The 67,826-nt window shown below is 51.1% G+C and overlaps 6 protein-coding genes and 1 non-coding gene across 7 annotated transcripts in view; 3 read left to right on the top strand and 4 right to left on the bottom strand.

The window, feature by feature from the left end:
* The window catches only part of ATP6V1B2 (ATPase H+ transporting V1 subunit B2), a 9,276-nt gene extending 2,886 nt beyond the window's left edge, over positions 1-6,390 (bottom strand). The window contains exons 1-8 of the mRNA XM_075723916.1: positions 6,282-6,390; positions 3,139-3,194; positions 2,276-2,374; positions 1,530-1,623; positions 1,353-1,430; positions 704-843; positions 464-565; positions 1-83 (exon numbers count right to left, since the gene is read on the bottom strand). The exon at positions 1-83 is cut by the window's left edge and continues 15 nt beyond it. Coding sequence (XP_075580031.1) covers positions 1-83; positions 464-565; positions 704-843; positions 1,353-1,430; positions 1,530-1,623; positions 2,276-2,374; positions 3,139-3,194; positions 6,282-6,390 — 761 coding nt within the window. The remainder of the gene's footprint in view (positions 84-463; positions 566-703; positions 844-1,352; positions 1,431-1,529; positions 1,624-2,275; positions 2,375-3,138; positions 3,195-6,281) is intronic.
* Positions 6,391-13,114: 6,724 nt separating this feature from the next.
* Positions 13,115-20,466, top strand: SLC18A1 (solute carrier family 18 member A1). Its single transcript, XM_075724182.1, has 15 exons — positions 13,115-13,238; positions 13,474-13,834; positions 14,501-14,559; positions 14,826-14,909; positions 15,195-15,287; positions 15,606-15,695; positions 16,648-16,691; positions 16,836-16,896; positions 17,035-17,130; positions 18,940-19,018; positions 19,144-19,195; positions 19,408-19,471; positions 19,575-19,694; positions 19,907-20,040; positions 20,353-20,466. Exons 1-15 carry the CDS (start codon positions 13,115-13,117, stop codon positions 20,464-20,466), a joined length of 1,575 nt encoding a protein of 524 aa, XP_075580297.1.
* A 2,298-nt stretch (positions 20,467-22,764) lies between these two features.
* On the top strand, positions 22,765-26,608 carry MAK16 (MAK16 homolog). The gene is made up of 10 exons (XM_075723948.1): positions 22,765-22,821; positions 23,141-23,190; positions 23,878-23,987; positions 24,136-24,200; positions 24,350-24,501; positions 24,777-24,831; positions 24,921-24,995; positions 25,355-25,459; positions 25,705-25,761; positions 26,035-26,608. The coding sequence occupies exons 1-10, from the start codon at positions 22,807-22,809 to the stop codon at positions 26,221-26,223; spliced, it is 873 nt and encodes a 290-aa protein (XP_075580063.1). The 5' UTR covers positions 22,765-22,806; the 3' UTR covers positions 26,224-26,608.
* Positions 26,609-30,267, bottom strand: TTI2 (TELO2 interacting protein 2). Its single transcript, XM_009491948.2, has 7 exons — positions 29,615-30,267; positions 29,152-29,338; positions 28,552-28,644; positions 27,996-28,180; positions 27,764-27,907; positions 27,041-27,203; positions 26,609-26,752 (listed from the first exon to the last, which is right to left on the bottom strand). The coding sequence occupies exons 1-7, from the start codon at positions 30,265-30,267 to the stop codon at positions 26,672-26,674; spliced, it is 1,506 nt and encodes a 501-aa protein (XP_009490223.2). The 3' UTR covers positions 26,609-26,671.
* Positions 30,268-30,764: 497 nt separating this feature from the next.
* LOC142595599 (small nucleolar RNA U13) lies at positions 30,765-30,859 on the top strand. Its single transcript, XR_012831795.1, has one exon. It is a non-coding gene; the product is annotated as a small nucleolar RNA U13 (small nucleolar RNA).
* Positions 30,860-31,504: 645 nt separating this feature from the next.
* RNF122 (ring finger protein 122) lies at positions 31,505-38,744 on the bottom strand. Its single transcript, XM_075724122.1, has 6 exons — positions 38,720-38,744; positions 33,421-33,577; positions 32,421-32,466; positions 32,144-32,185; positions 31,712-31,794; positions 31,505-31,619 (listed from the first exon to the last, which is right to left on the bottom strand). The coding sequence occupies exons 1-6, from the start codon at positions 38,742-38,744 to the stop codon at positions 31,505-31,507; spliced, it is 468 nt and encodes a 155-aa protein (XP_075580237.1).
* A 2,971-nt stretch (positions 38,745-41,715) lies between these two features.
* DUSP26 (dual specificity phosphatase 26) lies at positions 41,716-43,165 on the bottom strand. Its single transcript, XM_009492571.2, has 3 exons — positions 42,987-43,165; positions 42,380-42,588; positions 41,716-41,915 (listed from the first exon to the last, which is right to left on the bottom strand). Exons 1-3 carry the CDS (start codon positions 43,163-43,165, stop codon positions 41,716-41,718), a joined length of 588 nt encoding a protein of 195 aa, XP_009490846.2.
* Positions 43,166-67,826: the final 24,661 nt, after the last annotated feature.

Here is a 67,826-nt window from a genome sequence, read left to right as displayed (position 1 = left end):
AAATTCAGGAACAGACACACATTGTCCATGGACCCATTCTCCTCAAAGTCTGATTTGAAGAACCGAGCAGTTTCCATGTTCACCTAAAACACAATATTAAGGCATCAGTTCCAGACCAGATTTTAGATTACTACATTTTGCATCATATTAAGGTTTAAATACCTCATTAATAATCCATAAAAGCAAAACTCGCTCTGTCATGAAGACTCCCCTATGTTCCCAACAGAATGAGTTATTTATAGAATTCCAGGCTAGGTATTTTAAGTTTAAGATATTTAATCCTAATCAGAACACTTTGTTATAGTACTTCTGGCCATTAGGGATTTTCAGCCATTCAGCCAATTTAGCACTATTTAATTATATACTTAAACCTAACTAGAATACTTCCAAAAAAGTAATGTTCAGCTACTCTCAGCATCAGCTTATCACTCAAGCGTCATTTTCCTCAATAATATTGACTTACACCCATAGCAGCAAACACGATGGCAAAGTTTTCTTCACTGTAGTCCATCACATCTTTGGATTTCTTCACCAAGCCAGCTTGGCGACATATCTGAGCTGCAATCTAGGGGAAAAAAAATGCTTCAGTCCATCTGTATACTTGATGCTATTATTACACAGACCGGAATTTAACTTGGTTTACTTTTTAACCCCAGTGAAATGCAAGCCACTAACTGTTTAGAGAGCAGCTTTGAGTACTCACCTCATTGTGGGGCAAGCCAGCAGCTGAGAATATGGGGATTTTCTGTCCCCTGGCAATACTGTTCATACCATCTATAGCAGAAATGCCAGTCTGAATCATTTCTTCTGGATAGATACGACACTGGGGATTGATTGGCTGACCTGTTATATTTAACAGAACACATGTTATTCCATGTACATGTTTGAAGGTTGATCAAACTACCACTGACCTCAAGCACCGATCTACAGCTCACGTCAAAAGGTGCAACCCCCACCGTTAGGCCTACAAATCTTTAGATGTGCCCAAACCTGAGCCTTTTGTAGATCCCAAGTCTCTGGCATTTTGTGGTCATGTAAATAAGAGCGCTTTCCAGAAAAGTCTGTCAGGTTATTAGCTTTTTATCTTTGGATGCTGTATAATTAAATAGTCTTCAAATACTTCAAAGAACAGCTTCCAAGCATTACTGAAAACAGTTATTTTCTGCTACCTCATCATCCTGCTCTTGCATAAATTTCATTTGAGTTTGATGCCACGCACACACTTAAAAATAAGGTTAAAATCCCCCTAACAGTTAGATCTCATGTTCAAAACCAAAACTATGGCAACATTCAGAAATCAGAAACACCAGATTTGTCTTTAACTCCATACCAGAAATGGATTAAGAACATACCCATTATGTCAAGGAAATCTTCAGCCAAAACAATGGGGCCTCTGTCTATAGGTTTTCCTGATCCATTAAATACTCTACCTACAAGAAACAGCAATAAAACCAAAATGCAAGTTATGTGAAAATAAGTTAGCATGTGGTAAGTCTGTTCATTCTTCAAAGCAAGATGCAAGTACTTACCAAGCATATCCTCAGAGACAGGGGTTCGAAGAATATCCCCAGTAAATTCACAAGACGTTTTCTTAGCATCTATACCTGAAGTTCCTTCAAATACCTGTAAATATAGCAGAAAGAAAAAAACCCACAGGAAAAAGGAGTAGGTATCATGCTTTACAAAACAACACACTAGAATGCTGCTTCACAGCTTGAGAACTTGATCAGCCACAGGGCAGAAAAGCAAGGCAGTCCTCTGCGAGCAAAGGATTTCAAAAGCAGCTCACTAATACAAAACATCACACAAAAACCTACTTTAAACAAAATTCATGAGGTGTATCAGCAGCAACCAACAAACCCAGTGCCATTCCTTTGATCTCAAGTATTTCCTTTTGTCAACAGGGTAAAGTTTTTCAGATAAGAAGAATTAATATTAACAAGAAACAGCTGCTTAGAAGAAATACCTGCATCCACATAACACAGGAGTTGATCTTGACTCTAATACTATACCATTACAGTACAATTCCTTTAATCTAGCAGCAAAGAAATCTATGCGAGGATGCAAATAAAAAAAAAATTTCACCATACTCCAGTTTTCAATCTTCTAAAATTACTCCAAGTGCAAGTGGCATGAATAGGTAGGTGATTTTTCTTTTTTAATTTACAGTAACAAAAGAACATATCACAAGACAGATTGGACGTGGCTCAGACACATGCCAATTAAGAAAATATTTTTCTGTTGCAACAAGAGACACTCCTGTCCCTAGTCGTACCTGAACCACAGCTTTGGAGCCACTGACTTCCAGAACCTGCCCACTTCTTCTTGTGCCATCAGGAAGAGTCAAGTGGACAATCTCTGCGTACCTAGGAAACTGAAGATGAGCAAGAAAGATGGTGGAAAGCATTAAAATCCAGAAGAAGAACAGCCATGAAACTAACGTTACCGGTTTCAAGCAAGCTTAAGCTTAGCACCTACTCAATTATTTTTAAAAATAATTTTATCATCAAAACAAAACTCATTCTAAGACAATGAAAACTTACCAGGCTAAACCCATTTTTACAGGGACTATACAACATTCACTCAGAGCTGCAGGCCACAGAAAAACCTGACAGAACCCGTTCTAAAAACCTTAGTAGTCCTGAAATGCTAACAGAAAGCCAAGATGCAGCATCTGACAGTAAAAAGAAAAAGCTGGCTTTTGCCTGTGCATAACATCAGTTGCTTGCCTTCAACAGTAACTTGCCAGTAATTTGAAAACAAGCCAAAACTGTTTACAATTCCCTTTTACAGAGCACTTACACTTTGGTAACAAAAAGGTCAAGAACAAAGTGAACAGGTATGTTTCTGCATTCAAGTTTAGACAACATTTGGGGGATTTTGGTAAAACTGAAACACTGTTTCCTTTCTTTCCCCCAACAGTCTCAACCACTCTCCCTTTCTTCCAGGACATGGACAACTCTCCTTAGCTTTACAGCAATTTGCATATTCTCATTTACCTCAGCAGTCAAACGTATCTTGTATTAAAATTGCTCAGTGGACCCACGAATTTCACAACAGCCTGGATTTAACCTGTCACAGGTTTTCTTGTAAACTCTCCCTCAAAAAGCTTTGTTCATTAAGAATCTGAAGCTTTACCTTAACTTGATCCAAGATAACCAGGGGACCATTCACTCCCGATACAGTTTTATAAGCTGAAAGAAAGCAAGCCGCAAGTCAGGTACTTCCTCAGGACATCAGAAATATCCTGCATCAGGTTTTCAAAGTTTCATTCTTATCACCAGGCTCAGGTTTGCAGGTTTTGGGCCCAGCTCTGTACCACTTCTATGTTTATTATGAACTCTACAAGAAGGACGAGGTACCAAATTGTGTGGCCAGCGTTTTTTGCTGCTACTTGCAAAACCCCTGAGGTAACATTAAGATATATGATATCGCCATTTTCTTGTCCATCACAGAAACTCACTGCGAGTCTGTATCTGAGGATAATCTGAACACCACCAGGAACACCAATACAACATAGAGTTGACATTTTAAGCTAAGAAAAATACACAGTTGCAAGATCTTTCAAGCAAGGATAACAACATCTGTAATTTGTGATAAAGTAGGTACCACTGCAATTTATGTCCAACAAATGGTGAGAAGCCTTAATATCAATACTCAACTTCTAGGCTTTTTTTTTTTAACCACAGAAGTGTCCTGCTCCATGACACTGAACCAGCCCATATGAAAGCCCGGGCTTAGCAAAGCAAGTAGATCTCGTTCTTAAAAGCTGATCAGCAGAGCTTCTACAGTAAGTTGTGGGTTTTGGCACACTGCTAAGAGGAAACCTTATAATACCCTTCCTGTCTCCCAAGAAAAGGTCAATGCGCTGCACTGTAAAAGGTTGAATTTCACCTTAGCCAAACTCCTCTTGGGTTACCCTGGTTTACCTTAAGGATTGACACCTGATAGAAGGCCACAGCGAGCTGACTCATGCGAAGGCTCACATCTTAAACATCAGCCAGCTCAAGCACTAGCACTACATACAACTTTCTGAGGTATCATGTGCCCAGAAATCATCACTCTGCGATCAGCCCAATGGAAAAAGCTGTCAAAATGTAGTAAGCAGCCTTCCCGTGTTGCTCTAAGGTCACGCTGCTATCCCAGCTAGAGCGCAGCATCACTTGATCCACAGATAAAAGTAACACTGAGTCAAAGCTTTATCAGGGTCACAAGGAGCAGTGACCAAGAGAGTGACTGTTAATCACTCATCCCTGGGATGGAAAAATGAGCAAGTGGAGCCATTTGCAGAACAGGAGGCACACCAGCACCCATCCCTGGTCACGCTACAAGGTGGAGGAAGCGGGTACTCACAGTACTAGGAAAGATCACAAATTCCACCAGCACCAGGCCACAGGGAATCATCTGTCTCAGATAATTCAGTCTGCCCAGGTTTGGCACACTTACCCTGTGCTGTCTAGACTGTCAACAGTGTGGTATTTACACTTAAGCAAACTGTTTGAACTGTTGCAATGTAACCCCTTAAATGGCAATAACCAAAACTGCATTAGATATGGTCTGAAGGCCACTGGGTGTGTAAGATGGTCTAAGGCTGGAACTCTGATTTCTCAGTTTTACTCATAATCATTGAATCGTTTAGGTTGGAAAAGCCCTTTAAGATCATCCAGTCCAACCATTAACCTAACACTGACAAGTCCACCACTAAACCAATTAAGGGGAGAGTAGCAATTTCGTGTTTCCTGGCTTGGTGGCTGGATTTTTTTTAATGAAAGTAAAAAACAGGAATCATTAAGGTTGGAACAGATCTCTAAGATCATCAGTCCAACTGTCAACCCAACCCTACCATGCCCACTAAACCATGTCCCCAAGTGCCACATCTGCCCGTTTTTTGAACACTTCCAGGGATGGGGACTCCACCACCTCTCTGGGCAGCCTGTTCCAATGCTTGACTACCCTTTCCATGAAGAAATTTTTCCTAATATCCAATCTAAACCTCCCCTGGCACAGCTTGAGGCCATTTCCTCCTTTGACTCTTGTCAAAATCCTGCTAAACACCCTGAGACATGACATGTGTCCCTGAATTAGTCTTAATCAAAAGCACAAGCTGGCCTGCTCCTTTCACCTGAGCAAGGAAAATTACACAGACACTATGCTATGAAGAGGACTCTGCTTAGACTACAAGTGCTTGCAGCCCACTGTGGGCAAGAAATGGAAAACATTATCTTGAGCAAAGCATTTCATCTCATGACTGTCTCATGAGCACTTCCTCCTCAGTCAACGGGAAAGGGCTTACACTCCTTGCTTTGTCCAGAAGAAAATATTTCCTTGACATCAATCAGCATCAATTCCCCTTGAAAGCAGCTCATCACCAACTCAAAATTCCTGTTTCCAATAAGGTCAACTGGTTCTATGACAAACCAAAAGCAACTGAAGCGTTTTTCATACCCAGCTTGGAAGCACTGTCAGTTTGGGCAAAAGCCAAAATCTACACAGAAAAACATGAAATGAGTATGAAGTCACCTTGGCTCCAACCTTGACAGAAGCCTCCACTCCAGAGTAAAGCAGAGCAGCAGACCTGGGGGAGCAGCAATGGTAATGATTGATTTGGCTTTCAAACCAGACTGACATTTTCACAGAAACCACCGCAGAGCAGCTCCCTGGCTACCACCTTGTACGTACTCACGCTGCTTAGGTGTAGAGGTAGAGTCACTCACGTAATTACTACCTGAGTCAAAAAAAGGGCCAGAAAAAACGCATCTTCGAACAACTTTGACTTTTCCCTTACTATGCTGCAATAAAGGTTTTGGCTTTCTTTGGGTTTTTTTTTTTTTTTTTTTCCACACAGCTACTGTATTTCCCCTTTTTCATCAGATTTCTCAACTTCATCTTAAAGGAAGGGAATCCACACCACCCCCACCGATTTACAGCAATCTCCGGTTCCTGCTAAGAGCCCAGGTTTTCCACGCAGGACACGGGCCTGTGTCAGCCAGCGGGCCCGGGCCCGCGGCCCCAGCGTGGGGCCCATTTCAGCCGTCGGCCAGGGCACAGCGCGGGACGCGCAGCTCCCCCCGCACCACCCCCGCAGCTCCCCCCGCCACTGGAAGCCCAGCCCGGGCGGGACGGCGGCCGGAGCCAGCGACCCCCGCGCACCCCCGCGCTCGGGGCAGGCGGCCCGCCCGCAAGGAGCGGCCCAGGCCCAGGCCCTCGCCCGGCCGGGCTTGCCCGCGGCCCACCCCGCGCCGGGCCCACGCCCCGCAGCGCCCGGCCGGCCCCGCACTCACTGAGGCGCGGCTGGGAGAGGTAATCGCGGGTGAGGGCCGCCACCTGCTCCCGCGGCCCGCCGGGCCCGCCGCCGTTCACCAGCCCGCGCACCGCCCGCACCGCCGCCATCTTCTCCTCCGCCTCCTCCGCCGGGCCCGGCCCCGCCGCGCATGCGCTGATATAGCGCCGCCCCGCCCCGCCCCCCGCCCGCCCGGCCGGGGGAGCCGGGAACTGTCCGGGGTGCTGGGGGGGGGGGGGGGGGGGGGGAAGGGGAAGGGGAAGGGAAAGGAGGAAAAGGAGGAAAAGGAGGAAAAGGAGGAAAAGGAGGAAAAAGGAAAAAGACAAGGAGAAGGAGAAAAGGAGAAGGAGAAAAGGAGAAGGAAAAGGAGAAGGAAAAGGAGAAGGAAAAGAAGGAAAAGGAAAAGGAGGAAAAGGAGGAAAAGGAGGAAAAGGAGGAAAAGGAGGAAAAGGAGGAAAAGGGAAAAAGAAAAAAGATAAGAGAAGGAGAAAAGGAGAAGAAAAGGGAAAAGGAAAAGGAAAAGGAAAAGGAAAAGGAAAAGGAAAAGGAAAAGGAAAAGGAAAAGGAAAAGGAAAAGGAGAACAAGAAGGAGAAGGAGAAGGAGAAGGAGAAGGAGAAGGAGAAGGAGAAGGAGAAGGAGAAGGAGAAGGAGAAGGAGAAGGAGAAGGAGAAGGAGAAGGAAGAAGGAAAAGGAAGAAGGAAAAGGAAGAAGGAAAAGAAAAGATAAAAAGGAAAAGAAAAGGGAAAGGAAAAGGAAAAGGAAAAGGAAAAGGAAAAAAGGAAAGGGAAAGGGGGAAAGGGAAAGGGAAAGGGAAAGGGAAAGGGAAAGGGAAAGGGAAAGGGAAAGGGAAAGGGAAACAAGAAGGAGAAGGGGAGGGAGAAGGAGAAGGAAAAGGAAAAGAAAAAAGGAAAAGGAGGAAAAGGAAAAGGGGAAAGGGAAAAGGGGAAAGGGAAAAGGGGAAGGAAAGAGGGAAAAGAGAAAAGAGATGAAAAAGGGAAGGGAAGAGAAAAAGATAAAAAGAGAAAAATAGGGGGGGGAAGGGAAAGGAAGAAAAAAGGGGGAAAGGAAAAGAGAGAGAGAGCAAGAGAAAGAAGGAAGGAAAGCAAGCAAGCAAGGTAATTAATTAGTGGACTGGGAGAAGGGTTGCATGGCTGAGAAGACAAGCAAAGGAGCAATTCTGCGCGGAAGGCAAGCCGCGCCCTGCCCGCCCGCCCAGGCAGCCCCCGGCTCTCCGCAGCCCTGGCCCGGGCTGGAGGGGCACTGGGGCCCGCTCTGCGCCGCGGCCCCGGCTCGGCACTGCGCCGGCGGTGGCGACACGGTCCTTGCACCGCAGCCGAGGTTCCAGGGCTCTGCTTCAACCTGAGCCAGCGCTTTGATCTAAGAGGGTGGCGGCAGCAGCTTAGGGGAGACAGGAGATGAGAAATAAAGAAGGAACTGGCAAAGAGACGCGGCTGTCGATGGGAACACCCCGCTTGCACGGATGCCACGTACGAACATCAAGGGCAGACTGATCCAATTGCTTAAAGGACAGAATGAGAGCTGCCTTACCCCCTAAACCTTTAATTTAATTAAAAAAAAAAAGATTATTTGCAAACACCTTTTTCCGGGAAACCATTAGTCTGTCAACCTTCTATTTCCTTATGGGTTATGTATCTCTTCATATATGTTATATTTTAATACTTGCTGTTTGTTCTCTCCGCTTAGCAGTGAGATAGAATTACTTGATGTAATAAAACAATATTCTATCTCCTTCTATGTTAAAAGTAGAAATATTTGGGGGGAATATGTTTTCAAAGAGATATTGGCAATTCTGTGCTTGTTTGGAGGAGCAACAAAGTACCGAGGACTGGTGAGACTGATGGAAAAAAGCTAAAAAATTGCACAAGAAACTGTTTGGCTAAGGAGGGAGTAAACACAATAAATTATCCCCAGACAAAGGGACAACGCCGTCGAGTGGACGAAACACAAAACTGGAAGGCTTTGGCCAGGTTTCAGCTCTCTTTCTAATGCAACGTGACCTTGAGCACATTACCGAGCTCTCCTCTTTGTTACTAGCCAAAAGGACTTAACGAAATACAAACCGGCAGGACTCGCTAAACGGCAGCCTCAAGGGTTACTTCAACCCGCACCGCTTTGCAAAGTGCTTCCACCTGCATTCAAAGCCTGGCTAAATGGTGGCCCAAGGATGCAGACTCCAACTGCTCAAAACAGACCATTTTGTGTTCTAAATATTTTTATTCACTTCATAGCATTTGAGAGGACAATGCAAATTTGCCCACAGGAGAGCGCAAGGCAACAACAGGCAGCGGTCACTGCCAGGGCAGCGGTTCCAGTGCTGCGTAATAGAAACCTTCTGGTAAAGGAAACATTAGCAGAGAGAGACTTCAAAGCAAAGTAGGGTTTTATGGGTGCCTGTTCCAATCTGTGTGTCCTGGTTTCGGCTGGGGTAGAGTTAATTTTCTTCCTAGTAGCAGGCACAGTGCTGTGTTTTGGATTTAGTAGGAGAAGAATGCTGATAACACGCTGATGTTTTTAGTTGTTGCTCAGCACTGCTTATGCCAGTCAAGGACTTTTCAGCTTCCCATGCTCTGCCAGGGGCACAAGAAGCTGGGAGGGGGCACAGCCAGAAGAGTTGATCCCAACTGCCCCAAGGGCCATTCCATACCATACGGCATCATGGGCAGTATAGAAACTGGGGGGGTTGGCCGGGGAGCAGCAATTGCTGCTCGGGAACTGGCTGGGTATCGGTCGGCGGGTGGTGAGCAATTGCATTGGGCATCGCTTGCTTTGGATATTATTATTATTATTATATTGTTATTATTATCATTACCATTTTACTTTATTTCAATTATTAACCTGTTCTTATCTCACCCCAGGAGTGTTTCTCACTCTCACTCCTCCGATTCTCTCCCCCATCCCATCGGGGCAGGGGCAGCGAGCGATGGCTGCGTGGTGCTGAGCTGCTGCCTGGGGCTGAGCCACGACACTGTGTTTACGCTGCCGTGTTTGCCCAGCCCCGGGCTGGCAGTATTAGATCTATAAGCCATTTGTCTCACGCTGCTTTGCAAAATGCTGCTTTGTGCTGGTACGCAGGAGCCCTCGCTGCACAGCGGATGTATTTCACTGCACCTTTGAGGTGAGTCAGCAGCAGAGAGCGATCTCGTCGAGCGAAGCCTGCTGTCGACTGAATTCACTGGAATTGCAATCAGCCTGCGGAGCCGGCATGAGGTCTGCTATCAGCAATTTTTCAGGCCCACATCCTATGCTGGGCCTTGAGACAGCCCATAAATTCTGTTATACTTTTCATTACACAGAAATGTTCACTGTACTTTACTACCTCAGTCTGCCCAGGAAGAAGATTGTAGTCATTTTTTTTTTCCGTAGGGTTATTGAACGAAAAATTCATGGCAAACATTTATAATGGTTTAAAAAAAAAAAAAAATCTCAAAGAGAACTGCCTGGAAAAATCTGATGGACACAGGGAAATGCTTCCAAAGCACATCTGAGTAAGCTTTCCCGTCATCTCTGCAAAACAAGTGACATGACTGCAATCTCCTTCAGCTGCTTAGGGCTGCCAAATGAGATGGTGTCCTGACCTTGGGGCCTACAAGAGAAAAAAAAATAATAATAACTGTCTCCTCACCTGAAGGAGAATCTGAATTATTTTCTATCCAGAGCCCAAGGTACAGCTGAGCAATTCTGAGCTCCCTCAGTAGATGGTAGTGCTGCACTGCTCATCCTCTGTCTACTTTGCAGATATTTAGAAAGTCATTTCCAGGCCTAGACGTTCAATTCTCAGCTCATGAAATATATTTAAAGGCTTCAACTTCTGCTCTAATGCACACCCAGGGAATTTCTTGGTAGGATGTACTCATCTCACGTTACTGGCAATAGTTTTTGGCCATGCAGAAGCCAGATAAACGGCCTCAATGGCAGATTTACACGCCAACAGAGAAAAGGTGAATATGTTTAGGATTTATTTTCTTTCTCTGCGGTAAATCTCTGTATCCTGAATGAATGATGGTGTCGGTTTTGGTTTAAAAAAGAAATCACGCAGCAAAGTGTCAAAAGTTTAAGCAAACAGAAAAGATGGAAGAAAAGATATCATATTTTCAATGGCAGTTGCAGTACCTCACCCATGCGTGGATAGAATTTTCCACCCAGCTTTGCTTATGAGAAACCGGCCTTGTTAGTCCAAGAAATAGCTCCTTGTCCCTGGAGATAAAGCAGACAGCGTAACAGCGCGGGGAAAGGCTGTGGAGAGGCACCCCGCTGCCAGCACCCTTCTGCGGGAGGAGGTGAGGGCAGAGCTCAGGTGTGGAGAGCCCACCGCCTGTTGATGCCCAGGGCAGAGGCGAGATTGCCCCATACCTCCCAGGACTCATGGGCCAGATCAGTGCATTCTGGCCTTAAAGATATTTCCATCCACTGTGAACGCTTATCATCACATTTATAATTTTGGGAAGCCTGAAAAGCCGATCTACGTTGTGGACTCGGTAGAGGCAGCTTGTCAGCACCCAGCAGACCAGCCCACCGCCTGACTCAGTGACCTAAATATTTCTCTTTTCCTTTTGAGGAAGAGCTTTCTTTCCATTTATTTTCCCTCTAGTGCTAAAAACATTCAGCACATAAAGGAAAAAACCTGCCTGAGAAGGGGTGCTTTGGAGGGAGCTCCTTGTACCACGTCCCGTGGGAGAAGCAGGGCCCCGGTGCTGCCTGCCATGGGGACTGTCGGGCGTGCAGCTCCTTTCCCTCCCTTTGCAGGCTGTAAAGCACTGCACATCTCCCTGCAAAGCCCCCCCCCAGACCCTTCAGCAAACCCCTGGCTGCTGCCTTTTCGGCTGTGCATCCTGCAGAAGCCACTCCCACCCACACAGCCAGTTCTTCCCCACTCGCTGGCTGATGCATCTCCTCCACCACGCGCCTGGTACACGCGGCGGCAGCGACACGCACGCATCCAGCCCACGCACCGGCACCCGCTGCCAACGTCCGCGGGCTCAACCCGGTAAACACACAGGTACGGCCCACGGTGACGCACAAACACATGCAGAGGGAGCGGGGAAGAGCGACTGATGCGATGTCCCTCTTTCATCAAATTGTGCACCTTGAGTTTTGGAGTTAACCAAAAATCCCTGGGGTGCTGCAGGTCTCATTGGTGAAATCTGCCCGGTTGTACCCTGGGATGTGTAACACGGAGTCAGGGTTGGAACGAGGGCAGTCGTGCCAAGGACAAGCAGCATTAGGCAGCAAGAGAATGGCCATCAGTCACTGGACAGTAGCCCAAGATCTAGACGATTATGTATTTTATAAATGCATTTCCCAGAGCCATTTAATGATGCCAGCCTTGCCTCCCAGCGATGAATCTGCTCGCCGCCTCTCGTAACTACCCACCGAAGGGGCAGAGCAGGCTTCCCCCACGGACGAAAGGGCTGTGCAGTCCCGGGGTGGCGTGTTCGGTGTGCTCAGACGCAGGCAAGAGTTAAGGTGCTCGGAGAGAGATAAGCGTTGATGAAAGCCTGGAGAGCGGGTGCCTCTGCTGCAGATAAACACTCCTGCCTCTCTCCTCCTCATCCCCCTCAGCCCTCAACCGTCCTGCTCTGACGCAGAGGGAGCTGCAGGGCTGAATGAACTTGTTTGAGGTTCCAATTAAATCTCCATGGAAGAGGGACACTCATATCCTCTTCTGATAAAAGGTAATCATAAATCCTCCGGGAGCAGCGGCTGCAGACACCACCTCCCGCAGCAGCAGCCGGCTCCTCGCACCAAGATGGGCTCCAGGGTAAGAGTTCATTTTCCTCTGCTCCACGCAACAGGTTTGCATTGAGAAGGGGACAGGGTTTGTGGCTTGGGACATAAGGGCTACGTTAGTCTATATGTCTTTATTGCCTATGCTTCCTCACATGTTCTCGCTCTCTAATTTTTTAATATCTCTCTCTATCTTCTCTGGCATTAATTCTATTATTTGGTCTTTGCTATTACTTGGAGGTACGGTGAGAAACCATCCCTGTTTCCCAACTAAATGACTTGTGCGGCACTCATATTCGATGATAGAGGGTATGGATGGTTTACTTTTTTTAATTAAAAATTGATAAATATAATTGGCTGGGATTTCAGGAAACCACAGGAGTATTGGAAAGAGTGACAGTTCAGACTCAGCTCCATCCATTTTGCCACTTAGTCTCTGAAGTGCCTACGAGCTGTAAGAACGTAAATGGCTAATTGTTTGGTTGGTTTAGTGCAAATTTCTGATTGATATTTTCAGTGTGACGGAGCAAGCAATCTTCTCTCAGTCCCTCTGAAGCACTGATCTTAATCACGTATGTTAGTCTTTTAAGTCCTATATCTTGCCATGACATTTTAATTAGGTCAAATGAAAAGACATGCAAGGTAAATGAATTTCCTTTGAGACCTAATTTAATCTCAAAAGAACAAACATGGAATAAAAGATGTAGAGATTACCACAGATAAGCTACTGGCTTGATTTGTGCTTTGAGTCTTTGGAAGAAGATTTAAATGATGCCTTGAAGCAGGTACAAGATGTCTCAGGAGAATGGAAATGGGTTAGAGTGCACTCCATCTGCAACTTTAAATGCGAGCTTGATAAAACCATGGTCTTTGATAGCAAAGCCGGAGGTCCCAGCTCCTAGGGAAGAGCACCCAGCTCTTGGAGGACACAGACACTATGGGACCTCGGGAGTTGCCTTCTCAAGGGAGAAGCCATGAGCTGTGGGAGGTTGTAAGCCAGAGTGTTTTCTTTAAAGGTTGTAGGAGACCTTCAGTCCTGAAGACCAGGAGCCAGGAGGACCCCAGCTGTGAGCTCCAGGCTCTCGGCCATGCCCCCGGCTGCCGAACGCATGCCCTGGCGATGGCTAGCGGCGGGCAGGGCATCGCGGAGGCTGGTGCTGGTGGTGGTGTTCGTCGCGCTGCTGCTGGACAACATGCTGCTGACGGTCGTGGGTATGGTGTGCGGCTCTCGCTGTGCTCTTTGGGTGCCACCTCGGGGTTTCGGCTCCTTGGTTGGTCTCTGGTTGATGCTGGCAGGGTCCCTGTGCAGGGAGAGCCCTGGGGAGGGCTGGGTGCAGGGACCTTCAAGGACACTGACATCTAGCCAGCACCATTCTGTTCAGCTGCATGCCAAGCCAGAAAATGGAGTAAAATCACTAACTAATCCTTTCCCTGGCTTCTCTTCCAGTACCGATCATCCCCACCTTCCTTTATACAACAGAATACGAAGGCGCTAACAGCTCTGTTGCCCCAGCCTGGACTGAGCCGGCTCCTCCAGCCTTGAAGGCTCCTCCTTTCTCCTCCATGTTCTCCTATTTTGACAACACCACGGTGACTGTCTTGGGCTCTGCCAGCACTGCGGAGCTGGCGAACGGGACGGAGAGCAGCCGCCCACTGCAGCCCCCCGCCAGCAGCCCCCCACTGCCGAGCGGCTGCCCGGAGGGCGAGGAGTTCCTCGCCAAGGAAAATGTCCGCGTGGGGCTGTTGTTTGCCTCCAAGGCTCTCATACAGCTGGTGGTCAACCCGTCCGTGGGTCTCCTGACCAACAGGTAGGTCAGAGACCCGGGTTTGCACCAGGGTGTAGCCCTTCCGGGACAGGCAGCTCCTGCCTGCTAATGAAATCACCATTAGCTGAGCAGTAAAGGTCTGTGCTGCACATGTGCAGCCCCTGCAATCACAGAATTACAGGAACCGGTGGGTAAAATAGCAAGGAGGAGAATATATGCATCAAAATAAGCATGAATTTTACCTTTTCTAAAAGCCTACAAATGGCTTGCAAGTTTATATTACAGCATAAGCCTCACTAATGCTCTCCTCAGGTGCAGACAGATGCTATTTAATGCCAGTAACCATCAAATAAACAAACAAAGATTCCCACCTGGCTATAGATATAATGTTGTTCAGATTTTCTGCCCCTGAGTTTTAATTTGCCTTTGTCTCTAGCAGATGTGTGAGGGGTGCTGGGCTCATCTCCACATGGTCTGGGCAGGCAGATGAGTTGGCAAGAGCCCCGTGTCTCGGGTGTGCTTTACACTGTTATCTGGGGGCACTTAGGCACTGGATGCTTCCTTGAACAGCACTCGGGCACATCCACACGTTCAGAAGATGCTCACCAGCCCACAGAGCTGTGTGTGCTAAGACTGGGCAGCAAGACCAGATCTCAACCTGGAGTGAGGAATCCTCCCTGAGGTGGTGCCTCTTTTTTCCCTTTCCAGGATAGGATACCACATCCCCATGTTCATCGGATTCGTCATCATGTTCCTCTCCACAGTCAGTGAGTATTGCCCTTCCGTCTGCCCTTCATACGCAGCAGCACCGGAGCAAATAGTTTGGCCTGTGCCTGCACCATTGTCCCTGTGCAGGAGAAAGGAGTGAGAGCAGAGGAACTGGTCTCAGAAATCGGTGACAAGGAAGGACGAGCGGCCCCCTGCCCCCTCCAGCACCCAAACTAGTGCAAGCCGAGGTTGCTCTTACCCTCTGCAGGGTTTTAACGCTCAGACTGCAGTTCTGCCTGACGCCGTCTCTCTCCTTCCTCCACAGTGTTTGCTTTCTCAGGCACCTACACCTTGCTGTTCATCGCCCGAGCCCTCCAAGGCATTGGGTCATCGTTCTCATCAGTCGCAGGTAAATGTTTTAGCTACACCGTAGTCTTCTATATTAGCTCCCCTTGTCTGGGTTCAATTAGCATCTCAGCAATGATCAGCAGCATGGACACGCTGGGTGCCTTCCTCAGCTTCGAACTCCTCCTCCTCCTCGCTGCACCCGCCTGGCTGGTACAGATGGTGCATCAACACAGCCCAGCCGGCAAGCAGATAAAGCCCCCCAAAACGCGCAGGCTGCTTTCAGAGAGGAGCCCCCCACCACGGTAGCAGCCAGCCTCACGTGGCCTCTGCTTTCTCTCTGTCCCAGGCTTGGGCATGCTGGCCAGCGTGTACACGGACGACTTCGAGAGGGGCAATGCGATGGGGATCGCTCTTGGAGGCTTGGCCTTGGGTGTGCTGAGTAAGGAAACCTTGCTCCCAACGCAGTTAAAATCAACAGCATCTCCAGAGCCTTGTCAGCCATCACCTGCTGCTTCCACCTGCCTGGCTGTGCCCCTTCCCCGGCGGCATTCCGCGGGCATGCCTGGCCTGTCCTCCTCCCTCCCTCCGCTCATCCTCCATGGCCACTGCCCGCTGGACCCGACACCTTCTCTGACACAACCCATCACCAAACCCCCGCCGGGGGGTTCAGAGACCACGACGGCAGGAGCCGAGCGCTGCTGCCCGGGCGCTGGGGACGGTGGCACTGCCGCTGTGTGACGCAGCCTTTCCCTTGCAGTCGGGGCCCCCTTCGGGAGCGTGATGTACGAGTTCGTGGGGAAATCGTCTCCCTTCCTGGTCCTGGCCTTCCTCGCCCTCTTGGATGGAGGTGAGAAGCCAAGTGGTTTAATCCTACCAAAAAAAACCCACGTGAGAAGATTTAAATGTGGATGTTTCAGGGAGAATCTCACGGGGCTTGTGTGAAGGAAGAGGCAGATTAATACAACGCGGGTGATATCATCAGCGCTGGTTATTCTGTTATTGCTAAATCATATGTTTTCTACCACCAGATGCATGACATAGCAATATAGTAAGAATTAGTTCCTCATTACTTAATAAACCCCTTGATTGCTTTAATGGCTTGAATAGCATATTCAGTAAAGCTCTTTGAACTGTGAATTCTTTGTAAAAGGCACACTTGCCTGCCGCTTTTTCACCGTGCCACGAAGGAATTAGACTTTGCCAGCATAAATGGTGATCCTTACTCTTTCTCTGATAGCTGTATTACAGATGCAGGCCCTGAGAGCCTTCAGAGTGTAACGGCAAAGTTATAGATAGCAGAAATGTGCATTTTTAGCGGGAAATATTAAGCTAATTAAATTATAGTCACAGTTACCATCTTTGCCTAGATGTAATGCAAGACATCTTTAATGAAGCATGTAAGAGCTTTTGGAAAATGAAACGTAGGTCCCATACATATGAAACTTTCTTTTTTAAACCAATTCTTTTCCACATCTAATTTCTGTCATGCTCTAGTTGTGGCTCCCCAGCAGGCAGCTGGCAGCCTGACGGAGAGTATTTGCATATTTGACTGCTTCTTGGGTTGGCAAAACACTTGTAACACAGTCCACTTCAGGGAGTTTTGCTGCTACCTCCCGCGGGAGCAGGGCTGGGAGCCACCTCTCCCTCTGCCCACTTGAACAATGTCCCCAAAACCAGTTCCTGCATCCCCGGGGGCTCTGGCAATGAAAGGGGTCATGCTGAAGGAAAAACCAGAGGGAAATGTGGATCAAAGGGGTGCCGTCTCTGGAAGTAAGCTAACATCAGTGTTTTGTTCCCAGCTTTGCAGCTCTGCATACTGCAGCCCTCCAAGATCTCCCCCGAGGTGAGTACAGGCGTGTGTGCACACGTGAGCCGGTGCCAGGCGGCGTGAACGAAGCGGGCGCAGGGCTGTGCAGGCGCCGCGCCGGATGGGTGTGAATGCGCCCGCGGCTCCCAGCCGACGTAACCCCGCTTTGCCATCCCGCAGAGCACCAAAGGCACGCCGCTGCCCACCCTGCTGCGAGACCCCTACATCCTGGTCGCTGCAGGTAAAGGCGGACGTCAGCACTCACCGCGCTCCTCTTTGTGCACCTGCGTCTCCTGATTGAAAAGATTCACCCGTGTCTGCTGGAAACAGCGGCAAGAGGAGGCTAAAATGGAGCATTTCTCCCTTTTCTCCCCATCAGGAGCCCTCTGCTTCTCCAACATGGGGGTGGCCATGCTCGAGCCCACCTTGCCCATCTGGATGATGCAAACCATGTGCTCCCCGAAATGGCAGCTAGGTAGGTGTCATGCTTTGCAGCCTTCACTCCTGAACGGTTGCTTGATACAGTTTAGCTAGAACTGGTCCTGCTTTGGCACTGCGAGATGAATTGAATAATCTCTTATATCACTCTAAAAAAGAAGAAAACATATACCCTCACCCGCACAGAGTGAGTGACCCCGGCCTGCGTGTTGCTCCAATTTCAGCTGGAAATGTCCTTAGCGGTAGCTATACAATTTGCTTTTCTCTATTATTGAAAAGATTGTATGGAATCAGACTCCTCACAAGAGCAATAACGGTGGAAGGAAGGCTGTTTTGTGCACGGGAAGCCTGTCGAATCCCATCTTCTGCAGGGCAGATAATGGTATCGTGCTGGGCTGAAATTGTGGCAGCCAGATGGGTTTTGCAGAGGCAGCTCTGAGTAAAACAAGGCCATTTAGAGAGTCCCAGGCAGGACAGGATGGTACGTGCTAATTACCAGCTGCCTAGAAAATGTGATATGGAGATAACATTGTCTGTGTTTGCTAGAAAAATAAAAACTAATTGTTATAAAACTCGATTGGCTGAGGAATGACCCGGGGGGTGCCCCAGGCTACACTTAGATCCCAAATTGAATTGCAGCCTGGCAGCAGGAGGGCTGGGAGAGCTCCTAATCAAGTTACGCTCTGGTCAGGCAGGAGCATCCATCCCCATAAGAGCCTATGATGCTTCTCACGAGCAAGTGGTTGAGCAAGGATAGGCGAGGGTAAAGCAGCGTCCCAAGGATTCTGGCAGTGGGGAGAAGGGACAGCGTAGCTGCCGGTAACCACAAATGTCCCAGGCTGAGAAAAGCACTCAGGGCTGCTCCCGTCACCACCGAACTCGAGGGGAACCTTTGAGGTGACTCAGCAGGACCCAGAGGTCAGTAGACATCAAAGAAAATCCCAAATATATTCACTAGATTTTCAGCTACCTGAGATTTGAGAGCAGTTTGGATTCAGACACAGTTCAACTGCAAGCCACCCATCTCACAAGCTATTATGAACTTAAGGGGCTTCTTTGTTTGTATGCCTTGGTTTGCCCACTCCCGTAGTTCTGGAAAAAAACCCCAGAAGAGCTTGGACTAAACCTGCAGGCTTAACCGTGTTCTGTAGCTGTTAAAGAGAGGAAAGAAAATTAAACATAAATCATTGTGTTTCAATAAGGAAGTTGTCTTAGTGAAATGGAGCTGACCAGTTTTATTTTAGTCAGCGGGAGAGTATATTAAAAATAAACAACTGGTAAATCAGTAAACAGTGCAAATATTTAATTTTGGCTACATAATGATCCCCAAGATTTTTACTTAAGCAGTTATTTTATTCCTCTTTATTTAGTAAGTGAAAAGCAGAAGGCAAGGGGAGAAAGGTGGAAGGGGAAGAAACTATGACAGGAGAGAAGGATGAGCTTATTAAAGCAGTGGGAACAAAAAAGTTCTGCATTTACCTTCTGGCTGCCTCATGGATCTTGTGGGTGAATGTCTGCACTGCTGCGTGCCTCAGTTTCCCCTCCCATCGAAAGCAAATACATTTCCTACACCTCCCTCTGCCTCCATAGAGGGATCCCCACCCTTCCACAGGGCATGGAGGAACGGGGCAGCCAGCGCAGCCGTGACACGGAGCAATGGCAGCGGAGGACACGGAGGAGCACTACTGCATGGACAGGCACCCAGAGTGGGTGCGGGACGTTACCTTGCCTCACCCAGCTCATGAAATTCTCCAAATGAGAGAGGCAGTTAGTGAAGTGGATATTTTTGCAAATCCCCTGCATTTGCTTGGGGATGACACTTGCTTTTTTATTCTCTCTGTCTCAGGGATGGCATTCCTCCCTGCCAGCATATCCTACCTCATCGGCACCAATCTCTTTGGGATTCTGGCTAACAAAATGGGCCGGTAAGTGGAACAGAAGAGAGTTCAGCTCAACCCAGCCCAGTCCTGTGCTTTCAGCATGAATTAACGCTCGTGGTGGTGTGCACGCTGAGAACATCTGCCCTCTCCTAACTGCGGCCTTGTTGCAGGTGGCTGTGCTCCCTGATCGGCATGGCTGTGGTGGGAATTAGTCTCCTTTGTGTAAGTAGCGCGAGCCAATTCTGAGACCTTTCCGTAGAAGAATCTGCAGGGGCAGTGTGGGCATTAGCACTGAAAGGGGGTGACGTGCCCGGCAGGCAGGAGATGTTCCATGGTTGCACGCGTGCATCGGTTCCACAGATCTATGTTACACCTTCGCACCTCAGGCAGCTCTTCTGCCCGCGCTCATACATTCTCTCTCTCCCCTCTCAAAGGTACCTCTGGCCAAAAATATTTACGGGCTGATTGGCCCAAACGGTGGGCTTGGCTTTGCCATAGGTAAGCTGTCAGTGTTCAGGCTGTGCAATGCAGCTCCGCCGCAGCTCTCACCACTGCCCTCAGAGAAGGTGGTGACTGATCAGGTCCTTCTTGCTTTGGGCAGGAATGGTGGACTCCTCAATGATGCCCATCATGGGCTACCTCGTGGACCTTCGCCACACCTCTGTCTACGGCAATGTCTACGCCATAGCTGATGTCGCCTTCTGCATGGGCTTTGCGATTGGTACGGATGAACTCTCACCCACGGGACGATGCACTCACTGTGCCTCTCGGTTTATCGCTCCCTCTCCTCCACCCAGCGTTCGCTGCAAGCAACCGGCACGGAGTCTGCAACCCCGTCACCGCAGATTCATAGACCCCCTCCAAACTGGAAAGGCACCTTTTGCTCTCTGTCATCGTAGCCTTTTCTAATTTCTTTCTTTTTTAAATTTGCAGGTCCATCTGCAGGCGGTGCGATTGTACGAGCTATTGGGTTTCCCTGGCTGATGATCATCATTGGAGTTACCAATATCGCTTACGCTCCTCTCTGTTGGTACCTGCGCAACCCCCCTGCTAAAGAGGAGAAGATTGTGAGTTTAAGCATACTTAAAGTCTAGGGGATTGATAATCCAGAGATTGTGTGGGGGGGATTAGAATAAATTTGCTGGGGATTGTGTCTTGCCTTTTGGGCTCTACTCCACCCTCAGAAAAGGGACAAAAACCTCAGACAATAAAACCAGAAAAGCTTAGAGCTATGGTCCTTTCCCTAACGCACAGCTTGTATTCCCTGGGCAAAAGTTGTTGGCTGCTCTGACTTTCTCTAAAAGTGGTAATGCTCCTGTTAACTATTCATATGAATCACCATTTTTACTAAAGCATGATTTCTTCTCTCCTTTACCCAGGCAATCTTAAGCCAGGAATGCCCCATGCAAACCAAAAGCTACACCACTCAGAAAACCCTGCGTGATTTCCCTCTCACAGATGACAGCGATGTGGAGGCAGAAAATGCGGAATAGCAAGTGCAAGGACGCATGCCCTGTTTTGAAGCCAATATTATGTTTACAGAACATGGATGTATTAGCGCCCAAGAATAACCCAGCCTCCCCCAGGACTTGCGGCCACGGGATGGACGCAGGCTGTATCGCTGGCCTGTTCTCTCGGCCATGCAATCCACGGCAGGGAGTAGAGACCCAGGATTTGGAGGCTCTATCTGTTTAGTTAAGCCACTCACTTGCTGTGTGACCTCTAGGCAAGTTACCCAAACTCGCTACATCTCATCTGTAAAAAAATAAAATTACAGAGATGAGGAGAATTGTATCATCCTGCCCTGCAGGACAGTATTGTCTTGGGCACAGCCTACCCATGCCGTAGGGGATAATATCAACATCTCTTCCAGATAAATCCAGTGGCATTTGTTAATGTCTTTAAAGCGCTTACTGTTCTTGAAAGAAAAGCACTGGAGAAAACGAAAATTAAATCAGCGGTATCAGCTTTGGGAGATGTCTTTCTCCAGAATTCTGCTATAATCCCCAGCATGAAACCTTTCTGTAACAAGAGGGCACTATCCATCTGTGTCACTGCCAGTCCGTCAATAAAGATGTCACTGCACTGCTAATGTGCTCCACGCTCCTCTGAAGACAGTTAAAAAAGATGTTTGTTGCTGTCTCGGTATAGCTTTATGTGTTGTGCTATTTATGTGCACTGCTATTTATGTGCTACTTATGGCTGCTTGTGTCTCTTCCACCGTCCATTAAATTAATTTATTTATTTGGGGAACTCTTCAGGTAGAAAGCAGTTTTAGACACTTAGACGCAGACTCAGCCAACAAAGCTAGTTAGATCCCTTGTGATGTAAGTGACTAATAGAGCATTTTTAAAAATCCCTGCCCCTCAGCTGAGATGGGGTAATGGGCTGCGTTTGTGATCCTAACCCACTGCAATGAGAAGTACAATAGGTTGATTTAATTGCCCTTTTGCAATTTCCTGGCCACAAGTTTAGAAAGAGAGCAGCTGCACTGTTAACAATAATTATTGAGTATAATGATCTATAAAAGTATGTCACAGTTAAGTAAGAGTGAAGTAATAGAGGTACCGAATTAATTTTAGAAGTATCAGAGAAACTCCCATGATCTCATTTTTTCCAGTGAAGCCTCAAACATACAACTTCTCTGGTTCCACTCTTGGCAGTTTATACAAACTCATTTCTGTCTTGAATGAGCAGTTGTATAAGGCACAGCCATTTCACTTGCCAGAAAGAACAGGTGATTCACTGCTCGGAGCCCAAGCAGCACAATGCAGATGCGCCTGCCAGCAGGGAAACAGGAGGGTAATAACAATTCATCAAGATTTGGTACCTTGTGACTCATCACCAGAGGTCATAAATGGCTATTGTCAGGCAATCCCACATCCACGGTGGGCCCATTGCCCCTCGCTTTGCACATACAAGATGAAATTATATTTCTTAGGCACACTGGAAATGACTAATGCTAAGCCTGTTCTCAAAAACGGGTTATTTTTATCTTCCACCTGTTCTCCTGCTTTGCCAAGAATACAAGGAAAAACGTGTTTACGCTCTGTGACGGAAGGAAAAAATAGGAGCCGTTCTATTTGGGGATCTATTCACACCTCCACAGCGCACCTCCCAGTTCAACACTGGCACTAAAGCCCTCGGCACGGCCGCTGGCTCCGGGAGCCCGGCCCTGCGGGCGTCACGAAGGCAGGCGAGCCCCCCGGTTCCTGCGAGGGGGGCTCCTGGCCAGCCAGCCCCCCAGGCACCTCAGCCATCGGGGCCTCGCTGTTCGCATCGGCCGCGCAAGCCAAGACCCCATCCTCCGGCATCGGCGGCTCTTTTTAATTAATACATTCGTTGCAGCGCCAGCGACGCTGATGCTCTGCTGCGAGTGAAGAATCAGGTCGTGCGCTTTGCATCAAACGGCCTCATTTTTTTTACCGGCCCTGCTGAAAAAGCATCATGTAATTCTTGGGTGCACCAAGAGCGATGCGAAGAGGCACCGCTAGCTCTGCAGCCGGGGGAGACAGAGGGAGGCAAGGCGGGGGTGGGGAGCCGGGGAGGACACAGTTTCCCCCCCCCCTGGGGAGAATGTGCAGACAAACGCGTCCCTCACGGCTGGCTGCGGTGTAAAATTAACAGCGGGGGGCGGGGGGCGGCTGTCTGGGGAGCTGACGGCGCCCCCTCCCCGCCTCCGCCGCTCAGGCGGCCGCCATTTCCCGCCGCTGCGGGCGGGGCCGCCCCCCCGGCCGCCATGACAGGCCGGCCCCGCCCCGCCGCTCTCGCGAGAGCGGCGCAGGCCCCGCCCCTTCCGGCGATGGCGGCGCGCTAGGCCGCGCGGCAGCACCATGCATTCGGACGACGTGAGTCCGCCGCTCGACTCGCTCCCGGCCGCGCCGCAGCCAATCAGCGCCCGCCCCGCCGCGGCCTCCCCCCCCCCCCACCACGTGGCGGGGGGTCCCCTGTCCCCACCCAGGGGGGGGCCGTGGCTGGGAACATGGCGGCTGCAGGTGCGCTGTGCCTCGCGTTGCACCGCACCCTGCCTGCCGTGGGGGGCAGAGGGGACCCCCGGCTTTGCGGGGGTGCCCCCCCCCCCCCCGTTAGGGCCTCGGGGGGGCCGGGGGTGCACAGGGCGCTGGGTGAGGGGTGGCGGGGCGCGTCACCCGCTGTCTGTCCTCGCAGGTTGTCTGGGACACGCTGGGGAACAGGCAGTTCTGCTCCTACAAGATAACGTGAGTTTTTGGGGGGACGGGGTGGGCTGAGCGCTCCCCAGCGCGGGGGGCCGCGGGTGCTTCAGTAGGGAGAGGAGCGGGAGGGACAAATTTGGGTGCCCCTCGGGCTCCGGCGTGTTGCCTTCATCCCTGTGCCCCCACAGCCACGCCTGACAGTCGCGGAGGGCGGCGTGGGTGGCTGCGAGGGGCAGGGCGCGCAGCGGGGTGCTCCCGCCCTTCCCCGTTATTACCGCATAGGGCACGGGGCTGGTGGGGAGCGGCTGGGGGAGCTGGGGGTGCTCAGCCTGGAGAAGAGGAGGCTGAGGGGAGACCTGATCGCTCTGCAGCTCCTGACAGGAGGGGGCAGGGAGGGGGTGTTGGGCTCTGCTCCCACGTAGTTAGTGATAGGACAAGAGGAAATGGGCTCAAGCTGTGCCAGGGGAGGTTTAGGTTGGATATTAGGAAAAATGTCTTCACGGAAAGGGTGGTCAAGCATTGGAGCAGGCTGCCCAGAGAGGTGGGGGAGTCCCCATCCCTGGAGGGGTTCAAAAAACGGGCAGATGTGGCACTTGGGGACATGGTTCAGTCTAGTCTACCCTTGATTGGTTTAGTGTGGACTTGGCAGCGTAGGTTAATGGTTGGACTGGATGATCTTAAAGGTCTTTTCCAACCTAAACAATTCTATGATTCTACCTCTCTTCCTTCCAGGACAAAAACCCAGAACTTCTGCCGCAACGAGTATAACCTGACCGGTCTGTGCAACCGTTCCTCCTGCCCGCTGGCCAACAGCCAGTATGCGACCATCAGGGAGGAGAAAGGTGAGAGTCCGGCAGCTGCAAGGAACAGCCCCTTGGGCGGGGAGGGGGCGAGTAGCGCCGGCCTGAGGGCACCCCGGCTCTCAGCACTCCCCCACCATCAGTGACATGCTCAGGCTCTCTCCTGGGATCGCGTCCCTCTTTTCTTTAGGTCGGTGTTACCTGTACATGAAGACGATAGAGCGGGCAGCTTTTCCCCGTCGACTCTGGGAACGGGTGAGTTAATGAGAGCGGACGGCTAGCCAAGCGCGCTCTAACGTAAGGCAGCGGCGGGCAGGGAGCGGTGGGGATCCTCCCAAGGGCAGACGTGTCCCCGCTTTGCTGCTGCTCCGCAGCTCAACCCTTTCCCTTTCCCCCCCCACCAGGTCCTGCTAAGCAAGAACTATGAGAAAGCACTGGAAGAGATCGACGAGAACCTCATCTACTGGCCACGGTTCATCCGACACAAATGCAAGCAGCGATTTACTAAGATCACGCAGTACCTCATCCGCATCCGGAAGCTGACGCTCAAGCGACAGTAAGTGACACAACTAAGTGATCGTGTTTTGGCTTATCAAGCCGCTGCCTGTCCACCGAGCCACTGTCACTGGCCATATGCAGAGCCCTACTGCACCTAGCTGTTTTCCTGAGCATTTCAGGATTTAACTGCAGCATAGTCTGCATATATAAATGCACTTAAACTAGTTGCAGCCGCATTTCTAATGATATAACTGCTGGTTGTTGCCCTGAATGAGCATTTGCTCATCTGCTGCGCAAGAGGCTGACAGATTCGCTGACTTGTGTTCCCTGTAGGAGGAAGCTCGTTCCTTTACGCAGAAAGATTGAAAGGCGCGAGAAGAGGAGAGAGGTAACACTGCTCTGTCACATGATCTCCCGTCTGTTGCTTCTGTTCCACACGTCTCACACAACTGACACAGCTCCTCTTTCCTCCTTTAGGAGAAAGCCCTGATTGCCGCTCAGCTGGATAACGCCATTGAGAAGGAATTACTGGAAAGACTGAAACAGGATACAGTAAGGATCGCTGCCTTCGGAGCACAGCAGCAAAACTGCTCCTATGCCCTCTGGTTCTCTGGGAGGGACACGGGCATTGCCATGACACAGAAACACCCCCCATGTAGCAGGGGTAGGGGAGGACTGCACGCTGCCCTTCTTGAGTGGCTTGTAACAGGCTGGAAAACTTGCTTCCCCAAAACGCAGAGCCCCTTGTTTTCCGTACAGGAGTGCGTACTTCAGAATTAGGGAAGGGGCTGAGCCACAAGTTCAGCCTGGTTTGATACTGCCTCCGTGCAGGCCATGGGCTTTAGATGACCCTACCACCAACAGCCGTCTTCCTCCTGTGACTTACAGAAAATCCACATTTTCCTTTTCAGTATGGAGACATTTACAACTTCCCCATTCACGCCTTTGACAAAGCTCTACAACAGCAAGAGGCAGAAAGCGAGAGCGAGTCCGATGCAGAGAAGGAAGATGATGAGGTAATGCTTTCAGCTGCAGCACCACAGTTAATCCTTCCCTGACCTGGTGCGGCACCTCCAGTTCACCTAGGTGCTGGGCCTTGTAGGGTGAGAAGAAGAGGGTGAGAAGAAGAGATTAGGAGAGGTGGACTCAGAAAAAGCTCGTGTGCGCAAGCGGTGGCCTTGATGGCTCTCACACGGCGAGTTGTGATGCTGTATTGTGCGCAGTGTGCATGTACTAGCTGCTGACTTTATATTTCTTACAGGACATGGATAAAAGAGAGTTTGTGGAAGCAGATGACAGTGACCTCAGTGACTTTGAGGTAGGTGAAGCACCAGGTATAAACTGTCGGGCTAAGCTGTTTCGAAGTAACCTCCACCCTCTCGGTGTCTGGTGCTGGGATAAAAGCCAGCGAAATCAGATTTGTGGAACATAATGATACTGTCCAACTGCACTGTATCCACTACAGCCCAACTCCTGGCTAGACAGCTGGGAGCCAGGAGTTATAAAATGGAATCGGATATATGAGATAATTGTGCAGAAAGAGGAGGTTTAGTTACATGGCGCGCTTTGACGTCATTCTTGTCTTTCTTAGGACATGGATAAGTTGGAGACAAGTAGTGAAGAGGAGCAAGAAGAGGAGGAAGAAGTAGAGAAGAAAGCCTCTCACTCCAAATCTAAGGGGAAAACTCCTCTGAAAGGACCAGCCAGAAGAAAACGTCCCTACATTGAAATAGAGTATGAAGAAGAAATGGAGCCAACCGCCAAAACAAAAGCAACCTGACCCTTCCTGAACTCGCATTCCATGCTCAGTGACAGGACTCCACGTCACTAGAACTCCTGCCAGCTTTCACCACTCTGTGCAGGATCCTCAAAAATTACTCCTTTTTCAGTATTCTAATTAAAAATTTTCTTTAAGAAAAGAAGGGTTTCTGTCCTGACCCCAGGCAATTGCTGCAAGTCCGTACAACTCCTGCACAAAGCACAGTTTTAAGGAAGAGGACTCCCCACCTTCTCTCTAACCAGAGAAGGCTCAGCTCGGACTGCTCTGGGGGGCACTGCTGCTGTGTGCGAGAGCTGGAGAAGCCCGCATGCGGCTAGGCGAGCACACAAGTGTACCTTGTTTGGGGGAGGCATGGGGCTAACGGGTGGGATGAGAAAGACAGTAACTTTAAATAAATACAAAAAAATTTACTGTACAAAAAGCGGGGTGAGCATTGACGAGCCACACCTCACGTGTTCTCTTGCACTTTTCTGATGCACTCCCGTACGCGGTTCTCCTCACAGCTGCTGTACACACCTTCCAGCAGGACCTGAAACAAGAAAAGCATCAGTTTCCAGTGCCTCGGCATGCTCGGGTTTATGGTGCTATCAACCCTCCCCCAGCTACCTGTTGGAAGAGAGTTATACAAAGCATACATAGATACCTGCCAATACATATCAAGGCACTATCAGTCAAGTACTAATGTTGAGGTGGGTGGAAACGGATGCTTTCAAAGTACTGCTGGAGTGAGGAAGCAAGGGGGCACTGGCCCGCACCACGCTGCCCCTTCTAACGGGGAAGGGAGCAGAGATGAAGCAGTACCGGGTCCCCGGCTCACCTTCACTTGCCCTTCGGAGCACCGATCCAGCAGGATGAGGCATTCAGTGGCCCCCTGGAGCAAGGCGGCTTTTACTGGCTCTGGCGTGGGACCTTGGTCAGTGTGTACGTCCCAGATCATCTTCAGCAGGGCTTTGAGGAGCACAGGGAGTCTGCATGGCATTCTGCAAAGGGAAACGGCAACCACGCCTTATTCTAAATCCTCTTCGCAAGCCAGGGGAGAGCACAGCCTTGCTTAGCAGTTCCTAGACACTTGAGGCAGGAGCTGCTTGTTGCCATTGACGTGTGGCGCAGGATTGTAGCTGGCCTAAGATGAGCAACTACTTCAGCGGTGAGGCTGGCGAAGCTGCCTCGGTCAGCATGCCCAGCAGAGGGAGGACACGGGCCCTCACCACAGGGGTAACCTTAGTGGTGCATCAGGAGTGCCTCTCGTTCCCAGCACAGGGCTTACTCCACAGTTCTGCCACGGCAGACAACACAGATTTAGTTTTTAGCCAAGCTGATGCTTCTAGAACAGGCAGAAGTTGGATCTAAATGAGGACCCAGCTTAATCTTTGGGCCAGGTTTTCCAGCAAAGCAGTAACGCCAGTGATTCCTCCCTGTGACAGATTTCTCCCTCGAGATTTCAGGGCCTTTTCCTCAAGCAACAGTAACTTTGGCGCTGAAAGAGGGACAGCATTCAGGATATGCTTCCTACAGTGCCTTTTCACTCCCAGACCAGTACCTGGGCCAAGCGTGCTCTATGGTGCGTTGCAGTGTCTCCAGTATTCCCAGTCGGGCTTCTTCCTCAGGGCCATCACAGACTTCCAGGTACCCCAGGATAACTCGCTCCAGCCTCTTCAGGTGCCGCGCTATCAGGATGCCAAGCCTGCCGACACAAACACGCCCACACTGAGAAGGGAGATACGGACCAAGGCCAAAGCAAGCCCCTGCAGGGCCGCGGTTGCTGCTCTCACCTCTGCACAAAGGCGGGCAGGGTCCTGGCGTACACCCGCCGCAGCGCAAGGCGATGCTCTGCCTCCATGTGGGTCAGCACCAGCTGCAGCACCTCGTCGCAGCGGGCGGTGGGTCTGGGCTCCTTCTGCTGCCGCTGGGCTCTCTCCAGGATCGGCAGCAAGTCCAGCAGGCACAGCAGTACTGCCTGGTTCGGTGGGAGACAGTAAATCTGAGCAATCCTGCTATTCTCCAAAACACCAGGAACTCTTCCAGCCCCGCTGACCACCCACAGCTGCTGCAGTTCACCTGACAGAGCCAACTACTTCTACTACCTGTTACCGGCCCTCTTCAGCAAGGCTGCCACCTGGAAGGGGACAGGGCAAGAGATCTTCCCTCCACTTCAAGATTTTCCTGAAATCTACTGAGTTACTTTGTCTCTTGGCCACAGGCATCGGCTACTAACAGCCTGACTGGACTGTCTGCAAGGAAACAGGTTCTGCCTCCTCATGCTGGCTATCCCTCACGGGGCTGACACAACACCGCAAGGCAGATTAAAGTGAAGTTCTGCTGTCCTACCTGGATGAGAAGGGCCTCTCGTGAGTAGAGATGGTTGTAAAGGGCGTGGTACACAACCTGGGCCCTGTTGAACTGGCACAGATCAGCAGCTGGCTGCAACAACGGAGAACAGAACGTTATTCCTGTGCATCACATTCAGCACCTGCTTAACCTAATAAAAGAGAACAGCCTTGACAAACTCACATCTTATAAAAACAACCCTCACACATGCTGCGCATAAGGAACGCTGCTTACAAGAAAGCAGGAGCAGGTGCCACAATAAATGCAGGTTAAACCCTGCTATGTGCAGGAGCAGCCACTTTCCTTTGCCTCCCCAGCTGCTGCTTTGCAGCTCCACTGGCATTACTTTAATACCCTGCTCTGCAAACTGTTGTCAGGCTGATATGCGAATCAGCTGAGTTCAAAAGGTGCCACAGTGATTCTTTGCTTAGATATAAGAACTCCATGTGTTTAAACACACAGGGACAGCATGGAGGATGGAGCAGAACTGCTGGGTTAACAGCAGAACCAGGATTACAGGTTAGGAACTGTAACAGGCGTCCAACCCACCCTTCCTTCAAACAACACCCAGAAAGCTATCCAATTTCTCAAATCCCTTACCACGTTGAGAATGATATGATGCAGGCAGCGCACACCCAGGATTTTATTCTCCTCCCGGTAGTCGTCTGAGATGAGCAGCGACGGCGGGAGGACGCGCTCCAGGTAATGGGTAAGCCAGGGCCAGGTGACGTGTGGCAGCGTCCAGGAGAACACAAACTTTGTGGCAGGGTTACGCTTCCAAGTGTCTCTGGAAACGCAAACATAAGCTCAGCGAGCACTGGAACTAACAAATGCTCATTTCCTACGCATCTGGGCCTCTCAGGGGACAGCGAGCCCTGACTGATTCCCCCTCCCACCACCTTCCATTACTGGGGTATTTGTAAAGCTCTTGGCCCCATATTTATTGTTGGGTGTCTTGTAATGCCTGAGCTCACGCAGTTTCACAAAAGTTTCCAGTATTTCCTACATAGAGACCAGCCAAACGCACCACCCTCTCCATCGCTACCATCCCCTTCCTACTCACTTGGTTAACTCCTGTTTCAGGAGCCCCATCACTGCTGCAAATCTTCCTTCCTCATCTTCATTCTTTCCCCGAAGGAATTCAGCCACCGACCCGCAGCCTGCAGCCTGAACCAGCAATGCCAGCAGCTCCCGTGCCACTGACCGAGACCTCGCATTTGTCCAGGGCCTCTCCACAACATGCGTTGCGGCAAAGATGTAGATGGGCCCCGACATGCAGCACAGGATTGGACCCACCACAGGGACGCCCAGGGACTCCTGGGTCTTGGCAGCTTCCAGCTTCGCAAGAAGGTGCAGAAACACCGAGCCCACATCTGCCGCTCTCTCAGCTGCCGCAGCGTACACACTGTCCTTACTGGGCAGATCTGCAGCATCTTGCTCCTGCTTTGGGGGTGCTGCGTACCCACCCAGCGCAGCCACCGCCTCACCCAGCGTCGCAGGGTTCAGGCCTCCAAAGAGCCACCGGCAGTCTGCAGCCTCGACAAGCGCACCCAGGTCTCTGACCACGCCGGCCTTGGGGGCACCGCCGGTCCCCTCGGAGAAGAGCAGCCCGATCTGGAGGAGGACCTGCTCGGCCGGCGGGACAGCGGGGGGCGGCTGCGCCCCGTCCCGCGGCCCCTCCAGCCTCAGGGCTCGCACTAGGCCGCTGAGCTCCATGGCCCGGCCAGGCCCACACCCTGGGGCCGCCCCCCACCTTGCGGCGTGACCTCCCCCGCTCTAAAACGCCTTTCAATACACCCCGCACACGCTTTTAAATACAATTCCCCGCGCTGAGCGCGGGCAGCAGCGCCCCGCAAGGAGAGCGCAGCAGAACACCCCCGAACCCCCCACAGCAAAGGCGGATTTTGCACCGTCTCCCCCGACAGACGCCGCAAAGCGCGCCGCTGTCGCAAATGTCATCCTTGCCGTAAAGCGCTGGCGAGGGGGCGTGGCGATACGTGACTAAATTAGCATGGCTAATGACCCACCGGTCTGCGGGGAAGCGGCGGCCCTGCGGCCCGGGGAAGGGCGGGAGGGGGCCGTGAGCGCGGCCGCAGTCGGTGCTGAGGGCTCCGCACCGGCGGGTTCAGCAGCACCGGGGTGCGGGGCTGCCTCGCCCTGAGCTCGGGGTGAGGGGCGCGGCGCTGGGCTGAGGCGCGGGAACCAGCGCATCGATCCTTCCGGTTCATAATCTGTGATGAATGGGAGCGCCACGCGGCTGCGTGACGTGTGCGCCCTGCGTTACGACGTAGCACAGTCCCTTCTGAGTGCCGGGGGGTCCGCGGCATCAGAGCTGCCGTCCTTTTCTTTTATATACGTCAAAAATGACAGCGAAGGGGGCGCTGGGGCGGGGGCATCTTCGCGGCCCCTCCGGCCGTTCGCGGGCCGCTTTGACGCCATTTCACGCGTTTTGGGGTGCGGTTTGAGGCCGTTTCGGGCGCTTTGGGCCCCTTTTCCCCGCGGAAGGGGCGAGGGCAGCCCCGCAGCCGGGGCCGTCCCCTCCCCGGGCTCCCCTGAAGCGCCGCCGGCCCCGTTGCGCGCCCGCAGCTCAGACCGGCTGAGAAATTGTCCGTTTAATCGTTGTTTGACACAAAACTGCACCCCCCCCCCCCCCCCCCCCCCCCAAGAGGTACAGCCCGAGCGGCCCGAGGGGGTCAGGTACAAAAATAACTCCGCGCAGCAACCCCCGGCGGTCCCGGCTCCCTGCGGGGCGCAACCGGGGTGACGTAAAAAAACCCAACTGAACAACCCCCCCCCTCCCGAAACGAAGCGACGACCTGCGAGTTAAAAATCCCAACTCGGAAATCTGGAATCCTTCGAGACGAACCGTTCGATCCCCCGGGACACGCGGGGCTGGGGAGCTGTGATCCCGCAACGGCCCCGGCAGGATCCGGCGGGCGAGGAGCGGGGCTGCTCACACCAGCTCGTCCAGGAGCGTGCCGATGCCGGCGCGGGGCTGTGCCGGGCCCGCCATGGGCTTGTTGCACATGGGGCAAACGCAGCGCACCTCCAGCCACTTCACCAGGCACCTGCGGGGCAGAAACACCGGAGGATGCCAATCCCCGCCGGGGAAATCCCCCCCTCCCCGCAGCCCCCCGCCAGCCACCGTGGCCGCACTCACTTTCTGTGGAAGGCGTGCTGGCACGGCAGCACCCCCAGCTCCTCCTTCACCTTAAAATCTTCCAGGCAGACGGCACAGGTCTGCTGCGGGAGGCGAGACGGAGGGTGAGGGCGGGTGCGAACACGCGGCACCCGGCGCGACGCCCACGCGTGGCCCCGCTCCCATCAGAAATGCCGTGGTCGGGGAAATCCCTCTGCTGCGGTGCTGCTTCCCGAGTATTTCCAGCTGGGAGTTCAGCCCCGTTCCCGAACCGCCCCTGGGAAGGGGGTTTTCCTCCCGATTTCCTCCCTATTCCCAGCCATGTGGTGTCGGCACGTCCCCATCCTGGCCCTGCTCTGCCTGCGAGCCGCCTTCAACCCCGTGGAGCAGAGGGGATGTGCATGGTCCCCGTTAGCCCCAGCTCCATCAAAACCCAGAGGTGGGACCACTCACCCCGTGCACGTTCAGCCTCCGGGCATCGCCTTTCAAAACCACCTGAGGGAGAAAAGGAGGCAGAGAATTTAACAGCAGGACAGATTTTGCCAGGAGCCCCAGCGGGAGCTGAACTGAGCCCGGGCGCGGCGGGCAGCGCGTCCCGTCACTCTCTTTTGAACGCGCCCAGCTGGGACGAGCAGCATCGGTCCCCGCTGCATCCCCACCCGCCTGCACCCGCCTCCCGCTCGGCTCCGAATCGCTGCGGGTATGCGCAGGAAACAACCATGGACGTTACCTCCTTGTACCCGAACCTCTCGCTCTGAGCCTGGTGCCGCAGTTTGCTGGAGGGGAGGAGAAAAAGACACCGTCAGTTTTACAGCATCCTCAGGGGTCACGTCTGAACAGCACGGCCAAAAATATTTGGGAGGCACCTGAAATCAGGGGAACGCGCCCTTCCCGAGCAGGATTTGGGAACAAGCAGCTCTGAGGCCGCACTTGTGCCGTCAGAGCAGCGCGGCCACAGGCAGGACCAGCCCGAGGCCGTGCCCCGGGCAGAGCAGGACCGCAGGGCCCTGTGCCGCCTCCAGCGCTGGCAGGAATCGGCGGTGGGGAGCGATAAGAGCCGGCAGCCAGCAGCCCTGATTGTTTGCCTTAGGAAGTCGTTCGGGGCGCAGGAAACGCTGTATTTCCAGTGCTTGCCCGCCGGCAGCTCCCAGCCCCGCTGTGACCTTGGCCGGGGCAAGGGCACCGGGGAAAACTCCCTGGCACAGAAACCCAGCAAAACATGGGGAAAACCACAGGGACCGCTCGCAGCCTTCGCTTGTCCTCCAACAGAGGCACCGAGCTGTGCTGCCGCAGTCCCAAAAATGGCTGAGATATGCACAGGACATCGGCAGAGCCGGGGCATCCCGCAGGGAAGGACTGAGCCAGCCGGGCCCTGCAGAAACACCAGCTGCTGCCTCGGCTTTGGGTTTAAAAATAGCCCTCCCTGAACAGGGAGTGTAATGTAAAGACACATCCTCTCCCGTGCAGCACCGCTCCTTCCCTGCCCAACACAATGCGTCCCTCCGTGCGGTCCCCTGAAAAACAAGAGCCCCTTCCTGCGTTTCCTGCCCTGCTCCGGCCGCAGGGGACCGCGATCACGCCTGGCTCGAGCACGGCGGGCGGCCAGCCCCGCTCCTCAGGGCACATCCTCGTGGCGAGCGGCTCCCGTGTTCTGGGACAAAACAACAGGGTGCTGGGAAGGGCAAGGGGGTCCCAGGGATGCCGACCCACCGCCACGGCCCCCGGCTCACCTGATGAAGTAGCAGCAGAAGATGAGGCTGAGCACGAAGACAAAGATGCCGGTGCCAAAAATGACCATGTAGATGTTCAGCGGCAGATCCTGGAACGTGATGGGCGGCATCGTGCAGGGTTTACTGGTATAAATCAGCCCCAGACTGCAGGAGCACCCTTTGGGGGGAAAGAGAAAAGCGTTTAGGATGGAAAAAGGGGAAAAAGAGGTGAAGAAGATGTTCTGTGAGAGCGGAGAGAGCCTGGGCTGTCTCCGTCCCCTCCGGAGTTTTCAAAGTGGGCAGAAATCAACACCAAGACATCATCTCGTGGCCTGAGAGTTGGAGATCATCCCAGGAAGAGCAGCAGCCCCTTAGAGCAGCTCAGTGTGGCACAGGCAGCAGAGACCGCTGCCTTCCTACAGTCACGAAACCCTTCAGCAGCGCAAACGTACCCCAGGCAGAATCCAGGTGTCTGGGAGAAAAGGAGGCCCCGTGCTTTCATCTCCAGAGAAATACACGGAGGCTGGAAGGGGATGTAGGGAAGGACGGAGCAAAAAATGAGCCTGAAAAACAAGAACGGTTGGAGTCTGCCACTGCTGCGTGGGAGCCAGAAGGAGCAAGTGGCTGGTTCCTCCTTGGTGCTGGGAGAAGCGCCGGGGCTGTGCAGGAGCACGTTCAGCACCACAGCGACCGAATCCCCTTTCTGAGTGAAACCGTGGGTGCCAGCACACACCAGCCACATGCCTGGGCCACCACGTCTCGCTGCACGTCTGGCACCACGGGGTAAACGCAGAGGAGGGCGTCACGCGGAGCCGGTGGCAGCGCGGCCACCCCAGGAGGGTCCCCACCTAACCAAGGGGGAAAGGCACGGAAATACAGACCCACTGCAGCCGCCTCTGCTGGGAGCTGCTGCAAAGTCAGGCTCTGGCACTAAATACGCACCGCTTTTTATGTCTCGCAATCATGCTGACCCCACAAGAGCTGGAGCTTTGATTTCTCATCAGATCTCACTCAGACGGGACTTTAAAGGAGAGCAGCCCCCGAGCCCCATCTGTGCTCCACGGAGCATCTCCCCCCGCCCCTTCTGCTCAGCACCCTCTGCTCCCGCGCTGCGCAGTCTCATCAAAAAGCTCCTACAGAAACACTTCTGGGTTTAATTACAGCCCACTAAAATCCTCTGCCTGTTTCTCATGAGAGGATGAAATTTGCTCTCCGCCACGGAGAGCAGAGACAGGAAGGGAGCAGGCGGCAGAAGCCTCCGCACAAGCGGCGAGACCCCAGGTTTGGTCTGTCAGGTTTCCTCCCCGCTGCGATGGGGAGAGAAGGCAGCAGCGTGTGCTCGGGAGAGGCCCAGGACACCTGCGTGGCAAGGGGAGCCCGCACAGGACGGGCAGGCGGCACCGCTGGGGTGAGATCCTGCCCTGGGACACTCAATGCCCAGCTATTCCCGGGTATCCGCTTTGCGGTGCGCTTTGATTTACGTGCCCCATCGATGCAATGGCCAAAGCCACCGTGGCCGGAGAGGCACTCGGCTCCGGGGCCGCAGTTTGCCACGGTGCCACCGGAGCAGGCACAGACAAAAGTCTGGACCGTAGGAAATGGGGTTTTCCTGCTACAGAGGGCAGAGCCACTTGCCGATCTTTGCCTCTTGTAATCGCCGGAGACAATCCATCAGCCACCTCATCCACAGAGCCAGAAAGGGAGGATTTGTTTGTCGGATCCTCCTCTCCCAGCCTTCTGCTCTTGAGACCACCAGGTGCAGGAGAAGACAATGGGAAAGGCTTTTTTTTTTTTTTTTTTTTTTTCATTTCCCAGCTGGAAATGATTGAGAAATACTCCCCCCCCCCCCCCCAAAAAAAAGTATATCAGCTCTGAAAAAAAACCACTGAGCAACTACCTGAGGTAATGCTGGTGCACAGGGTGGCGGGGCACAGGCTGCCGAGCCGCTGCTGATGGACGGAGGAAGCCTCATTCGAAGCTGGCCAAACAGAGTGGTGGCTTGTGGTGACAATAACGGGTCACAAGTGAAACAATAACACTTCCTACGTGTATTTCAAACTGAGAGCTATTCTAAGAATCTGCTGAAAAGCACCAGCCGTTCCCCTCCGTGCCACAAGAGCCGTGGTGACAGAATCAGCCCAGACCCGAATTAGAGCCTCGTGAGAGGCGAGGGGAGCGCGGCCCGAAGGGCTGCTGGCTGCCGCCGGCCTCGGCGAGCGCTCGCTCTGTGCGTGCCGCAGCTCGCCACCAGCCACCGAGGGATGACCCCGACCTGCTCCGTGGGCAGCTGCGTGGCCACCCGTGATGAGACGGAAAAGCTCTTGTGTGGGGACAGCGGGAGGAGAATCAGCTCTGCAGAGAGCAGGGAAAGGCAGGGATGTGCGTCCCAGAGGTTTTTTGCAGGAGAAGCACCGGGTGGGCTGGGAAGGAGAGCCCCGAGGGAGACAAACCCTGCCAATCCCATGCTAACCTCCCAGCGCATCCCTCCACGCTTGTCTTAGCTCAGAACCCTGTGTACAAACTCCTGAGCATCACACCCAGACATTGCTCCTCTGCACGGGGTTGTCCCTGCGGTCCCCGCACTCTGCCCGGCTGCGCCCCAGCCCGTGGGGCAGGAATCGTATTCCCCGACCCTGCAAGCTGCTTACTGAGCGCTGCTCCACGTTAGACGCCCGAATTCCCCACAAGCGGCAACAGCTGCCTGTAAAAGGCACGTGGGTGCCGAGAGAGGGGCAGGCAAACCAGCAGCGGCAGCAGGGAAGAAACTGAGGTGGAACAAGAGGTGCTGTGACTTGCAGCCCCGTACCGAAGGAAGCGGAGAGGAGCCGGTCTGATGTGTCCCTGCCAGCCGCAACACAGCTGGCAAGGCTAATTTTAGACTCACCAGCTTAGCAAGGCTCATTCCCGTTAAATAGGCTTTCAAGAATTCATGAGCTCCAGGCTGCGGTGCCGAAAAGTGAGCGCGGCTCCGGGGAAGTGCCCTTTCCTGGTCGGGGAGCAGCCATCGGCTCGGCTGAGATGAGAAGGCCCTGCCAGGACAAGCCCTCGAGCAGCGGGTCTGAGCGAGGCAATGCGAAAAGCGGGGTCCTCCCAACCCTGGCCAGCCCCTTCCCCTCCCGCTCCTCCCCACGAGAGCTCAGCGACATGGTGGGCGCGTTGGCTGAGCGATGGTTTTGATTAGCGCAAACCCCTTCGCCTGACAAAGGCGTCCGTATTTTTAGCTCAAGGGGAATGGATCAAATCTGGTTTTAACCGACAGGAAACGAGGACCTGATGGGCACCAAACCCCAACCGAAACTACCCATTTCACCGCTTAAGTCTACCAGTTCTGTACCTGAAACCAGAATCCCTGAAGGTAGCGTGCTAGAACAATTAATTAGTTGAAAAATGGGAACAGAGGGGTCACTAGACATCGGTGAAAGTACCTACAGACAGGCGCTGACCTTCTGGACCCTCCTCGCTGCAAGAAGGATGCTCAGAAAGGTGGTTCATCTTGCCAGCACAGTGTTTTTCCACGCAAACTGCAAAACCTCCCCTTTGTCAGCAGAAGCAGCAAGGGTACCGCTCGACCCGTCGGGGCTGGGGATTGCACCTCCTCCTCCTCCGGCCCGCACGGCTCCCCGGCAGGCTCAAGCGCTGAGCCGGCGTAAATGCCCCCGCTGCAAGCTGTGGTGAGAACACGCGGTGCCTGCGGTTGGGCTAACAGGGCGACGCCAGCCCCGCTCCCCCCCGCACCAAACCCTACAGCACGACTTAACCATCGCAGCCCTGCTAAACAGCTCGGCCGACGCCTCTGCAAACGCAGCCCCTCGTGCTCCGGCGATGCCGCGGGGTTTGGCCCTCTGGACACGGCAGTTTGCAGTATTTTGCGGTATTTCAAGTCAGGACATACCCAAGTTTCTGCCCGTAGTGCGCAGGCACGGGGTTTTTGCTGAGCAGAGCTTCTCCCTCACCCCAATTCTTGTTCAATAAAACAAATGGAAAACTCAGCAGGTCATTAAATAAAACCATTCTTTCTACTCCCACACAAAAGCTGTGGGCTTTGCATCAGAAAATTGAATGCAGCTTCCATATAATTTTTGCTGTGATGCCGGAATAGGTTTCCTGCAAAAGTTGCCCCTAAGCCAAGCAGCTCTCCACGGGGGACCACCAGCTCCCCTCCAGATAAGTTACCTGGCTCGTACCCGGGGACTGCAAAGTCCCCTGAACTACAGCTGAGCAACAGGAGGAAACATCGTGATGCAAAAGAGGAGCTGAAAGCCAAGGCGGCACAGCATACGCTGTCTGTGAAGATATTTTGAATACACCTATTTAGGTTGAAAATGTGGTTTCTTTACTGGGTCTCAGACTGATTTGCACCGACGTCCCCAGTTCTGCAAAGGACCTTAACGGCGCACAGATAAGCAATTTTGCTGGACTCCACTGATTTAAATATTTGTGAGCTCAGGGCTTAAAGCCAAAATGTGCAAGTCAGATGCCCACGGCTGGTCTCCTAAACCCACGTCTTGGCCTTTGAACAAGGGTGGGCTCTGTTCACGGTGTTTCCCAAAGCCCGTGCCTCGGGAAGCCGAGGAGAGCTGCGGCTGCTCAGAGCCTCTGAAAGCAAAGCCTCTCTTCTTTAGGACGTTTCTTTAACACAACCAAGTTTGCATTTTCTGCCGTGGAGCATTTGCATGTACGCCGTTCAGTGGAAACCCACGCACTCACCACATGTCCAGGGCTAACCGCCGGCAGGACCAGCAGCTTCGCATCCCCCAAGTCGCACAAGAACACACAAGGTATGCGTTACAAGAGAGGAAGCCACTGGTTGCATTATATTTAGCTTCAAAGGCTGTAACCCTTTCATAAATTAAAATAACCCAGCCTTTGTTGCTCAGGCAGAGCTTTGATGGTGGAATTCCCAGCGCAGCTTCTCAACTACTTAGTCATAAAAATAAACCACTTCTCATTTAAACCAACCCCCCCCTCCTCACATGTGCAAACTCAGTTCCACATTCCTGAGAACTTCTTGCAGCGGAGAGCGAGGAGCCGGGGCCTTGTCCGGGGTCCCTTAAAAACGAGTTTATTCCACTTCTGTGGACACAGTAAGGGGGAGGGGGGGTGTTTCTCGCTGCAAGCAGCGCACGAAGCTCGTTCAGCGGTGGCTTTATTGCCGGCAGCCGAGCCGCCCCCGGCCCCCCCGCAGCCCCGGGCAGCGCAGCCCCGCAGGGCCGGGGGCCGCAGGCGGGGGGGGGGGGAGCGGCGAACCCTCCCCGAGCCGCCCGGGGGGTGCCCGCGCCCCCCAGCCCCGCGCCCCGCAGCCCCCCCCGCCCGCTCTCACCGTCGCACCGCTGGAAGGGGCGCATCCGGGAGCCGCTCCGCGGGGCCGGGCCGGCCTCGCCGTGCGCGGCGCCGGGCCATGGCCGGGAGCGGGGCTGGGCCGGGCGGCCGGGAGCGGCCCTGCCCGCAAACCCCGCCCCGGCCCCCCCGGAGCCGCCCCCGGAGCCGCCCCCGCGGCGGGCGCAGCGCCGAGCACCGCGGCGAGCCCGGGCCGGGCGGGTGCGGGGGCTCCAGGCGCGGCCCCCCCGAGCCCTGGGCCGGGCGGGGGCTCCAGGCGCGGCCCCCCCGGGCGGGTGCGGGGGCTCCAGGCGCGGCCCCCCCCGAGCCCCGGGCGAGTGCGGGGGCTCCAGGCGCGGCCCCCCCGGGCGGGTGCGGGGGCTCCAGGCGCGGCCCCCCCCGAGCCCTAGGCCGGGCGGGGGCTCCAGGCGCGGCCCCCCCGGGCGGGTGCGGGGGCTCCAGGCGCGGCCCCCCCGAGCCCCGGGCGGGTGCAGGGGCCCCAGGCGCGGCCCCCCCGGGCCCCGGGCCGTCGCCAGCCCGGCCGCTCCCGCCACGCGCGCTCTCGCCAGCCTCGTGCCCGCCACGCGCGTCCCCGTGGCACGTGCGCCCTTGTGCCGCGCGTTGCCATGGACCGTGCGCAGGCGAGGGGCTCCGCCGGGACGCGGCCCCATCGCCCCGCCAAGGGCTCCGCACGGGGGCCACGTCTGCGTTACCTGCCCTGTACCACCCGGCCGGCGCCCAGCCCGTCCTCGTGCGCGCACCAGCCCTTCTGGGGGAACCTCCCGGAGCGCGCCGAGCCCCCGGTGGCTCTCGCCCTCGTGCAGGGGACGGTTTTGGACATGATCAGCGTCTCCATCCAAGCTGTGGACCCTGCAGGTGACTGGTGCCCATGAGGGCAGCAGGACCGGCAGCGTGGGGCTGTGAGATGGTTCCGTGCGTGCCCACACGCCCCGTGTCGGGGATGGCAGTACCGTGGGCTCTCTGCATCCTCCTCCACCAACAGCCCCGGGGATCAGGCAGGTTTCTGCTGCCAGCGGCTGGGGCTGTGCTGACACCCCTCGCAAAATTAGGGTACTTTCCCATGCTACGCTTTCATCTCCCAACACAGGTGCCTGGCCACTGCAAGCACGCAGTAAAGTACAGCGTACCGCGGGCTCTGTCAGTGATTTCGCTCTGGATTAGTCTGCTGATCCTCCAAACACCATCTCCCCTTGTGCTCAGAGCCTCCCTGATCCCCGCTTTGTCAAACACCAGCCACGCTCTGCATTTGGGGGCCAATCAGCAGCAGGCTGCACAAAGGGAGCTTCGCAGCAGCAAGGAGCACAAAGCAGAATTGCAAAATCAGACAGGAGGCATTATACACCCTGCCCAGGACCTTGCCAAGCTGCAATCCTGCCGCTGAAGCTTCTGGCACATCCAACAGTCCCAGCAGCAGCACCCAGCGCGGCCACAGCCTCTGCGCGTTGCCCAACACCAGCTCCTCCTTGGCTCGGTGTCTGCAGCCCTTGCTCGGGGTAACCGCGGCCCTGCTGCCAGCAGTCAGCCTGTTCTCTCCGCTGGTGCCTTTCTGGCACCCCGGGGCCCTTCAGGGCTCTGGAAGAGCAGAGCCCCCCGCCCAGGAGCTGGGCAACGTGCACGCAGGACCCCACGGCTGCTGCAAACTAGTTTGCTCTCCCGATCGCGCTCGAGCTAAAGGCAGGCGTTCCCCGGCGCAGCACTGCTCGGGGACACCAGTTAGCAGAGACGGGGTGCTACAGCATGGGCCTCGGCACGCCCCAAGCCAAGCGGCTCACCCTTCGGGCTCCTCTCACCGCCTGTTTACGCGATCTCAGCACAACATATAGCCGGCAGCCGAGTGGCGCTTCGTGCACTCTCAGGAAGCAGAGGAAGAATGGAGCTATAATAAGATCGGGCAGACAATGAGCGCTGGCAGTGTGCAGGGGCAGCCCAGCACCCGTGGGGCCACCCAGCACCCATGTGGCCGGTGCCACCACGGACACTCGCTGCTGGCCCTGGCCATGCTCCTGGGGCTCTGCTCGCCCATCCCTCCCGCAGGCCCCAGCGGCCAGCCGGCCCTTCTGCAAGCCCGGGTGGATAGCTTGGTGCCTGCTCGCCTTTGGGAGACCGACATCGCCACCTCGTGATGGACGGCCACCCTGGTGACTGCCAGCCCGGCTCTGCTTTCCACCAGGAGCCCCCCTTTCTGTCCCCACTGCTAGAAAAAGAAAGAGCGGGGAGGCCCAGCACAGGGACTGGCCACCAGCGGGGTCTGACAGGTTCAGCCCCCGGACCGAGGATCTGGGAAGACTCAGGTCCATCTCAACCCAGAGCGCTCAGCGTGACGCTCTCCCACCGACTCCTGTGACGGTTCCCAGCCTGAACACATAAAGTCTGTCCCAAAGCACACAAGGGATGGCCAAACTTTTTCCTTAGCACTGTCTTTATTTTTACAGGTTAACACTAGGCATGGAAGACATCCAAACACTACGACAAAAGGCCTGTTTGCCTGAGCCCGCACACCAGACCTAATTCACATTGCTACACAGACCAAAAACAAATGGGCAACAAGACAAGGAACACACAGAGCTTCAGTCTCCTGGGAGGGAGGGACAGGACTGGCTCGGCAAATGCATCTGCCATGTGGGAGAAGGAAGCCTTGAAGGCTTCCTGGAGCCAAGAGGGATAGAGTAACCTGAAACGTGGGGCTGAGTCCCTCCGGAGGCATCTTGGAGCGAGCAGGCTGGGAAGGAGGCTATAGGCGAGGCCTACCTAGGTGGCAAGATTGCAGGTTGAGGGCCTATGCTTTACCACTAGGAATAGCTCGCATGTCTGGGGACCCCCGCAGCTGAGGGGGAGGTCCGGGGCCAGCTGCAGGTAACCCATTAGCTGCCAAGCGTCTGCACCGCAAGGAAAGCCCTATCTCTGCCACTCAGCGGGCATCGGGGTCGGGTGAGCACCGCGCACACAACGCTCCCACCGCACAACCCCTCTCGTCCTCCTTCACGCACTCCTCTTCAGCCTTAGGGCATTGTCCAGGGCAACCAGCTGGCGCAAGAAACCCCGGTTGGGGATGATACCGCGGTGGTCCTTGACCGTCTTTATGGCTTCTACAAGGGGCATGTGGTGGCGGATCATGAGGTAGGCGAGGACCAAGGTGGCCGACCTGCTCACCCCGACAGCACAGTGCACAAGGATCCTTCCTGGGGGTGAAACACAGGGGCTGTGTCACAGCAGACCAAATATCCCAATTAAAAAAATACTGAGGACCCAACTGTTTGCCATGGTGCATCCTGGAGCTGTGGCCCAGGTGTGCAGCCTCTGGGCTTAGATGTAGGGCCCCAGTTATAGTACGATTGTGATGCACTGAGGTCCCCCTCTTGGTAAAGGGTGCCAGTGTATCGTGGTCTCCCAAAACAGACTGAATAGGGCCAGCCACAGCTCAGGATACAGGTTGGGACTGTGACCTGGGGGGCCAGTGCTCTCATCTAGCCTGTTCCCTCTTTGGAGGAGGTGATCCAGTGCAGGAGACACCATCCCAGGCTAGAAATACCTTTGTTTTCTAGGATACTTAGCAATAGGATGCCAATCCAGCTTCCCACCTGCCCAGGGCAGTTTCTTCCCATCCCTGCTCCCCACTTCTCTCCCAGAAATCTTTACCACTGACCTTCATTCAGCGCTTGGTGGATGAAGTCAGCTGCAGGATAAAAGTAGGGGCTCATGTCAAAGGAAGGCGAGTCATGGGCCTCGATGCCCAGGTAGCGGATGCCCGTGCCCTCGTAGTACTCGGCACCCCCCCTCCACTTGCTGTGCGAGGCGTTGAGGATGTGGGTGATGCGCAGGTGAGCCAGCTCGCGCCGGTTGGCCGCTATATCTCTGCAGAGAATAAGAAACAGGGCAGAGATGCATAAGTTTAGACTAGTTAAAAGGAAAATTTCCAAGGACAGTGTAAAGGCTGTCTTTTTTTTTTGTCTCATTTACACCTGAGAAAGCTGGATGCAAAGGAAAAATGGCAGACTCCTAAGATTCTTGAATTTTAAGTCAGTCTCACAGTCCCTGACTCCACAGACGCTCCACCTCTGCCCACCCCACCACAGCAGCGCTCTGAACTCTCTGCACAGCTGTGCTTATGTTGTTCTTCCTCCTCCCTTGTCCCAACGTACCATCGTGTCCTCCTCTCCCTCACATTTCCCGACCTCCCCCTCCTAGATTTCCCCATTTCACAAAAATAGCCCTGAACCCCCCCCTCGTTCTTGTCCCCTTCTGATACATACTGATCGCCCAGGTAGAGTCCTGGCCAGACCTCATCAGCATGATTACAGGCTGTCTTTCCTGTGTACAGCAACCTTTCAAGCTCGAAAACGCTGAGGATGGGGTGGTTGTTGCGCTCTTCCCGTGAGCCCCGGCTCGGTGACCTGGTGCCATTCCTGGAGAACCTGGACAGGAAAGCCATTGGAGCTGCCGAGACCCACAAGGCATACCTGTGGGTTCGTGAAGGCCGGAGAGTGGCCCGGAGGTCGCTTCTGCTGCTGCTGCCACCCACGGTCCTGTCATGGAAGCAGTGGAGATGCCATTAGAAGAACTGGGGACCTCTCACTCCATCCCTTTTGTAGAAATACTGGTCCAAAGCAGCCAATTCTCACCTTCCTGAGGAGAGGGCTGTGTCAAGTCAGCTACCCAGTGGTTCCCAGTGTGAGACAGAGTATCACCTACACTCCCTTCCAAGAAGCAATACTGCTGGGGAGAAGTTTATGATGCCAGGGCTGGTGAGGGAAGCCAGAGAGGCAGCCAGATTGCTGAGTCTCCACAGGCTGAGGTTTTGCTCCAGCCCTACAACTTTGGGTTGAGGCCACATTGGCGAGAGATGTTCTACACAGGACCACCTTCCTTCTGAGCTGGCTCTGGGGCTTTGCCTGCCAGCGGGACAATGCCAGCTCGAGAACTGATGCTGCCAACCTGCGATCAGAAGCAATGAAAGGCGGCCAGGTCTGGGCAAGCCACCAGGACTGGGGAGGAAAAACCCCCAAACAGGTGGAGGATTCCATATGGCACCATGCAGAGTCTGGCCAGGACCCAGACTCCTACGGACCAGGCACAAACGCCTGTGGGGAGGGAGAGGCAGGATTAACCAAGTACAGCAGTCCTTGTAGCTACATTTGAACATCTAGGACTGGTTTGGGGTGGGAAGAGTTAATTTCAGGGGATGAGAAAGCTCATTTTACAGAGCAGATCCTCTAGAACACAGCTCTGCTCTCAAACCTTTAGATCATGCCGATACTTGTCACACATCTGCAAGAACCTCCCTGGACAGCCTTACCCACACGGAGCAGCTACAGTCCCTGCAGCCAGACATTCGTCAGAGCTGCCTTTTTTTTGCTCATTTGCTGCTGCCCCACCGGCAGAACCCCCCCACATGAGAATACAATTCTTTCCCACCGTCACGTTGCTGCCCTGAGCTGTCCTGGAAGGTGTCCAAAGAGCATCCCACCACAGTTTCCCCAGGAGCAGCTCAGCACTGGCCGGTTGTCCCTGCGACTCGGGGGAGGAAACGCAGCGACCTTGGGCTGGCTAGGCGGGATCAGAGCATGTCTGTCTGCTTTGACATTTTGCCTAAGGCGCCAGCCAGCAGCCAACGGTGCAGAAGGAAGAAGCCTCCAGCCATTTCTTGGCAATGTGCAGAGGAGGAAAACATTGCAAGGGCATAGGGGAGCTCAGAAGGAGTCCAGAGAGACTCATGGACGTCTCCCTCCCCACCCCCTGTTCAGGGTGGCAGTCCAGACCCTGCCTGGCACCCTGGGGTGCTGCACAGGAGAGGTCAGCCCTGCCCGCACTGCTCATCCCTGGCACCGAGCGCACCACGCTCCCCCAGCGCGGGGTCCGGGCCAGATCTCACCCTGACACATCTCCCCTGCCCTGATGAATTTTGGATTCCTTCACGCTGGGAATTCAGACTTGGCAAACCCCACCTGGACAAGGCATTCAGCATGGCCGTGTGCCCTTAAACCTTGTGTGACCTTGGCTGCAGCACAGCCATATGCCACCAGCCCCGGGCAGCATTAAGAAACAAACAGCAGAAGGGTCTGAAAAAAGCAACTAAATTAACAGTATAAAGCTGTAACTAGCCAAATAGCAGACCCTCTTATTGCTACAGCTGGCTGGAAAACCAGCAATCCACACCTATCCTGGGATGTAGCTCTAGAAACCTCAGGCCCAAAGCTGGCTTCCAGCATCCCACCCCCAACACACCACCATGCCAGCCCCCCAAAAGTGCTGCAGGGGAAGAGAAACTGCCCCACATTCAAGACCTCATAACAGACCCCAAAGCACTCCTGGCACCCAAAACCCTCACAGGTGTCGGCTGTACCCCCCCTTTTGGCAGCCAAGCCTGGAGGCTCAGACCACGAACCCCCGAGCACGCTCATGGCTGCCTCCAGAGCCGGAGCCCCTCTGCCAGTCGTGCCATGCTCGGAGGGAGGGGAGAAACAGCCAAAGCCTGCCTAGAGGCAGAGAGCGAGCTCTGAAGAGGCATCGCTGAACGAGCGCAAGCTGCTCAGCCCCGCACACTCTGCAGAGACAGACAGACAGACACGCAGGAGGAAGGAGACGCCCACCCCCTTACTCTACCTTTGTGAGGGCTGTGATTTCTCGGCTCAAAGTGAGTGTTGTAGTCAGATCCAGTCGGCCATGTCTTCCTGCTGCTGCCGCTGCTGCTGTAGAAAGGCTGATGTATGAACATCTATTTTAAGCCATGACATGTCCAGAGGCAGGTTTGTTTATATCGTGCTGTGCATGGATGGATAAGGGAGGAATGAGGGAGACGGACACAAATGCAGAGGTTGCATGCAAGCATGCACAGACATACGCTTAAGTGCCCATTACTATGCAGACAAAAACAACAGCAACAATAACATATCAAAATTCTCCTGCCAGCTTTTCTCTCCTCCTCCAGCAAACCGAAAGCCACAGGCGTGCAGAGAAGGAGAGAAGAAAAAGCCGATAAAGTGGTGCTGATGACATGATTACCCATATCATAAATCTGTAGCCATCTCTAGAGGATGCTGCTTCATATTTATTTTTACAGTTGACCTTGTCCTCCCCCCTTGCTAGGGTCTCTTTAGCAGAGCCAGGGCTTGGTGACATTTTCTTCATTTACTAAGAAAATAAGCCTGCGTGTGGATGTATGTGGTGAGATGACAAACTATTTACGAATTCATGTCCAAGTCAGGGAATACTTTTTTCTGGGGAAAAAAAAAAAGAAAAAAAAAAGGAACCTCAAAAGATTGAAGCTTTTTGTTTTGATGTTTTCTAAATGACACCATTCATTTCAGAAGTGCTGCAATATTTCAGTTAAATATTTTCCAGGCAGAATATTCTCCTCTTCCCTTTGAAGTGCTGGCTTTCCATTTAAAAGTTTGACTCAAATCAGCAAGTAGGAGTGTGGTGGGAAAAACAACCTGAGGAAGAATCGAAACATGCTGTTCCAGGCCAAATGACATATCCTAAGATGATTTATGGCATTCACTCCCCTACTCCTATTTGATTAAAAAACAGGAAAATTCCCTGTTTTGTTTCCATCTGAACTTGTGGTTATCCCAGGATGCAACCTGAAGGAATCCCAGAAGCTTCAAGAATGAACTCAGCATCACCAGATACCCGTCCTATCCCACCTGCACCGCACTGTGTACATGCCATGAGGTTTAGCTGGGCTTTTTCAACACCCGTCACGGACAGCACAGGTCCCAGGGGTGCAGCCTCAAAGCAGCAGACACCTTTCAGCATCTCACAGGCCTGGTTTTTTTTTCCCCACATTGTGCACAGCTAAATGACAGGGTTGTCAGGAGCTGTACTGGAGGTTAACAGCATACATGGGTCCAAAAAGACTTTGGACACACCTGGATTTCAGATCTCTCAGCCTTCCCCATGAACTTCTGGATACAACTTCAGCCTTGGAAGTTGATAACACCCCAGAAACTGGAGGATATGCTCAGGAAGGCATTTAGGATATGCCCTGCTCTTAACTGCTTTCCCCAAGCAGTAACTGCTGGCTGCTGTAGGAGCTGGATACCAGGGATGATGGACTTTGTCTGTTCCAGTTCCTTTGCACCTGCAGAAATATTCACCTGGTACTAACAAGTCCCAGAAGAGACCCCCATGCAAAGACTAACAAAGCTCTCAGAGCTGCAGATCCAGGGGGTCCCCATAAGCCCTCCTGCCAGCTACACTCACCTGATCCTCAGGGAATAGAGACTCCAGCTCTGTCCATCCCAAATGCTCCTTATCAACCAGCTCTGCTGTGTGAACACCCCCAGGGTGACTGTGCCCAGCACTGACTGGCTCCATATCCATCAGCCATGCTGGTGCAGCAGATGTGACATGTCAGGTCATTGCCACCCGCTGCAGGCACAGAAAGGCAGAGCTACTAGGTACAGCCCCCTGGGCTGGCCAGGAGCAGCCTTCCCCTCTCCTGGCATGGCCTCCAAAAGCTCCTGCCCTCAAGAAATGCTGCCCTGCTCCCAGGCAACAGGCAGCGAGGAGCAGTTGCCAGTCCCACCCTTTGGCTCCTGCGCAACACATGAGAAGCAGCACCCAGAGACCTGATTTATTCCCTTCCACCATGGCTTGCTCCAGCTGCTCCATGCCCAGACTCCCAGGGGCACACAGGCGACAGCAAGGGACAGACCCCAGGAGGTCCTGGGCGAGGGCTGGCTTCGCTGTCCTCACTGAGCTAACAGTACTTCACTGCTGGGTGATGCTGCCAGCTTGGGAAAAGCCTGTCCTGTACCCTAAATAAGGGGTTTGATTCCGCTTACCTGCAGAAAGGTTGAGCTTTTCACTTCTGCCTGGCAGCGCTCCTCCAAAAAACAGGGGTTGAGCGACCTAAAAGGAAATCTGCACTTTCACAGCTCTGCGAGACACCTTTAATGTGGACAAGCAGAGGCCCTCTCCCTCCCCTGCACCAAGGAATTACATTCCCAGTAGTCTGTAAAATGTGCTTCTAAACAGAAGTGCCTACAACCCCCATCGCAAAAGGTTAAATCTTAATTTTAAAAAAAACTACATGAAATAAAATGAGGTGGATAAATGTTTTGGCAGAGCATTGCCTGCAGGGAACTTACTGGTCATTTAAACAGAGGATTAGTAGTTGCTATGTTTTTATTCCAATGATAATACTGGAATTGCTTTGTAAAGCAGCCAGAAGTCCCCAACAAAGCCAGTGACTGTTTCTTAGATAATGAAATCTCAGATGCTTTGAAATGCCTGGGCAGCTGCATCAAGGAAAAGTGTCAACAATCTGTCTTTTTATAAGGGAAGTTTCTTAGACACAAACCAGACCTCTTTGCCTTACCTCCTCTCCTTGTTTTCCACGAACATCAGTGATATAGCAGAGACGGAGTTGCTCCTTGCTCCCTGGCAGGATTTATCAGCTCAGTACATTGCTTCTGAAGCTCCTGTCCTGGAAGACAAGAGGCCACTCAGAGCACTGGAACTGGTCTGCAGGCTTGGTGGAGGCACAAACATTGTTTGGGGTTTGTTGTGATTTTCACATATCTTGCCCAGTTTCCCCTCCTCCTGCTAATCACCCCCAGGTCAGAGTCCTGTCTCTCACCTGTTTTGCTCTGAAGGGTCCTGAGAAGCAAAAACCACTCTGAGAGCTAATCACCAAGGCACAGGGACAGAATTTAAAAGACAAACCCCAAAACTCTCCTCCTGGCAGTGATTCTCTCAAAGCTGTTCCCTCTGGGAAGCATCCAGCTGCAGGACAGGACACAAAGGTGTCCTGCAGGCTCACTTCCCTGCGAGCTTTATCACTCCACAATGGCTGAGCCTGCTAACTGAGAAGGATCATCTGGTCCTTGGCAGATAAAGATTATGTGGGAGCAGAGCTATGGAGACACAGAGAAGCAAGGCCTGGCTTCCCCCAGTCATGGGCACTACTGCAGAGAGTACCTATAGGGCTGGACAGTTTAAGGATAGCACTGGCAGAGATTTCCTATATCCCCTGACCGGCAGACTTGCCTGCTGCAGGGGATGCTGCTGTTACAACAGGGGTGGGATGCTGGCACCGGTAGCTATCATATCCCTATATCTCAGCTATTGTCAAAAACTGCTGTGCACAGCAGGCCTGTAGCAGCGAGGATGAAGCAGCTGTTTTCAGCTCAATTAGGGATGGAATCGGCTCCTGGCAGAATAAGCAGGGCACCCGCTGCTCCCAGCTCTCCCCCCTTCTCCTATGCTGAGCTTGGAGCAGGGAGGAATCGGGGTTGGGGTCTGCAAAACCCACAAGTGAGCTAAGATAAAGGGCTACTTGGAAAAGTTCACAGATCCAACCACTGGAGGCTGCTCTGGTTATACATAAATCACCACTGTGCATGTTGTCAGACATGGAAAACTCAACACAAGGAAATAAAGGGCAGGGGTCAGAGAGTTTCAGAGCTGCTGTTTCCTGGCTTTATACTCCCCATGCATGCAAATTCACCATGGTCTTCACAGCTCTATTTTAAAGATCAGAGATCAATCACTTCACACACTAAATGCTGCTTGTCCAAAAGCCACCTGGAAGGCACAGGAGCCAGACTTTATTATACTCAATGATAAACAGAAAGAATACATGTATTTCATCCAACATGTGCTATTTGATAGACCCACTGCAGAGGAGGGTGGCAGACGGAGGGAGCACAGAGGGCACAGAGAGCTGCAGCATAACAAGGTAAAATTAAGCTTACTATAAGTTAATCAGGGTAAGAAGGTGGCATTGTTGAAAAGGGTAGTGCAGGATGACAGAGCAGCATTACAGCCACATACTGAAAGGGGTTTGAACAAATGCGATTCACTTGGGACTGAAACTGCCCAGGAGGAATTGCGTGCTCAGCTGAGGGGCAATAACTACCAGCCGGGGGGGGTAAATCCACCACTCGCACTGTGGCAACAGGCTCTTCTAACTGCACCATGGATGAAGCATTGTAAAGGTGGGGTCCACTACAGGATGCCTCAGAATATTTCATAGAAAATTCATCTGAAAAGGCTGTCACGCGGCCAGTCAGTCCAAGGTAGGATCAACTCTCTATCAAAGTAATGAACTAATAAAGAGTAATCTTCACTCTGTATTTGCCTACATTTAGGTCAGGGACAAAGATCTCTTTTGGGGCTCCGTACATGCTCTAGCAGTCTGGAAGGAAATTGCAAAGCTCAAGGTGAGTACCCTGCCGGGGGCTCTCCCAAGTCCAGCCCACCCTCCCCACCCTCAGCACCTCTGGGACAGAAGTTGTGTGCTGTTAAATCCTCTCCCACCCCCCAAATACCTAGCTGCTTCCCTGAAAGAAATGTGGTCGAAGGTAATAAACCCTTGGAAGAGAAGATGTGCAAGTAACACAACCCCTCTGTGCCCATTCCAGTGGCATCAGCCAGAAAGTTAAAGCCTCGCCACTTGGCTGTATTGATTCACTGCTGGAGGGGGCCACTTGAGCTCTGGCAATGCTGAGATATTTTCCATTAAAAGAACGAAAAGAGAAAAAAAGGAGGAGGAAATAACAGGCACCAGAGTCATTGTCCGACAGCTGTAAAACCTGCAGAGCCTCAATTTGTGAGGAAGCAGTCCTTGTCCAGAGGGAGAAAGACAGCTGCTTGCTTTGTTGCAAACTTGCAGTGTTTATGATTACTTAGCGGGGAGACTCTGAATTGCTCGTGGATCTATTTTGCCTGTCATCCACTGTCTTGTTAATGTCAGAAGCAGCCTGGGATAGATTTGAGTTGCTACAGCGCAAGGAGGGGAAAAAAAAAAAAAAAGAAAAAAACAGCTGAAGAAACAGTAAGTTGCTGGCAAAATATGCTGTGAAATCCTGATGCTTTCTGTCTAACTGTTCACTTCAGCTTGTCACATCTTGTTAGCAGAGCAGGCTGGGGCACAGTCCAAACCTTCTTGAAGCTGGTGGGAGGTTTGCTGCTGACCTGATACTCATCGTGTTTCAACGCTCGGGAAGATGTCAAATGGAAGAGCACTACCCACACCCCCCTGGAAGGGAGCACAGCTGAGACAGTCATGATCCCCATTAGCAAGGGGTCTGAGCTACTCACACTTTTTAAAGGCTAAGATGAAGGTCACATCTATCTTGCATAGCAAAACAATCTTCGAAACAGAGCCGATCAACACTAGAAACCAGTATCTCAAAGGCAGAGGGTTGGGAGCACGCTGTGGGGCTGTTTGGCTGGCTCTGCTCTGTAACTAACCACCACATCTGCACAGTGCCGCTCAAACCCATGTGCGCAAGGCTGCACGCTTCCAGAGCCGAGCGCTGATCAGTCTGCGCAACACCTCTGACTCTAGAAGCTCAAATTTTACTCTTGCAAATCCGAAACCCTTAGGGAAATCTGCTTTGGAGAAAAAAGGAATTATATCTGCGTCAGGGTGGAAATTGGGGCCAGGTCCCTAGCAAATTCACACTGACTTCAGGGAGGCTGGGACCTGTCTGTGATTATTTCTCTTCTTGAGTGTTCTTGGACCAAGAACTGATCATTATGAACACGGACACGCAGCAGCAGCGTCTTTTTGAGGCCTGTGGCTGCTGTTAACACAATGCATTTCTATTCACTGTGTCTGCGGTACTAAGAACCCCAGCAGCCCAGCTATAATTTCTAAAGCAGCAAGAACAGCTTAGGAGCTCAAATATAAAGTCAGTGAGAGTTGGGTGCCTAATTCCTTTCAATCTTCTTTCTAATTCCTAGCCTTAGGGCTTTGAGGAAGTGGCTGGTTTGATTTGACGAAGAAAAAAGCTGCTCCATTAGCAGGTCTGATGTTTGAGAGGTTTCTTTCAGCCCGTGATGAATCCCAGCACCCTCCATCAGGCCACACTTGCTGCTAGATCCTATTTTCCCTTCAGTGACATTATGTCTTAAACAGGCTTTCACTGTAATAACATTTGCAGTAATGAAATCACCCGGCTGTACGGTCTTCTTTTAACAGCAAAAATATCTGAGTTGGCTACAAAGGGAGATTTAAACATCACAGAGAATGTGCTGTATGTGTCCATCAGAAGATAAGGTTTCTCTTTGTTGATGAATGATGAACGGAGACGCAAGGGTGACTGCTGGGTGTTCGGAGCACAAAGGCTCACCACGGCTCCTTGAATAGGGAATGAGGAGGCTCGGGGGGGGGAGCGGGAATGGGACAAGGGAGAGACAGCTAATACAGAGAGTTTTTAAAATCCCATACCGGCTATAGGGCTCCTAAAGATGTAACAATGGCAAGGCACTAAATTTGCAAGTGAAATGAATCAAAATCAACTCCTCTCTTTCCTTCTGAGTTCAGGGTTTGCTCTCTAACAGCAGCTGGCTGTACAGGATTGGGAAGCAAGGGAGGAAAGGATCTCTAAACTGGGCGAGAATGATCCAGCAATGGTGCTCTAGAAAGCTTGCAGAGGTCTCAGCAAGTCAACAGTTAAGGGATATTAACTTCAATATCCAAAGATCCAGACGAGTGGCATGGCTCGAGTTCACATTCCACCTTTCCAGCACTCCCTAACCCAGGTGGCCAGCTGCCTTTTACAGCCGTGTCAAGGGAGATGTGCCTCTAGTGCCCATTTTGAACAGAGCGGGGACCCACACAGCCTGCATCTCTAACCACCCTCCTGCCTTGGCTGTACAACAACAATCCGCTACAACCTTTCCATTGCGTATGCAAGTTAATAAGCAGGATGCCCCTGAAGTCAATGTCTCAGCACCAGCGCGAAACAAGCCCAACTGAGACCAGAATCTACATGTGAACTTCGTATCTGCATAGGAACCTTTAGCTCATTATGACATGAAACATGTCAGCAGGGGGGAATAGTTACACTGGGTCAACCCAAAATGAACAATTCAAGTTAACAAACTGCAACAAAATGTCTTGCCATTTCTAAATTGTTCATTTTCTTAGAACAAATGCAGGCACATTGGTTCTCCCCAGCAGACATTCTGATTTTCAGTGCATGCACTCAAGATTATGCGGGCCTGATTTGCTTCAGCTGATTAGACCCCAAACTGATGTTTCAAATTAGATTGACAGGAATAGTCCTCCTTTTGAAAATGTGGCTGCTTGATTTCATAGTATGGGAATTCTTTCCTGCTTATGCCCAGGAAAGCTCTCACTTGATTGATTGATTTATTCCAATAAAAAGCTAAAAATTCCCAGTTCCATCAAAGCCAGTTGTAAAACTCTCAACATCTTAAAGACAGGATTTTACCAGTACACTTAGCTGTGCCTCAGGGTTGGGTTTTTTTTGAGAAACAGCTCTGTCAACGACTTGAAAGGTTACATTAGAAACCATTACATTTCACTGCTGGCTCTTAACGGTAACATGACTCGCACCTCCAGCGTGGCTTTCCATCTGCTACCGGCAGAGACAGTAATGTTACAGTCAACATGGAAAGTACTCATGTTCCAAGGAGAGGATAGTAATAATGAAAGAAGGAAAACATATTAGAGCTGATGATTTAGCCCGAGAAAGGGCAGATCATATAATCTGATAAGCCCTATAGCACAACTATGAAAAGAATAACCTTTCCTTCGCAGGAATGTTTGCTGCAATGGGAAGAGGGACCAATTTTCCACCTCTGTTTTTTTGCAGGAATGTTAATTCTAGCAAAAGAAGTAAAGGTCATGAAGGACAAAAGATTGGGAGGGGGTAAAAAACAAACCTCGTCCTCCCTCCCCAAAGACCTGACAGTCTGAGCTGCTTTGCCTAATAGAAAGAGGCAGCAAAGAACATTTTGGCTTTAATAATTCTAATTATTCCACGGTATTGTGAAATGAATTAGAAATCCAAATGAAATCAGCGTCCCATGGCACTAGAAAATGTACAGTCACAGAATGCAGGTATCTAAATCTATCCTGAGTTCTGTCTTGCATAGACAAGACAGAAAATAATGGAAAATATGCTCAGAAACAGGAGAGAAAATTAAAGTCCATACTTCTGCACAGTGACTGCTGCAAAGACACGCAGGGAGCTGAAGCAAAACCAGCCCCGAACCTAAGCCTCCTGCACACCACTCCCATGCCATAGCTTTCCTTTTCCTAACTTTTCTGTAACTGATGAGGATGTTTCCCACTCTGCCTTCTCCTGACGGATATGCAGCTGTGAGTTCTTGGCCTGGAAGTTACAGCAGCTATCTGTCCCTCAGGAATGGAGCGCCTTCAGAGCCAGGAAATGCCAAGGGATTGGACACTTAACACGCTGTGAAATCCATGAAGATTTGATGCAGCCTCAGGGGCATCTGTGGGGCTTCCTTGGAGACACTACCCCACAGGAAGGATCTGACTGTAAGCAGGGAAGAAACTCACTTTTATTTACAGTAAGGGAGCAGAAAATCCCCAGCCCTTATCATAAGGCCCAGCTTTAACCCTGGGCACAGCATTCAAAGACCCAGAAGTCTTTAGCAGTTGTTCATGAAACAGGTGAGCAGGAAGACAATTCATACAGCCACCTATGAGAGCTAAGGACCAAAAATAGACTTTCTCATAGAGGCAGCTATTTATCAGTATCCTCATCCATCATGCTGAAGGATGAAAGACCAAATAAATGACCCTGCCACTGGCCGCTATTATTCCAGTGCTGCACAGAGGAAGGCAAATACCTTGAAAGAACTTGGCTGAGCCTGGGAGGCCAGAGCCTGTCTTGCATAAAGCACTGGGACTAATGGGATAGGACAGCAGGTAAACAAGTGTGGCCAGGTGAGGCCATCCTAGTGAGGGGAGTCACTGCTGTGCAGTGGCTCTTGGATGATTTATACTGCCCAGGGGTGGAATGAAGCTCCCCTTCCAGCTCCACAATGGGTTTCTCACCAACAACAGTACTAACCTGGCCTCAACAGACTGTTATCTCCCCACGCAGACCTGGGAGAGCTGGTGCTTGAGCAAAAGCCATTGCTCTCTATTATCCTCAGTGGAATAACAATGCAGAAGTTGTGGGATCTGCTTGACTGTGGCCACCCCTGTTCTGCCAAGGGGTACTTTTACCTACCATTGTCCAGCCCTCCTTTCACAGCCAGTCCTGGAGCTATGGCAGAAATCCAAAGAGCAGCCATCAATGCAGGACCTGCCTTTATCTTCTCCACACACCTGGCAGGTATTCATGGAAATATTCTCACAGCTGAGGTCGATGGTGCTTTAGCAAGGGAGGAGGAGTCACCTGCAGCAGGTGTTCAAATGAATGCCCATGGGAAAGAGGGACAGCAGCAAGTGCTGCCATCCCCATCATTAAAATACAGAGAATGTGACACAGAGACACTAAAGGAGAAATCCACAAGGATAATTTGCTAGGTCCTAAGTGTTACCAGATGACTCACAAAGGGAAACTATCTCACTCCTGAGTCACTGCCTGAAGGACCCCTGCTCTGTTAAACTGCCTTCCCTGCATATGCACAAATAGCTGCCCGGGGCTGTGTTGACCACACTGTTAGATGGTCCCTGTGTGCTTTGGGCAGTACCAGTCAAGCATTGCAAAGTCCATCTATCTTCATGTTTCTTGCTTTCAGTGATTTACCATGTCACATGGAAGCTCGAGGCAGAGCAGGAAATTAAAGCAGAGTTCCCAGTGTGACCCCCTTCTTTGAATCCCTCCTCACCACACCAGTGGGCTTATGCAAACTCACAGGGAGAAAGCTCAGTCTGTGCGGTGCAGCTTGTATGGCACTGAATGCCTAAAGGAGAACCAGAGCAGTATCAAAAGGCTTGGCTGTACTTGTATGACAATTGGCTCTTGTATTTGCAGGATCACATTCTTGAGCTATGTGGTACACATGCACAGTGGGAGATAGTGCCTGCCCCAAAGAATTTGAATGTAAGTAGCCAAGGAAGCATAGAAAGGAAACATTTCTGCTTTACAGGTAGGGAACCGAGGCAGGAAGAGATTAGCTGATTTGCACCATTCACCTAAGAAGTTTGGCTCAGTTCAGGAAGAAAGCAAGCTCTCCTAAGCCAAAGCGCTTACCTACCATGACCTCCTTGTCAGTCACCTGGAGACCTGACTGCAAGCACCTGCCATGGCAGCGCAGGCCAGCAATTCAGCGGCATCCTCTGCTCCCTCTAACACAGGCCTTAAGATCTGCAGCTCGGCATCTTGCAGTCCCTTTCTTGGCTTTACTGCCATCATACATTGACAGATACTTTATGAGCCTGGGGACCCAACTCCTTCTGTTCACTTCAAAATCACTTTGCTGAGCAAACGGAGGAAAGGGGTGAGCAGAGCCGGTGCATCTCCCAGGCAAGGCTGGGCTCTTTTGGATTGAATCTTTTGTTCTTTTCCCTCACTGCTTCTGCTGGCTTTGGCGATCTTTCTTCATAAGTTTCCCAAAAGTGACAAGGGCAATTTATTATGTGCGCACAAGGCCTTGGGAATCTCCTGGAGACATATCATTCCTGCTATTACCCTCCTCACATGAGGAGCTGTTGTTCTTGTCAAGCTCGCTTGCTTCCTCCCTTGCAAAGAGAAGAAAGGATGCTGGGGATTTTTCATTAATCATTTTTACACCGAGAGCTGCAGCTCCCGTCTGCATTCTGATCACTTCTGATCTCTGGCACCATTTTTCATGGTAGCACTTATGAGGATTGTTTTATGCTGCTGGTTCGAGGTGCGTTAATGACCAACCATTCAGTGTCCAGAGCAAAGCCTTAAATTTAATGTACACTCCAGTGGGGAAAATCTATTACAGCTATACATTTTCTTTCTTGCTATTCTTCTTCAACGAAGGTGCCGGTTTCAAAGAGTGGGGGGAGTGAGGGGGAAAGGCTGGCAGGAGGAGTTTGGTTTACGGTGAAAAGGAGGGAGAAGCAAGCAGAGGTTTCTGCACTTGAGCGAGGGCTCAAGTGGAGCTGTCGTGGTTGAAAATTGGAAGATCCAGTCAAGGAACGGCCAAGTGGGAAGGGAGAATATTGCCAAAACATAGTGATTTCAACTGATGGGAGCTCAGCGTGTCCTAATTTCTGGTCCATGAGGTAAAGCTGCTCCTGACAGTGTGCCAGGGTCTCTGAGGCTTATCTCTGACAGACTGCTTTTCTTGTGCATTGGGACAGCACCAAGCGCAGAGCGCTTCCATCACAGTCATGGCCTCTTCACACCGATCTCTCAATGTAATGGAGCCGGTCCGCAAGGTTACACAAGGCTGAGGCTGGATTAGCTTGGTCCCTCAGGCTCTGACGTCTTCACCTCCCTGGGCATTCCCAGTTTCTAACAATTGCACTTATGAGTCCAATAGGTGATTATTAATAATGACAAAAATGCCTAAATTCTTCTGTCACCTGAGCTCCAAGTCCTTTAGAAAGGCAGTAGGATCAAGCATCATTCTCCCATTTCCTCTCCAGAGGATGGTGAAAATGTGCTGTATCTAAAAATAACACTAAAACTGGACCTTAAATAAGTCCCTTCCTTTTGCTGTGCCTCTGGACTCCTCCCAGCTACTGTCTATTTTGTGTGCTAATTTTCTGCTGGCTCTCTCTGCAGCAGAACATCAGAGCCTGATCCTGGCATCTGCGATCAATGCCCGTTCCTTAATGTGCAAGTACTGGCACCTCTGTCCATGCAGAATTAATCTCAAATGTAATCTTGTCTTTTTACACAAGGGTCTGGAACTGGCTCCTACTCTGTGTGTGCGTGGCTGAATACACACTGCATTGTAATTCAGACCCTTTGACATCTCATTTTAATACAAAAAGCATAAAACATAGGAGCAAGAGATTGGAAAAGACCTTCTGGACCATGAAGTTCAGCTCTTCAAGAGAAAATCTCATTCATACTCTATCAAATTTTCTCTTAAAACTGTTAGGCTTCCTCTTCTGCAGCCTTTAGTCCAGGATCAGTCTTTCCAATGTGTAGAAATCTCTCTAATTTCCAGCGTAAGTTTACTCACAGTGAGGTTGCTCTTATACTAACAGTGTCCTTTAGCTTAAATAGCAACTTGAATACTAACATTAACAATAATAATAGTTAATTACGAGCCTAGAGGGGCTGTTGCTGGGACCAAAAATAACCCTTGTAAGCCCAATGTATTCAAGCTGCAGGACAGTAATAAATAACATCTCAGGTTCGTTGGCAACAAAATGGCTTGTCCCAGTCAGAGAGATGCTGCAATGAGTGGAAAGTGGTGAGGCAGGCTCCTAGGGCACTGCTCAATGCAGGTGCGGTCGGACAAAGAAAAATGCAAGGAGGAAAGAAAAGAAACCTTATTCCCCTGTGTGGAGCAATTTACAGACAGCTGCTTGGTCCCCTGGGACCAAGCGGAGAAGGAGAGAGAGAAAGACCTTCTTGCTGCCTTTCAGGCTGGACCTACATCAAACTCGTTAATGTCAATAGGAGGGAAATTGAACCGAGCTTTGTTGTAAGCCTAATGAATCCTTTGCTGGTTACAGTAAATTTATTCTTTTGATTTCCCTTTCTCCCCCTATCTTGTTTCATGTGGGCTCCCCCCCCCCCCCTTTATTTAATGTTCCTTTTCTGGCAGCTTCTTCTTTTTATTTCTCTCCAATTTAAAACGCAGTTAAAAAGCTGTGGTTGTTTCCAATTAAATACCCCCTTTGGGATTACTAAAACACACACACTCACACACACACAAAGACCCCCTCTTTGATTGTTTCCACGGCAACATATTTAAATATCTCATTCACGGTGTCCAAGTGAAGAGCTGAAAGATTTGGAGAAGCTCTTTCTTTTTCTGCTCCCTTACCTCCCTCCTCCCCCAAATTACTCATGCTATAGCTGTAACTGGTGTGATACACATATTGCACTCGCCAAGCTTTGGCTAGAATACAGAATATATCTGGAATACATGTATTCCTCCTGGAATTCCAGAGAAGGAGGAGAATTAAGCCAATAATATATGTCTTGCAATAATGCAGAGCTATTGTAATTTCTTAGGAATGGTGGGAATGATAGGAAAGTATTGTCAGCAACAAGACAGGTCAAATTCTGCCATTCACTAAAATAGCATATCTACAAAGTAACTCCCCTGGGAATCGCAGGGCTGTGTTGGCATGGAGGTGGTTAATAAAGAAGTGGAAAGGGGCTGATTTGGGATGACGCAGTTAACAGGAAACAATGGCAAACTATAGGCAAGGAAACTAATCTTTTGAGATCTGTGTCTCCCCATCAAAGATACAGGACCCAGCTTCCCATTTACTCCTCTTGCATTGTAACACAGATCTGTATCTGTGAGCTTTCTGTGGGGTTATTTCCGAGACATTCTGGTGGAGTGGGACCAAGTCCACAGCAGCTTCCCCAGTGAAAATAAGGTCCCAATTTGGCAAGATGCAGTCAAGACACCTTTCTGAAAGGTGGGGTAAGGAACACAGCCTGCCTCTTCCCTTGCCGGTGGGCAAAGCAAGTTGCAAGTCCTGATTCTGCCCTCACTTCCCTAATGTGTGCCAGATTCCCAGTAAAACCAGTGAGAATCTAAAGGAGACAACTGGTCCTTCAAACACAGATTTGGGGAAATAAAGGAAGTTTCTTGCTCCTTTTCAGCAGAGAGGTCTTAGAGTTGAATGCAGAGCCTTAGTGAGAATAGCAACCCAGTCACTGGAAATGCAAAGTCTGTGAAATTCCTGTGCTGAGCTTTCCAGCACAGTCTCAGCAATTGCTGGAAGAGCCAATTCAGTCCATTAGTGCCAGAAGTTCACTATTTCTCTGCCCACAAAGTTCTTAGAGAACACAAAACTACAGTGATTTTTCTGCCTGAATTTTTTCCGGTGTCTTGTCACATATTTCTGTAGGAAGTGCTTACATTTTCCTTTCCTCTGTTGGCTCAGCAATCTGCTCTGCGTGTGCACACAGCTTGCTCTGTTGTCCTCCTCCAGTGCAAATATCCCAAGGATGTCCATTCCCCACAAAGAAGTTTGCCTGCAAGTGGTCTCTGTCAGCTTCTTTTGCAAGGTCTTGGAGAGGCTGGACAGACTGCAGCTGGTATGGTTTTAGCTGTTCATAGCTCCTAGCTTCTTCAGGATGGGAAGCAAAGCTCAGACCTTTCTGCGGCTGTGAGCAGGGCCATGTACTCCTGAGGTGGCCGCAGTCAAGTGTGAGTTTGCGTAGTGGCGTATTGGTGTGTGCAATAAGGTGTGTCTATGGATCTGGTGGCACTTACATATACAGAGGGCCATGGGGACACATCTGCTCCAGCTCCAGCACTGCTAGGTGAAGAGAGAGGTAACACCAGATCTTGCAGGTGGCCAGGTGTGTTCACAGCCGTGACCTGCACATCACAGATCCACGCACACATGTGTAGTGCTGGATCTGCCATTTGCCTATGGACCTGGGCATGAGCAATCTAAAAAAACCCACTTTAAACACAGACGTGAGCAGGCTGGGAGGAAACTGCAGCACCTGCTGTGCCCTTGACATTTCCCCCTTCCTTCTCTGCTGAAGAAGCTGACTCCAGTGTGAACTGGTTGCTTTGCAGCTGTTAAATATTAGTTCTGCTTTAACAAAGGTGGTATTTTATCATTAAGTGTTCTGTCTCCAAGGAGGGAAAAAGCCCAAAAGCAAAAGTGCACGAGTCAAATCATCACTGCAGTAATGAGTGGAGGACTCCTACAAGGCACTCATTTTACCTGCTGTTCTTTTCCCTTTCTATTGCTTTGTGTTCACTCACTTCTTCACTGCAAGAAACACAGCTTCTGGCTGAGCTTTCCATACCCACACAATTGGCCAAATTTAAGGTATGAAAATTTATCATGCAGAGAGGCAGGTTTATGTGTGGCCAATACAATTCCTGCTTGCTTTTGAGTGTCTCACAGAAGATACGGCCTCTATCTGTCTGTTGCTTTTAAACTGTTTGTCTTTTGGAAACAAATAGTGGATGTAAACATGCAGTTTTCTTTTCAGAGGGAAAATATCTGACCCCTTTGCGTTTGGTCATGCAGACTGGCATTCTTTGCAACTGCAGGCCTGTGTTTCTTAATCTGTGAGGTTACAAAGCAGCATGGGCTCCGGGGCTGTCTCCAAAGAGCAGGGAAGGGAATAATGAACTTAGCAGACACGTGGTCTCCTTGGCAAAAGAGCTCAGCATCCAACATGAGCTCTTGAGCGACCTGGCTTCATACTTGCGTTCCTTAATGGAAGCAAAACAGCTCTGAAACTCTTTCCCCTCCTGGGCTCCTTCCAAATCCTGCTGAAGTCAATGCATCAGAGCCCAGGACTCCTCCCAGCCACTGCTGATTTAACACAGAGTCCATCTGCAGTTTTCATTTTTCCTTATTCTTCTTTGTCCTGAAAGCTTTGAGGCAAGAACAACTTTCAAGCAGATCTGGAAAAACTCCTTAGAGATTAGGGCTTTACAAACCTCCTGATTAATTTTGCGGAGGGTGTAGTAATGTTGCCTGGTTTTGCTATTTTGTCATGGGTCTCGGCTCTGATTTTTTTCTTACAATTTTAGTGGCTGAATCATGGCAAAAACATCACCAGTTCCATTTTTCTTAAAAAAGGAGAGGGGGAATGACAAAAGCTTGAAAACATGAAGCAAGAGCAACTTGAAGAATCAGAAATCAGAAGATGAAGAAGCCACATGTATTATAGCATTGTTAAATTTGTGACTTTTTAAAAAGAGATCAAAATATTTCTGGATGATACTCCTAATTTCTCAATACTTAGTAGAGACCATAGAGACTTGTGAAACAGTTCACATTTGTAAATATTTTATTCCTATGACTAAAATCCATGTGATCCAAGCACACATTGCTCCATGTTCTAGTACAAGGACTGAATAATAAATGACTATGTTGGAAACTACCTGGCCAGAAAACAGAACAAAACAGCTTCAGTGTGTATTATCTGACTATGAGAAGCGAGATGCTGGTGGGAGAGAAAAGGAAAACTGGTGGTTCATCATAGATCTACTCAGGGAACTCTGTAAAGACAGGCATTTCGCGCAACTTTCCCCTTCACCTGTTTTATTCCATTGCTGGGCTGTCATTTCAGCAACATCTTTAACAAAGGAAAACCCTCTGTGGAGTCAATAGTAATTATAGGAATTTATCACAATTGCCAATCAAGGTGTGTTGGAAAGACTCATCTTTCTTGTTTAAATTAGCTTTCACTGCACACAGACCACAAGTTGTCTTTAGGAAATCAATTGCAGGAAAATTACAGCTTTCATGGTGTTACATGACCTCACCAGCCATCTTGCAGCTTAATTCCTCTCCTCAGATACTCGGGTGGCCTCATACAGCTGTTTTCTGGAGTAGAAGGGGACTATAGCCCTCAACACAAAGCCTGAAATAATTCCCTATGCTGCTGAATGTAGTGAGGATATCAAACAAAAGGCAGGCTAACCTTGGCCAGTTTTGTAAATGAATGTGAGAAGAGAAGGCCCTGGCCACGTTTATGCCTTGGTCTGGTTTGCTGCCGCAAACCATGCTGGCATGAATTCTGCCTTTGGCTGTGCTGATACAGCTACCATTTTAAATGGAGACAAAGCTGACACACCTCAAGGCAAAATTCAACTGTGTGCGTAGGTGCAAATGCTTCCTCCTAGATGATTAATGAACATTTCTAAGAACTTCATTCTCTGCTGATAATGCTGCCATGAGGAAGATCCTCAGCTGCTAAATATCAGCTTGAGATCTGACTCTGTAGGAGAGCAAAGGTAAGCAATTCAAACCAATAAAGGGTTGATGATTTCATTCTGCTGATAAGAATCTATATTCCTGTCTCATCCAGAGTTATTCTGCCACCCACATACTCCTATTCCTAGGTTTTGGCCAAGTACATATGTCAGAGACTATATGAACCACAGACTGATACACTTGAGAAATGAAATTAGATCATAAAACTGCCCAGGGATTGCTGACTCCTTCTCTTGACCTAGCTCCGCATTTGGAAACAATTTATTGCTTGAGTTTTACATCTGAACGTGCCCCTTTGTCTGAAGAAGAACCCTGGCTTGTGCAGACTGAGTGAGACTGGGACCACCTGTAGGGTAACATCAGAAGAAAACAACAGGGCCACATCAAACCGTTCCCTGATTCTGTCTTACATTGCCATCTGAAACGAGTATCTGTTGCAATCAACAGGAATCTTTCCACTGACTTCACTGGCTTTCAGTAAGATTTGCTGTGTGTAAAGGATTTTAAGTATCTAACTGTCATAGATTTCAATAGCTGTTAGGCACGTAAATGAATTTTAAAATTCTAGGCTTCAGTGATTTTTACACTGGTGTAGCCTGTTAACTTTCAGTAGGGTTATTCCTGTTATACATTGCTGTGGGTAAGCTAAGGAGAGTCGTCACAGTTTACCTGTAAGGCCTTGGGCAGCTCTGGGATGTATCCTGTGGTCTAACACACCAGCGGGGGTGATGCCGTCATCCCCTGGAATGGCTCCTTAGCCTCGTCCCGTTTCCTGCTGCTGCTGCTGCCGCTGCCGGCACTGCTCCTGCACGATGCTCGTGATCCCATGTTTACTGATTGGCTCTTGTCTGATTCTGACACCTATCCTGGAAAGGGAGTGATTAATTAATAGGGCTCATCATTTTACAGGAGCTACATAAGCAAATACCTTTCCCCACATCTTTGAGTTTTCAGAGTGCAGTTTATCCTTCTAAGGTACCTAAGTGACAGCTGCCTAAAAATCATACCGATGCCTGGCAGCTCAAACAGGAGACTGCGCTGTGTCTACTATTGTGTTAACAGAAGTAAATGCACTTAACAACTTACCTTTCCCTGGCACAATATGGAGCCTGTCATTTGTGGGGGAGTGGTGGAGCTGTGAACACACTGGGGTGTTATGAAAAAAATAACTTGGGCTCCAGCCCTGCTGACAAGAGTTGCTCAAGGGGAAAAAAAAAAAAAAAAGGCAAAGCAGTTGATATTTAATGGCTTAAGGATCAGGAAAGACACAGGGTGAAAAATAAAATGGAGTTTATGGAATAATCACTCCTATGCCCGCTTGTCTGTTCCAGAGGATGAGCCACATCAGGTCTCATAAACTGTCACAACTGATGGAGTGATTTAAAATTGCTGTGGAGCAGTATAAAAGGAATTTAAAGAGCTGTGAATAATTACTATTGTGGGTGGCTGCGGGCTGTGCAAGCAGTGACCTGCAGATGAGACAAGCTCTGCACTGCTGCTAGCACTGTAGCTACCAGTGAGGTTTCCTCTTCTCCCATCTGGAAAGGTGACTGCAGACAGTGACAGTCCTGGAGAAAATCTTAACAGGGACTGTGTGCAGCACGCACAGAAATAATGCTCCTTTTATTTACTCCCACGCAAACTGGGAGTCACTCCACTGAGCCAGCGCATTTGTGCTTGTGTATAAATCTAGCATCAATTTTGCACAGATGTGGTGATGTTATGGGTAAAAATGAGATGTTGGAGGTCTTTGTCTGGTTCCTGGCCCTACACCCAAAACACTAAATGAGGCACTGAGAGGTAAACCACCAACTGTGATGCCGAAGTTCAGGACAGCAGTGAGGGATGCACATCGCACACTACTTAGGGGTGTAATATCAAGTAGTAATGTTGTCTCCTAGAGATGATTTCTGCAAGAATTGCAACTACTTCCCTCCACTGACTGTAGGGGCAGTTCCATTAGTGATCTGTCTCAAACCTTTGTATAATCTGGATGCTGTTCCCCATTACATCCCAGTACATATTGAAGCCTTGATAAGATACTGAATTTCAGCACAGCTCCATTCAGTTCTCCTTTGATGCTTATGGGCAGTCACATGCACGGCCTTGTTAGCAGGGTGTCAAACCTGAACCATTCTCCAGCGCTGCCCTCCTGTGCAATCCTGCAGCCTGTTTGCTCCCGCAGCTTTTAAGCCCGTAAACTCGCACCTCACACATTTTTCACTGTGTATGTATGAGACCTCGTACTGTAGGTCTTGTTCTCAGCCAGGGCCTGCAAACACTATCATACTATAAATACTACTACAAATCTTGATGGTTTCTTCAAATCCATATAAATACAGAGCATCTGCAGGTCAGGTGCACAAAATTATAGGCTCTGTTGTGTGATTTCTTTCTCAGTTAATGAGGTATAAAGCAAACCAGTACTTTAAAAGGGGTCTGATAGTTAAAGGAGCTTCTCAGCAGCAAACGTCTGGAGGAACACTGTGACCTTGGATTATCTGCAACATTTCCTTGAGCTCATTTTGGTCCACAAACCAATCCCTCAAGCCCCACCTCCTCCCAAAGTCTCCACTTCTTGCCGGCAAGGTCTAAGCTGGTATCTCCTCCTAATTAAAGTCAGCAGACCTGTAACGTCCATTCTGTAAACAATTTCCAATTCAGCGGTGTGGAGGTGGGGACAGACACGTTATATATCACTGGAGATGAAGAGGACTCCACATTTCAAAGGGGGGAGGGGAGTATCCAAGGGATGTGAAATTAAAAAGCCAGAACAGAAGAGGCTATCATTTAAATTCACCGGTTTCAATTTTGCAAGGTGCTTCTTAGCTGCTGCTAAATATGCTGAGAGGGGCTGAGAGATAAATGGGTCAAGCTTAGCCGTTGTCAGCACTCTTGCATCTCTAAATCTCCAGGATCCTTCCATTGCTGTAATTGTTTACTGGTTTCTCACACGTAGGGAGGCATTTCCTGCATAAAAAATAGTACCTTTCTTCTCCTTCCTTCAGTCTCTTTCTTTGGTCAATAGCCACTTAGGAAGAAAGTTTTCCCAGCAGATAGATTACATTTCCTCACCCTAAAATATCTACAAAGATAAAGAGGGAAGGTAAGAAGCAGATGCTTTATGGAGGCTGCTGGGCACACCATGGTCTGACCCTCTCCAGCTCTCGGCCCACGCTGAGGAAAGGCACCGCGGAGAAGGGACGCAGTGACAGATCTGGTCTCGTTCTCAGCAGCTGCAAGACCTGGTCCACACTCGGCATGCCCACAGCCAAGCACCAGGCACTGGAGTAGCCCGAGGGTGTTTATGCAGCATGCAGGCAGGCAGCATTTGCGGTGAATATTCAAGTGGTCTTGGCACTTGCCAAAGCCATGAGGTGAGCTGGTGCAGAACTGAGGAGACCACCGCATTCACTAGTCTCTTCAGCTCTAGAAAATCTGACCCCAGGCCAGTGCTAAGGCACAGGAGCCATCCCCCTCTCAATAAAACGGGCTTCAGGGCTGCGTACAGGAGCTGCCTGGATGCAGCTGCTGCATTTGTGCCTACGGTCTGTGCCCTGGGTTATTACAGTTACTTTGAAAAAGTCATCAGCTGCCTATTGCTGATCACAGAGTATGAGAAGTTATTGGTTACGTATCACTGCCTGCTGTCTCTCCGAAGATTGCTGATTACTCTGATATGACACACGCCGGCTATGGCTGTGCGGGTGCCATGACAACCCCAACACCCTCACAGCTCCATCAGGAGGGGGAGGCACTGCTGCTAGTTGGTCCAAAAAGCCCTTTGCTCGCTTCTGTGAAAAACACAAAACCACAGCAGAAGAAACGCTGGTGTCATTGTAATATAAAGCAGTCAGGGCTCTGTCCAACCAGCAGTAAACTTTGGTAGAAGTGCAGTGGCTGTGAAAAATAGATATAGTGAAGACTGCTGGGGTAGGGAGAAATCTTGAAGTTGCAGGAGAAAAAAGCAGCATGAGATTTGAGGCTGTAGGACCGCAGAGATCAGTGTCCCCAAAAGACTCTCAGATTGGGGCAATGCAGAGGAAAATTTAACCTTGAATTTTTAAGTTAGTACAGGGGTAAAATAGCAAACCAAAGCACACTCCTTCTTGTAACTACTCCTGTTACCCAAATGTGATTCCCCCATCTTTCAAGTACTAAAAAGGTCTCCAGGTCTAGAAGAGCTCTAATAAAAGTTGTTCCACTCCCCCAAGCATCTGCTTCATGTCCTGGCTTTCTCGGCTTGCTTTAAATGACTATCTCCCGCACTTTGTTAATTACGTGATTACAGCATCCATTGACAATGAGAAAATTAAAACTCCATGCTGCCTTTCAGACAACACTTTATTACTCTGCAAAAGAGGCTGAATGCAATTTAGCAAAGCGCTGTGCTGAACAACCGGAATTGTTCTCTTCCACAGGCTTCCTCCTCCACTCCCACTGTTTCCCCAGAGACAGCAGTGTTTGCAGAGGCTTAATAAAGCAGGAAAGAGAGCAGGTGTGAAAGGAAACATCAATTACCATTAGCCCTGACAATCCTGGACGATCCCACCCATGGAGTAGGAGCAATGGCAGTCAATTCTGTATTTCTTTCTATGCAGATAATTAAGTGCTTTGCTTTTCTTGTGAGGGCAAAGCTGGTTAGGACTTTGGGATGGAGGGAGGTAGGGATTACTGTTAGTGATACCTGTCCTACAGTTGTGACTGTAGGCCTGGACTAAGTTCAGACTTCCACAGACAATCCCTCTCCTGAAGATTCTGCAGCCTAAAGACATGGGAGCACTGATGGTTCTGTCTGTACAACTCCCATTGGAGATGAGGAATTAACGGTCAGATAGGCAAAGGTGCAAAGGAGCAGGCCTTTTACAAGACCAAATGCTAAAACCTTTAGAGGAGTTGAACCCCTGAACAGCTTCTGATTACGGACCTGGTCCTCCCGACTCCAGGATCCCCTGCGATCCTCGGGCAGGGCAGAAGCGGCACTGGGCTCTTTGGTAATCTGGCCACAATGCAGAGGCTGAGTGTTTTCCAAAGTCTGGCCCAAAAAAGGAGTTGCCCATAGCCTCAGCAGCAGTCTTTGGTACCATTTCCTCATTATCATCCTCTTCCCCCGACTTGGACATTTGCTTGCAGCAAATTTCACAGGTCCTCTAATAGCTAATGGGAGGTATTTATTTCCATTCCTTTGGTGCTTCAATTTTAAGTACAGCAATAATTCAATGTATCTCATTTTGGGGGAATGAAAGATTACCCTTATTTTCAGCTCATTTTTTTGTGTTTTATTTCTCTCTCTCCCTTTTTTATTGAGCTCTGAACATTAATAATCAGCCCTCATTAATTCAGTTAATTCTTCAAATCCTCATATTCTTCATGCCCAGCACTATAAAGCCAAAGAGGAGACTAATGAAAGCTGAAGAGATGGTTAGAGTTATTAAAAATCAATTTTTGTTATTTGGTGTCATGGTTTAACCCCAGATGGCAACTAAGCACCATACAGCAGCTTGCTCACTCCCCCCCAGTGGGGTGGGGGAGAGAA

Source organism: Pelecanus crispus, chromosome 21 (assembly GCF_030463565.1).
Source record: "Pelecanus crispus isolate bPelCri1 chromosome 21, bPelCri1.pri, whole genome shotgun sequence".
In the NCBI taxonomy this organism is placed as follows: domain Eukaryota; kingdom Metazoa; phylum Chordata; class Aves; order Pelecaniformes; family Pelecanidae; genus Pelecanus; species Pelecanus crispus.
This window is presented reverse-complemented; position numbering and strand designations above follow the sequence as displayed.

Bases quoted from the DNA above. Each gene is read 5' to 3' on its own strand.
- MAK16 (XM_075723948.1), top strand. The intron at 23,191-23,877 runs GTGAGTTTTTGG...TCTTCCTTCCAG, and splicing joins TTCTGCTCCTACAAGATAAC to GACAAAAACCCAGAACTTCT. The intron at 24,201-24,349 runs GTGAGTTAATGA...CCCCCCCACCAG, and splicing joins CCCGTCGACTCTGGGAACGG to GTCCTGCTAAGCAAGAACTA.
- RNF122 (XM_075724122.1), bottom strand. From the start codon at position 38,744: ATGCGCCCCTTCCAGCGGTGCGACG. The intron at 33,578-38,719 runs GTGAGAGCGGGC...TTCCCCCCAAAG, and splicing joins CCCCTTCCAGCGGTGCGACG to GGTGCTCCTGCAGTCTGGGG. The intron at 32,467-33,420 runs GTGAGCCGGGGG...CCTCCCCTCCAG, and splicing joins TTCTGCTGCTACTTCATCAG to CAAACTGCGGCACCAGGCTC.
- TTI2 (XM_009491948.2), bottom strand. From the start codon at position 30,267: ATGGAGCTCAGCGGCCTAGTGCGAGCCCTGAGGCTGGAGGGGCCGCGG. The intron at 28,645-29,151 runs GTAAGGGATTTG...CCGTTGTTGCAG, and splicing joins ATCATATCATTCTCAACGTG to CCAGCTGCTGATCTGTGCCA. The intron at 27,908-27,995 runs GTGAGAGCAGCA...TTGTGTCGGCAG, and splicing joins CTGCCCGCCTTTGTGCAGAG to GCTTGGCATCCTGATAGCGC.
- DUSP26 (XM_009492571.2), bottom strand. From the start codon at position 43,165: ATGGCTTTCCTGTCCAGGTTCTCCAGGAATGGCACCAGGTCACCGAGC. The intron at 42,589-42,986 runs GTATGTATCAGA...TATTCTCTGCAG, and splicing joins GGACTCTACCTGGGCGATCA to AGATATAGCGGCCAACCGGC. The intron at 41,916-42,379 runs GTCAGTGGTAAA...TTTCACCCCCAG, and splicing joins CCACCAAGCGCTGAATGAAG to GAAGGATCCTTGTGCACTGT.
- SLC18A1 (XM_075724182.1), top strand. From the start codon at position 13,115: ATGCCCCCGGCTGCCGAACGCATGCCCTGGCGATGGCTAGCGGCGGGC. The intron at 19,019-19,143 runs GTAAGTGGAACA...GCCTTGTTGCAG, and splicing joins CTGGCTAACAAAATGGGCCG to GTGGCTGTGCTCCCTGATCG. The intron at 19,695-19,906 runs GTACGGATGAAC...TTAAATTTGCAG, and splicing joins CTGCATGGGCTTTGCGATTG to GTCCATCTGCAGGCGGTGCG.